Source organism: Anastrepha ludens, chromosome 4, assembly GCF_028408465.1.
Source record: "Anastrepha ludens isolate Willacy chromosome 4, idAnaLude1.1, whole genome shotgun sequence".
NCBI lineage: Eukaryota > Metazoa > Arthropoda > Insecta > Diptera > Tephritidae > Anastrepha > Anastrepha ludens.
Window position 1 is genome coordinate 10,771,789 of NC_071500.1, and position 72,089 is coordinate 10,843,877.

The following is a 72,089-nucleotide window of genomic DNA, read 5'->3' on the forward strand; positions in this document are numbered from 1 at the left end:
GCCAATTTTTCAAAACTTTACCTGCATTGTATTTATTTTTAGGTTCATTACTTGTATTTCTACTAGTTGTGCTTCATTTATAACAAAGATATAATGCATTTTCCGTTTTTTTTTTTTTAAATTACCGCAATATTTGAGGTGGGCCTATTTATTGACTGATTTCATACATTTTGAAAACCAATCTCCCATGGACAAAAATATCATTGAAATATTGCATAAAATTTCAATGAAATGTATTAATTTTTGCGCGAGTTATCAGGCGCATAGACTGACGCTTAAACACGGCTAAATCGACAAATACATACATACATATATAAATGTGTGTCTAGTGCAGCACGCGCGATTGCTGTATCCCTAACAGCAACAGAGCCAGCAACAGTACGCCAAAGCAGCGAAAACGGCAGCGTTTACAGAAGCAGCCACAAAATCAGCAGCAGCGGAAACGGCTGCAAATTACCCAACACGCACAGAAGCGATTAACTTATGTGGCGTTAGTTAATTCCAGTTCGTTGCAAAGTGTAAACACAACATGTTGCAGGCTGCGTGTTGTATGCGAACATGTTGCAAGTGGCGCCTGTTAAAAGTGGGCATCATAAATTGATTGCGGCGGGCACGCACAAAAACGTTTGTACATACCTACATACTTACATATTTAGGTAGGCTGGTAGGTTGGTAATAAGGCAGGCAGACCTTAACAGCATTAAATGTCATAACGACGGATTTAGCGCCGCTAAAAGGCGAAATGGGTAAAGTTTTATATGCTAAATATAAAAACAGTTGCCAAAAAAGCATGTGAATAAAAATTTCATGCATTCATGTAAGGCTTACTTCTTTGTTGTAACAGTTTATCAAAACACTGCCCTGGTTGGCTTGTTTAGTCATAGTATTCATAGACCTCTTTGATGTCAACCAACTGTAAGCTCAAGAAACACTTTGACACTCGACGGGTGGAAAAAAGGAAAACGGATGGGCGAAGAGTTGGCTTAAGGGGGTTAAGTGAAGGGATAGTTATTGGCATGTGGGTTCATTTACAAGCGGAACATATTTTAAGTATTTCATGGGAAAGTCTCGACAAATGCGAGTTTACCCTGCTAAAATATCCACAACCTAATTGGGTCAGTGCAACGCGGGTCTACAAAGACTGTTGAAGTTCGCCACCTGCAAAGGTGGTGATTGCAACGAGAGCTACTGAAGATGGATGAATGTCAATCAGAGCTTGTCGATGCACTCGCAAATTTCTGAATATCGTCAGAGCTGCTTTCGGTCATGTGAAAAAGGCGGCTTGCATTGAAATGGGAATTTGTTGGAATAACCGCTGCGGTAACAGTCCAACACAAACTTGCTTGCCGGTTCTATGTATATACACTTTTAAGCTTGGCGTATAAACACCTTTATATAGTTCATATAAAATCCATCATACTCTTGATTCATTTGCGCTTATATTTCTTGCAACATTTAAATTTATATATAATTGGCGCATACGAGTATACCCTTATTGAGTGTTTGGCTGAGCTTCTCCTCCTATATGTGGTGTGCGTTTGGATGCTGTTCCTCGAATGGAGAACCGCCTCCGAATGGCATTAGGGTTTTTAGGTGGAGCTTTTGTATGGCAGAAATATACACGGCAGTTTGCCATTGCCTGCTGAGGGAGGCAGGATATTAGAAAAAGCTTTTTCCATACTCGAATTTTCAAATTTTGGCCTTGCTGAGTGGTAGTCAGGCACCAATTTATTCGGCTACAGCGACCGCAAACAAATTTATTTCAATTTTTAAATGTAAAGGGTGGTTAAGTTTCAAGGGCCGGTGTTGATTTTGAATCAAATACAACTTTTTTTAAATTATTATCATTTATCTTTATCATGATAAAATTGGTATAGCTCAATTACGTATAGAACAAAATATCTGCCAAATGGTCGCCGCGGCCTCGGCGGCACACCTCCATCCGATGGTCGAAATTTTCGATAACGCTAAGGCATAATTGAGGTTCTATGCCGTTAATTTGCCGAATTATCTCATCCTTTCGCTCTTTAATTGTTGCAGGCTTATCGGCGTACACCTTTTCTTTCAAATAACTACAAAGAAAGAAGTCCAACGGTATCAAATCACATGATCTTGGCGGCCGGTGATGTCAACCGTGTCGATTGTATATCTTTCCACGGTTCAAATTGAATTAATCTGAAATTGAAAAATGTCAAATAAAATGCAGAAGAAACCTGACGTTTAGGTGTGGTTTACATTCAACATCGGGCCTAGAAATTTAACCACACTTTATTATACCTCAATAGATCCTATTTTTTGGAGGGGTGATAAAATGGCCGGAGCTTTGGAAGAAGTGTTGAAAAATAAACAAAATTTTATTGAAGAAATGGTGTCTTCATTTGGAAGACGCGCACTTATTGAACCCCCTCGTAATGCACACCCAAAGTATGATAATAATTGTGGTGCTCAGCCGCTAACTTTTCCCTTCTTCTGCTTATTTTATACTATGGTTTGGCCACACCAATTGGTTAATGCCAGCTGGTCTCCCCATAAGTGTTCTACTTAAAATCCTGCAAATTAGTTATTTTCGTACGCTTTTGCTGTTAACCACAGCTGCACAACAACTGTCTATTTGTATATTTTGTATGCTATTAACATTGCACTAACAGCCTACTACTACCGCAAACATGCTCGACTGCACCGGGCGGCACTGTTGTGCGAGCGAACCACTGAATCATTCCGAACGGGCCACTGTTAACAACCGAGTGCGAGCCACTGAACGCAATGCGACGGATGCGAATTAGCAGCGGGTTTAGTGGTAGTTTAATAATCAATGTGTTCACATTTATTGTCGGAAGTCGCAGTTCTCAGTTCCGCATCTGCCTTTTGAGAAACTTTATTGAGGTTGTATGAAATTAATATCTCCATATGCTATGTGTGAGGCATACGTATGTATGCGCGTAGTGTCGTCATAAAACAACACCTACACAACATACAAACATAAATTAATACAAAATGTGTTGGAAGCAATAATGATGTTAATGCGGCCGGTATTGTGTAAATGAATTTCAATGGATAAAATGTCGTGAAAATCACAACTAAAAAAAAAATGCCATTGGAAAATAATTATTATTAAAAATGGAAATCTAAGTGAAATGATTCAGCTGTTTGGAGAAGGAAAATAGCTAATATTATATACCAAAAAAAAAAAAAAAATATGTGCATAATTCTTAGAAGAATTTAATTCTGAAAACCAAAAAAAAAAAAAATTTTAAAGTAACAAAAGGTGAATCATAAAAAACCACAGTAACAAATTTCCTATGAATATTTAAATACAAATTTTGCAACGAAGAGCAGTTTTAAAATGTGAATATCACGAAACATAGCACAAAATGTGAATTATTAAAAAAACAAAAAAAAATAACCAAAAAACAACGACGGTTTATGAAAACGTGCACAGTTAGTTAAATTATTAAGTGCAAAATAATTCTTATTCATAACGTTTTATTGCTATTTGCTTAACGGTTTGGTTCCGCTGCCTAAATTGCCACAGCCCGCCGGCTGCGTGGATTTTTTCCGCTTTTTTCGCTATTTTTTTTTGTTTTTTGCTGATCGGTGGAAGATCTATTTTCGAAAATTACTCGCGAGCGAAAGCTTGATTTTCCTTTGCCGCCGTGACCGTAGAAAATGCGAAAACTGAAAACGCGTCGCGCGAACATTCATTGCACCACCTCGGTAGCCGCAACGTCCCGCGTTCCCACAATGCCATGAGGCGACGCAAAAGTCATGGTTCGGACGGTAAGAAGATTGCGAAGAAATGAGAAATCGGCAAAGTAAAAGCAGTGTATAAAAATAAAAATAAGAATATGTATATATATATATATATATATATGTATGTGCCTGTATGTTCGTATTTTTTTTGTTTTGTTTTTGATTTTTAGCGAGCAAAGAGACGTGAAATTGGGAAATTGTGAACTGTAGCGGCAAAATTGGGGCAGCTTGCTGGCGATAGGTAGTCGTCGGCAGGCCTCTAAGAGACTGTAATAACTTAAAACAAAACTGAAGAAAAAACAAAAAATTTTGAAAAATGCATTTTCAGTGTTTTCGAAAACTTAATGAAACGCCTCGAGCGTGCCGTGTGTGCGTATGGGTATGCGTGTGGGCGTATGTGTTTATACATTTCGTGTGCGTGTGTGTGTGTGTGTGCCTTTGTAATGAACTGTGACTTTTGAAAAACCTTAACTAGATGGAAGAGTTTTTTTTTAAATCACATTTTTTTCACATTTCAAAAGTCAGTGCGACAAAAAATTATGTGAAACAATGTTTATTGAAAGCATTTCAAAAAGAAATTATTGCTGAAAATGCGAAAATTCTTGAACTGATTGCTTATGTGTGTTGCTAACTTGGATTGAATAAATATGCGCCACTTTATTAGAAAACTTGCAAAAACGTGGAAGCCCAAAAAGTTGATTTTTTTTTTTGAAAAACTTGTGTGCTCAAAGAAAGAAACTCAATCGGTGCTCCTGTTGCATAGTTAAGAATAACTCAACAAAATTTTCGCACACTATTTCACATCAGCCATCAACTAAGTGGCGAGGTTAACTTATGACCGACCGTTCAAAGTTAGCGAAAATTTCGGCAAGTTCACATTCAACATCGGCCCTTGAAAAGATAACAACAATTTTTGAATATATAAATTTTTGCCAAGCGTTGCTACTTATTTTCAAAATATCTATTAAATGTAACACAAATTTTTGAGAAGCTATTGAATTTTACCAAATTTTTTCCTTCGAAACTTTTTCATTTTCACTCGGCGGCCTGCCATTGCCTCGTTAAATATTTCTTGGTCCCAGTGGACATAGAAAACGGCTCCAACCGAATGCTAGTAACGGTTTCAAAAGCAATACAATAAAGTTCTCTCTTTTTATTTTCAATGCCAAATATGATTCAACCGACTCTGTTTAATTTGCCGTTTTTGGCATAAAAAAATTTAATTCAACAAAAAAAAAAACGAGCATATTTTGAGGATTATAAACAAATTATTGGGAATAGAAATTTAAAATACGCCTGCACTTGTCTAAAAACTAAACCTTTAAAGGTCCCTGCTGGCATATCTGCTAACTTTTAATGCACTTTAATCTAACTTTCCCGGCTGTTAGCTCAACTTGGCGCTTAAAGATTTGTGGATTTTTCAAAAGCAAAATGCCAAAAAAAATTGGATCAGTGTATAGATGCCCGTTTTTGTTTGTGTTTTTTTTTTTTGGTGTTTGCTTAATCAATACCGGCCCTTGAAACTTAACCACCCTTAAGATAAGGAACAATTTGGATTTCGTGGTCTTTGGAGGTGTGCCGCCGAGGCGATATTTTTGTTCATGGTTGGCCGATATTTTGTTTCAAAAGTAATTGAGCTATACCAATATTATCATAAAAAAGAGAAATAACAATAATTTCTATGAAAATTGTATTTTATTCTAAATCAACACCGGCCCTTAAAACTTAACCACCCTTAAGGTGGCGCAAAATTGACCACCATTTCGTAAGATTTATAATTTTTTCAAATATCGGCGCGAGCCAATCACTTTTGACACTTTTGACGCAGACAACTGCAGTGTATAAACAGATAAGCCATTTAATCAAGAAGTAATTCAAAAACAAAATTGGATGATTAATTTTGCGCCACCTTGTACATGCATTTCCCATGGATAGCTAAACATATGAATTAATTTCAAATATTTAAAGCTGCACCAGCACTGAATTTGCAAGAATCTATAAATGTAAATGCACTGCAATGGGTGCAAATTAAGACGCATGCAGACTCAGCTGGACCAGATTCATTTGAAAATGTGGCAATTTTTTGCAAATTCGGCTCTTGACATGGCCACACTCAAGTGCAGAGGTTGAGCGCGTTTTCAGTGCGTTGAATACTTCGAATCCATATGCTTCTGTTAATACCTTTTTAAAAGAGATAAAAAGGTTAGGGAGGCAGGAATTGTCTCGTTAGCTGACAGTAGCGCCGATTTAGGCGGTTATTACTTGTGACGACATAATTATCTTATCAAGTGGCGTACCGAATGAGCTAAGTAGTTATCAGCAATTCATAAACCGGTGTGCATCACGAAAGCTTTATCAGGAACGCAGAAAATGTATACAATTTTGATGCGTTCGCTTCTTACTTATGGTGCTGAGATCTGAGCATTGGATGTAAATGATGTAAATCAGCTATTACGCAAAACTGCTATAATTAAACTTTTTTTTTTGCATTTTGTTCCATATGAAGACTGAAGTGATACTCATATGTGTGTCAGTAGTAAAAGGGTATCCCAAAAATAGTTTCGCTCCCGCGCCGCTCTAATATTTCAATACTACTTTTGAAGCACGATTGATCTTTTGCCTGAAAATTCCCCTCGGTTTCAGCAATAACCTCGTCATGCTAGTGAAATTTCTTACCGGCGAGCATTTTTTTGAGGTCTGATGGACGTCGCTAGGAGCCAAATCTGGTGAATACGGTGGCTGCTCCAACAACAATTTAAGACATTTCCTCAATGCTTTTGTTACATGGTGCATTGCCCTGATGAAGAATAAACTTTTCCGTTTGCAAATTGGGTATTTTTTCAAGAAGTTTTTCTCTTAGTTGTTCTAAAAGGTTATAATAATTTTTCGAATTTATTGTTTTACCAGTTTGCAATTAATCCACCAGCAAAATTCCTTTCGCATCCAAAAACAAAAAAAACACTGATGCTATCAAGTTCTTGGCCGATGTCTGGACTCGAACTCGTTTCGGAGAACGAAGAACGAAACGACGAACCAGGTTCACATCACTCTTTAGCCTCTTGTTTTGATTTAGGGTCATGGTGGCAGACCCTAGTCTCCTCCATAGTAATGAATCGCGACACAAAATCCTTTTTATTCTTTCGAAAATGCTCCAAATGTTGCTGAGACAGTCGAATTCGAATGTGTTTTTGAGTTCCATTATTAACGAATGCCGCACATCGTGCACACAGCTTTCTGAAACCTAATACTTCAGTCAAAATATTGCTTACATTGTCGAATGAGATGCCTAGCGCTTCTACCAAATCCCATTCAGTCACTTGTCGATTTTCCATTACGATTCGTTGTATTATTTCTACGATTTCTGGTGTTTTTGTTGTTTGTGGACGTCCTTGTAGTGAATTGTTTTCAAGGCTTGTACGACTACGTTCAAACTCAGCAATGCATCTTTCTACTGTACTAATTGATGGCGAAAAGTCCTTTTACACTTTCAAGATTCGTTCATAAATTTCCTTTGCTTTTAAACTTTCCACCAATAAAAATTCAATCACTGCACGTTACTTGATTTTTTCCATTGTAGAAACTATTGTGACAAATCGATCCTAAATGGCTTGTAAAACGCAAAAGAAAGAACGAATTGACAGATTGAAATGGAACTTCAAAAACGTCATTGGGAAGAGCGTACCAATGTAGACTAGTAGCAACGCCCTCTCTTATCGAACCGCAAAACTTATTGAACAACCTGGTATATCGACGCCATGAAAATGTCTTTTTTTTTTTGTTTTTGTTTTTTTTTTTTGACTAAACTTTTTGACACAAATCGCAAGCGTTTATCATTGAAAACTTGAAAGTTGGAAATTGTAGTCGAAATATGGAGTTCCGCAGTCATCGGAATGAAATTCAAAATCCAGGAATATTACGTTAAAAAACGCATCAAATGAAATCAGTCCGAAAGTACCTAAATTAAAGTAAATTTGGTAGATTCTCCATTTCCCAAACCCTCTTCAAATGGTGTATGGCTCAACGTCATTCTAAATTTTACGATACCAATTTGTATGCCGGTGAAGGTTCGATGACTAATTCAAAAAACGGCATGAAGCCATTTATAAAGAAGCTCGGGTGACGTAATAGAGAATATCAATCTTTCCCACGTTGTAGTTTTCAATGCGAGTGAAAGTGGCATTTTTTGGAAACTGCTTCCTGAAAAGGCACAGAATCAACCGCACCGGCAGGAAGGGACACCAAAGAAAGGTTAACATCCTGCAGCATCGAATGAGTTTAAACAAAAGGAAGCAATAAATTGTTTAGAGAACTGTGTAACCTGGGCAATATCAAACAACATTGAACGCTCTAAGCTTTCGGTATTAAGGGCAAAGCAAGAAGACGCGGTGCAGAATAGATAAAATGTGCGATTTTTGTTGTCGTTGAATTAAAGATGATGTATAAGTACACTTTTGCATATGAATGCATTTAGTTATTTAGATGAATGAGGATGTTGGTATTGGGGGTAGAAAAAAATTACTCGATTTAACGCATTTTTCGAATTTACGCATTAGGCGATAATATAAAATTCGTTACATTGGACATCCACTTTACTCGTACCTGTATATGTATACCCGATGAGTATTACCCCTATAAACAGTTCGGTTGTCGACTACCTAGACACTTTAGCTTAAATCTTATGACTTAGCTATGAGCCAACTGTAATGTAATGCGAAACTTTCCCAAACTCAAATTGAGAAAATTCCGAGCAGTCAATTGGTTGTTTTCCCATATTTTCTTATCTTTTATTTGAAGAGCATTTAATTGTTTTGTGTTTTTGTTCTTTAGTTTTGCTTTTTTCTATAAGAGATTAAATGGACAAAGATTTTATAGTACATTTTAATAAATTGCGCTATAAACTATCATAAATTAAGTTGTAACTGAATTAAGGCCCTCGCCTCATTTGAAATGGTGTTTTTTGGGCGTTTCTTTAAAAGCATGTAAAACGGAAACGAAAAAAAACTTTTTATTTTGGATTTCGGTATTTTATTTCCTGATCTTTTGTTAAAAAATAAAAAAATTTTTTCGGTCATACGAGGTTCGTGCAAAAAGTTGTCAGCCTTCAAATGTGGTCTTCTAAACGAAGGTATGACACGGATTCCGGTAATTACGGGTGTCTGAAATCAAAAAGACCAAAAGGTTCTTGTTCAGTATGAATGTCGTTATCGTGTGAACTTCGATCTTACAAACAAAAATAAAATTTGACTAAATGGCGGATGTTCAAAGGTGAAACCCCTTTTTTTGACATTAAACAAAATCCTAAAATTTTTTTTCCCGAATGAGCTAAAGAGGATTCCAGGAAGCATTACCCCAGACTTTGCCTTTCCCAGATCTATATTTTTCTCAAAGCTTATGCCTTATCATCAACAGATTTCTATATTTGTTTTCTTTTTAATTTTTAGTTGCAACCATAGACTCAAATAAATAAATAAATAAATAATAATAAATAAAGAAAATAAATAATAAAAAAATACGTGAAAAAATAAAAATAAGATTAGAAAAGTAAATAAGAATTAAAAGCAAAAATTTATAAAAAAAAATAACAAACAAAAAATATATTAAAACAAAAGTAAGGAAAGAAAAATAAATTAAAATAAAATAAAAAGCAAAAATAAATTAAAATAAAGAATAAATAAAAAATACAAATAAAAATTTAATAAAAATAAATAAATAAACAAAAATATATTTACATAAAAATAAGAATAAAAAATAAATAAAAATATAGAAATAAATAAAACTAAAACTAAAAATATATTAAACTAAAAATAAGAATAAAATATAAATTGAAATACAAATAAGAAATAAATAAAAATAAAAATTAAAAGTTAAAAGTAAAAAATAAATAAATAAGGAATAAAAAATAAATAAAAATGAAAGCAAAAATAAATAAAAAATAAGTAAATAACAAAAAATAAGTAAATAAGAAACAAAAAAATATTAAAATAAAAGAAGAAGAATAAAGAATATTTTTATAAATAAAAATTAAAGTAAAAAATTAGAAAATGAACAGAAATAAATAAAAATAAAAAAATAAATTAAAATCAAAATAAGAATAAGAAATTAGTAAAAATAAGAATTAAAAATAAATAAAAATTAAAATGAAAAGTTAAAAAATAAATAAATAAGGAGCAAAAAATATATTAAAACAAAAATTGGAATAAAAATAAATAACAATAAAAGCAAAAAAATAAATAATAATAAATAAATAACAAACAAAAAAATAAGAAAATAAAAAAAATATTTTGAATTTTGATTAGTCTGCTTACTATCGATGTGGCAATTAGCATCATCAGGACGACTGACGCACTCGATCAAAATCGCGAAAGCGGTTATCGCGCCTATTAAGAATGCGTTTACTAAAAGAAGGGCTAACCGATTCCGAATTTTGTTTGTATTCATTGCGCTGAAAACGCGTTCGACCTTTGTAATTAGGCATGGCAATGAAAATAATGGGATTTTCAAATTTACCACATTTTCAAATGTATTTAGTCCAGCTTCATTCTTCATTTCGGTGCATTTAAATTTATAGACTATTTTTAATTCAGTGATGGCACAGGTTTAAATATTTGATATTTTTTCGTGTGTTTAACTATCCATGAGAAATACATGTACAAGTTGGCGCAAAATTAATCCTCAATTTTGTTTTGGAATAACTTTTTTACTAAATTAAAAAAACTGGTTTTGAGTGAGGGAAGTCTTTATGACCGTTACGCGCTGCATTGCTTAACTGTTGGCCTAGTGCAGCTGTCTAATTCACGTCTTTCGCTGAACTTGTCCAAGTGCTAGCAAATGTATTAGTAGACAACATCTAAGATTGTATGTACTAAATATAGTATTTTGACATGCGTCGAAAGGATCTTGTTAAGGGTCTTGGCGTTGGCTTTGATAACAAATTTTCCCTTAAGGGGACAGATACCTGTAAAAGGCCCTATTTTCACTGATTTTCATTAAAATTATTTAAAATGAAAAAGTCAATATATTTTTTTCAAAATTGGCATACAGTTTATTTATACATTAAAATAATAAAAAAAAATTTTTTTTTAATTCTAATCATTTAAAATGGCGGATGTACACTCAATTCTTCTAGGAAGGTCGCAGCGGGGCTTCTCAATCGGCGGGCATTGTAGTAGCGGCGTCAGTGACCTGAATAGAAAACAGCAAAAATTTGTTTGTTTATTAATGTCATAATTTCAATATGAATTAAAACAAAATGAAAAAAAAATTGCGGAATGAAATGCTTCATAAAAAAGAAGAATTTTGGGGCGAATTTACCTACTATTTTGCTTGGAGGAAATTATTTTTTTGAAAAATTTTCGTAAACTTTAAACTCACATAGAAAGTAATATCATAAAAAAGATGTGTGCAAAATTTCAGGGATATCGGTCGATAACCTTTCGAGTTATCGTCTACGCCAATTCGAAAAATATAGTTTTGAGAAAAACGCGTCTAAAGTTTGAATACAACGTAACTATACCTCTCCCAGCGCTCGAACGCAAAGAATAGAGTCGTCACGGTTGACGATCTATAATACAAGAAATACTTAAATTTACGTTCTACAAATTTTTTGACGTATTTTTAAAGATTATATTAACATTTTATAAAAAAACAGAAAAATATTCGGAATTTTACAGGTGCCTGTCCCCTTAATAATCATTTAAATTATATTGATTCAAAATCTTTTTCCATGTTATGCTTCGTCAGACGAAATACCATTAAGTTCACTGACCTCTATACTATCAAATGTTAGGTCTCCTGCAGTCAGCCAGCTGTCAATAGAACGTGTGCCAAAATAAGCCCATTGATCTCTGATCTTCATTGATCCCACACCATCATATTCTGCTCATTTCATGCTTATAAGTAACAAGTTCTTAGAAATTCGTAGGCCTCTACTGTGTTTGCCGTTTACACATAATATAGTTACTGGAGCCATTGATTGTCCCTAGTTGTTACAAAGGATTCGATTTAATTTTCCCAGCGATTTCTTAGGAAATGATTTAAAACTGTTTTGTGGTCGGTCTTTAACGATGCTACGCCTACTAACATGCCAGTTAACTTCGATTATTTCTGTGATTTTATAAACATTTACGATATTACCGACATTTTCAGCTTGAAAGGCGCTGCCGTAGTCACTTTAGGTTCACTTGCAGCGCTTTTGAATTGATGCCACTCCCAAACTTATTATTTAATCTTGAGCCGCGTACTCTGGGTTAACGGCCTTAGGGTTATCCCATTCATATTTTTCTGGTACTCGTGTGAAAAAATTATTTTCAAAACTGTTTGGTGGATTAGTGTAATCTTGCTCACTATGTTACGAATTTTCGAGTGCCCAAATTTGAAGTCTTTCCGGGGTAGACATGCATTCAATTTGATTGCGTTGCAATTATCACCAGATAGGGGTAGAAGGCGGCACTGCTGTGATAAGCATGAATGCCGCTTTCTGTATCCTATGCATTTTGCTCTTGGACATCATCTGCTCTAATGTTGGCCACCAAACGGTGATTTCGGTGATGAACCCAATAAACGCAGCGTGCAGCCTGTGTATTGTGCGCGGTTTTTAACTCCATCATATAGCCCTTTTGCTTACATACAGCCATGTGACCGCTTTTCTGGAACTGTCTTCGATATTTCGGTTCCAGTTGAGTTTTGAGTTTAAGGTCTAGAATAATACCAAGTTACTGTGTAGCGTAGTCCCGAGCGCGCGAAGTATTCCATACAGTTTACCTACGATTATATTTATGTGACTATTATTTAGTAAAAAAGTTTTAATTTGCACGTCGGATAATGCAAAGATTGCCATATTTTTGATTTTCCACAAACGGATTGCGGGCGCGCTTTCGCTAGACCCCAACATACAAAGTCGTATACACCGACAGAATTATATGTTTGCATGTGTGTATGTCTATATATGCAATATGTGATACGCTCGATAAGGCGCGAGTGCGTATGTAATGCGTCAAGCGACGAGATACATTAATTTCTTTCGATATCGCAATGTACGTATGTATGTATGTGCATATGGATGTGTGTAAGATTAAATATAGGAGCACAACGTCCAAGTACTCGTAGTGGCGGCATGAGCTCTAAATGTAAGAATATATGTAGGTGTACATAAATACATACAAACATCTGTGCATATATCCATACATATGAGAGTCTCAATTTATGAACAAACACAAACACACACACGTACATTCGTACGCGTATATGCCTCCTTGGCCCTAAATGTGAGTGCGTGCGATATGCATGCATGCATATACATATGCACGTATGCATGTGTGTGTGTGTGTGTGTGTTCTAAATGCTTCCAAACGAATGTGATGCTCGGGCATGAAAATCTTTTGAATTTTCCTCAACTTGGCTCTCATCAACAGCAGCATCAACACAGTCACCACCGTCGCCACCACAATCGCCATATCGCCACCAACACAACAGCTACAGCAACAGCAGCTGTTGCTTTCATAGTCGGTCGACGTCTACGGCACTTTACTTCACTTCACTCAACTCGACTCTCGACTCGATCGTTGATCGTTTTACGAGCGTGCTCGCGTATACAATACTTTTGTTTTCTGATTATTTTGTGTTGCTTATGCTTTGGTTGTTGTTCGTGTTGTTGCTTTTAGTTGCTTTATCAATGTTGCTGTTGTTGTATTTTTGTTATAATTACATTGTCTAAAATTAGAGAACGTGGTGTGTCTGGCATATCGCACATCACAGCGCTCAAGCGAGTAGCTGCAAAATCAAGGCGGAGACGAAGACGATGTAGAAGAAGAAGAAGAAGTAGTAGTAGCAACCGCCGTTGCTGCTGTTAATATAATACTTATACTTGCAGTCTCAATAGATTCAGTGGCGAAGTCGTCAATGACATCAAAGTCAAATTGAGATCGAGATTTAGTGCCAGAATGGCTGCAAGCATTCATTTCTAGCGACCGCCACCGTCACCGCTAACGTTAGCGCCAACGCCAACGCCGAAACCAAAACCACCACCACCACCAACGACAATAATAATAAAAACAGTAAACCCCCTTATTGCCCCTCATCTGACCACAGTTCGTTGAGAGCTCATCCTCTGGCGGGACTAGTCGTCGTGGTTTTTCGGCACTCGTTGTTTGTCACTGAGCCGTCGCCGTCGTATTGACAACAAGCATACGCCGGTGACGAGGACGAAAAATTGAACGTTGGCGGCGTCAGCAACCTCGCATGAATCAGCATTTGGTGCACAAACATAGTTACATATACAATATTTAATACATATATTTGTGCACGAATAATGCCCAGCAGGAAAATTCATTAGCTACGTAGTGGCACGCTTTAATGAATTTAGAACCATGAATCTGTCAAAATTGTGCTTTTTTACGATTATCAATTGGACCGGGCTGCAACATTTTTTGCTCTAGTTGATACGATCGTCATTGTGAATGTAGATAAAATGCATGGGATAACTGCTTGGAGTAGTGCACTTTAAAGCAGCAAATCTCTTTGGAAGTTACACAATTCTATAGATAAACAACTTTTTGGTGCATGAAATATTTATTGGTATACATAAAAAAATATTTCTTGGTATACCTAAAATATTTCTTTATTATTACAAATTTTTATAAATGGTAGCTTTATTCAAGAGTTGTCCGAAAAACTAAAAAAACTAATTAAAAACAAGTTTTTGTCATTTAGAGTCGTGTGCCTTTCTAGCCAATAATCTATTATTCTATCACTATATTCAAGACTTGTGAACAAAACTAGCTGCTGTAAGCATTAATTAATAAAAATTGCTGGTAAGGCCAGTTTTTATTCAAATCTCGTTTTTACTCAAATTGACACATCACTCTACTTATTTTTAAATTTAACGACAAATTTTAATTTACGTCGATTATTAACCTTTAATTATATCGAGTCGAGAGCTTAATACGCGAGCTAACTCGGCTTGATAAAGTGTGTCACAATATTTGAGTTTAGTTGCCGTAATGGCCCTTAGAAAGGTAAAAGGTCAGATATAGCACAGAAATTCATATTTCAAAAAATTCTCTGTTGTCTTCCGTGATCACTTCCAATTGCTCGAACTCAGAATGACATTGCATTTTGAGTTAGTCAAACATTTTAAATATTCTTAAAAGTATTTATACTTGGCCTAACCACTGATAAATTCCTTCGCCACGAATACTTCACATATGAACGCCATAACAAATTTATAAACTTCTTCTTCTTGATTGGCGCGATAACCACTTAAGCGATTTTGACAGAGTTTAACAAAGCCCGCCACTCGTTTCTTTCTCGTGCTAACCGGCGCCAGTTGGTTCTTCTCCACCTGATCTTTCCAACGCAGAGGAGACCTTCCTCTTCCTCTGCTACGACCAGCTGATATCGCATCGAATACTTTCAGAAGCGGAGCGTTTGTATCCCCATATGGGCGACATGACCCAGCCAACGTAGCCGCTGAATCGTTAATCGCTGTACTTTGTTTATGCCGTCTTAAAGCTCATAAGCTCTATGTTCTATCGCCTACGATACTCGCCGTCGCCAACGCGCAAAGATCCGAAAATCTTGAGCAGAATCTTTCTCTCAAACACGCCAAAGGACGCCTCTTCGGATATTGTCATCGTCCAAGTCATACGTTAGGATATGAGATGAGAGCATTGCGGTGTGTTGGTTTTGTTCGTCGAGGAAAGACTCTACTACTTAATTGCCTACTTAGTCCAAAGTAGCATTTGTTGGCAAGAGAAATTCTCCGTTGGATTTCAAGGCTGAAAAATTATAAACAACTCAATGTTTTTTATAAAATTATAAAGCAGCTCTTACAACTACGAAAACCATATTTCAAAGCTAAAGTTTGAAACTTTGTGCAAAATCTGTGAAATTTTTTCACGACTTTGAGTTTATTAACCAGAATTTCAAACAAGTAAATAATCGATATACACAATTTCGTTATTGTACTGAATTTTAATAGTAAGACACATAATTAGGCCGTTTTTCTGTCAATGCTCTCTTCAAAATAATCAACCATTGACGGTACTACACCAGCGGACGGAGCGCACCAACACCTTCGCGCTATTAGCTTCGGTTTCGCAGTCGATGTGCCGGAATTCGCGAGCTTTGCATATGATTGCTTGCACTTAAAGTTGCCATAATGATCCAAAGCTTTAAACTCCCGTTGCAACTCGGTGGAAAACCTAGATTTTTCGTCTGGGACGTTCGAGAAGCATTTCTGATATGTGGGACTTACTTTAAGCGCGTTTTAAGCTTCTTATGGATCTTAGTACCTTATGAATCATTAAACATTTTGCTTGTGTCGCTCCCTCTCATTATCTAAGCTCTATTTACATTTCGAATGAGTATTGAAGGATAAATGCCGCCGAACCTTCATTATGAAAATTTTCGCTTGTCTATGATGTCACAATTTCCAATTTATAACTATTGTTTTTATAATTGAAGAAACATTTAAATTTTACACTTAAAAATTTAGTTGAAATTACCGACAAATTTCTGAGTAGTGGTCGCAATGCATGCAATAATAATTAATAATAAGTAATTTTCACTTCGAAAGAAAAAAAATCGTAAAAATAACACATTGCGACTGCTCTTCGTATGGCAACCATCGCTAGTCACTAGCGCACCAATTCCCATTTCGATTTCCCTAGAGGGGTGCTCACAATGCTTTTCTATATACTCGTACATTCACATACATACGCGCACGAGTACGTATTCTTTTCTTACCTTTACGATTCGCGTGTGCTCGTTCACAAGTTGGCCGAGCATTCGTCGATCCGACAACAGTGGCCGACAGCAGACAGCAGACAACCGATTGCTATTCGCCGATTTTAATGTTATTATTATCTGGCAAAAAAAATATACCGGCTACAACAAGAGCAACAATAAAGACATAAATAACATAGCAACTGCAATATGTGATCTGTACAATACAAATTTCACAGGATTCTCAGACTCTGTTCATTCCCACACACCTACGAATTACAATGATTTCTACCGTTGTTCCGCTCATGAAACTCTTACACTTGCACATACTTATATACATACATATATTTGTATTGTATATGTATTCATGTGCGTGTATAATTATGACAGACATGGGAATATCGTAAGCATTCGGCTTCCGTTGCCGGGCTAGTGGGTGGTCATCCTCTTTCATCTCGACTTGCTTATTCACTCTCTACTGATTCACGTAGGCAAACATTCAAAATGATTGAGTGTGCCGGTGATTAGACATAATATATTTTTCTCACTTCGCTGACTATTTTTGCATAAGAATTTCACACTTGTCATCGATGTATTTTAGTGAGGCAATTTAGTTATTCATCGATTTAGATACGAGTATACGAGTATATTCGCAAATGAGGGGTACTTTATACGTGGCAGAAACAAGTGGAAGACATAGTAAGATCTGGAATAGGCTGCTTATCACAAATTGCCAAGGCACCCTGCACCACTTTGAAGTTTCTAACAAACACCAGGAATTTTGAAGTTTCATAGCTCGTGGGTATTACGACTGGGTATTCTTGCAGATCTTCCTCCTTATTTTAGCAGCGCAAATTTTGCACTTTTAATAAACCAAAATGAATTTAAGTGCGTACATTTCTGTAAAATTTCTAAAGTCTGCTTGAATAAAATTTGAAGTTTAGCAGTGATTTGCGAATTTTCATTAGAAGCATAAAATGTGGACAATTCCTTTTCCTTTTTTGCTAAATTAACACGGTTTTCTATATTATTAAGTTTAAAGACATATGATTGAAGTGATCTTGTAAGTTAAATGGAGGGCTTTATTGCTTCAAGGGGCATATCGCTTCAAACTCACAGTCGATGCATTCAATATTTTAGTTGAAAAAAAATCCAGATTTATTTTTCAAATCTATGAGAATGATCCGAGCGACAAACGATTTCAAAGTTTTATTGATGTTACTAAAATCGTTTTCGACCAATGCATCTCGGAGACCAGCATTTGATTCGACTTTTTGTTACGCTTTAGTTAGCAAATAATAAAATTTTCAGACCTTAAATTCTCATAGGATCCAGTTTACAGTTTTTTGGCTCAATATTGACTGTTCCTTGCACAGCGTCACCTCGCAATTTACTTGTTGAATTGGAATAGAAACCGGTCGTTGTGTGTAGTTTTCTCAAACATGCGCAGCTGTATGGACTCGATTATCCCAATTTTACGTCAGTATTGCCATTGAAGAAAAGTGCACACAAATTGCTCCGCAGTTACACTGGGCTGCCCAATTGCATCGGAGTTTTTGTGGGAAAGTATTTCGCACCAAAAATGATAGAATACAAGGGCAACGTCATGACGTCATCAGCACATAAACAAACCAAATGAAAATAAGTTCACATATCAGTTTTTGCCCTAAAAATATTCTGTGTAAAATTTGGTGACTTATTAAAAGTAAAATGCCTAATGCTGCTTTACTTTTTACAGCCTACTGTTTTCTCTTCTCCAATCCTTTTCCCTAAAATAAATAATAAATAAATAAGCGGAAACAGCTGGGAAAAGGCAAGGGAAAAAACCAACTTTGTGGACTTTATTATCATTCGTGCATTCACAATTTAACAGGCGCCTCTTTATTTTCGGTATTTTGTTTAATTTAAAAATCAAAAAATTCATAAATTCACAAACAAGTAGCTTTGAACAAAAATGTTTGTTTAGTGTCTGTGCTGACGTCATACAAAGCAGCTGATTCTGTCCAAGAACAAAGCAGCAGCTTGGGTATGGCGCGATTTTCTCTACATTTCTCTATATCGTGTATCCGCTTTGTCTCAAAAATAGTGGTCTATGATATTTCAGTTATAAGGAATTAAAGATTATATTAAAATTCAGTGTTCATAGATCTACTTTTTATTATTCATTTAACGCTTTCAACCCCTTTAACACCTTTTCCGCTTTTTTTCTTCTTGCTCGAGGATCCCTTTTAGAAGACCATAACCATAAATCTATAGAATATTTAATTTTAGAAAGCTACCTGGCATCTCAAGTCGTTAGTTACACTAGAAATATGTTAAATTCACGTCCAAAGTCGAAAAAGTCTGACCAGCCTCGGGTGCCCAACGAAGGGTTAAAAGTTCTGTTGATTCTATTACATTAGTAAACGACGCTGCTTTGGTTATCAATGCAATAACGGTATTTTCAGATACTCAGAAATGTGTTTGATTGCTTTGCTGTTGTGCGGCAAATGAGTTTTTTTCACTTTTTCGCTTTTTTATGAGGAGCTTTTTCATGGCTGAAATGCACTCGGAGGTTTGCTATTGTCTGTCGAGCAGCGACCGCTGTTAGAAAAAAATGTCGTTCGATTAGTGTTTAGTGCCAGGGACTTCGAAAAGTGCGTTTCCAAATGGTAGTCACGCAACAACCCATTCGGCTATGGAGGCCGCTCTTACTGATGAAAAAAGCGATTGAAAAAATCAGTTCGTGGCGATCCTTCGCTGTTTGCCATGCCACTTTGTCCGTATATAAAACCTGTGAGGAGCGCATCAGCGTCGTATTGAAACTCAAATACTTAACTCCCAATTTCGATTACTCAGCGCGCATTTGTGTGCGTGTATCTTGCACGCGTCTTCAAGAGCTAGGAAGTTTCTAGCTTTCATTGCATTTTAACGCATTTCAAGTGGTGTGACGTAGCGCAAAACGAGTTGTATGGAGGCAGTATGGCAACAATGATTTTTTTGGAAATCATGGCCTTGCTACTTGACAAGTTTACAATTAGAGTGCTTGTTTATAGGCATTTACTTATGTGCATGTTACGTATACGCAACGGTGCACGCAGAGATTTTGGCAATTATAATAATTTAAATAAGAATAATATTGTAAAATAAAAAAGAATTCTCGCGCTTTAATTTCACTTTTAATGTGTTGAAATTAAAAACAAAAAAACAAAAAAAAAAAAAAAGTTTCTGCTAATTCCACATTTTTTAATTTTGACTAAGTTTGTATGTGAGTTATCTTACCTGAAAAATTTGCTTGCTGTGCATCTATTTTCACTTATAAAACTGGCAAAACATATCATTAAACCTAAAATAGAATAATCAGAAGTTTTTTCCGCTGTGCCATCACTTTATTTTCCATTTAATGTCGATACCGCAATGAGTTCGCTTTGTTTTTGGATTTCATGTTTGTGCTCGCTTGACGTGTGTTTATTCTTTGTTGTTTTAAGTTACTTGTTGTTATATTTTGTTGTTTCATGTTGCTTGTATTTGCATGTATACGCGCTTGCATGTGTATAGCTATTTGCATGTGTGCCGTGTGTTTGGGCTTTAATGATTTCTTGTGCTTGATTATCGTCACTCTTCAGTGATTTGGAGTGGCACACGTTTGTTTTCCATTGCGTTTTCATAATACTTCACCCAAAGTTGCTCGCACTCACATACGCGTGTGGTGTAGTGCTGTTTTTGTGATTATTGTGGCAACTATAGCCCCCAATTCTTTTGCTATTATTTGTAATTTCTTCAAAAAAGGGCTACTAGTCTTTTATTTAGAATCACTTTTTTAATTTTAATTTTTGTTCACTTTGCCGCTTACTTTTTGAGTCATATATGGTATTCCAACACTGGAGCATTTCATTACCAAAACTTTTGACTTTTGTCCATGGAGCATTTCAGGCGTTTGTCTAAAATCAAGTAATAAACTCTTCTGAGCACAATTAAAAAGCGAGTATGATTTATGTGCATATGTTTTTTCACTCACTCACATATTTCGCTATATAAAAAAGTAGTCTACAGGGGATATTTATGTACAAAGAACAGCGCTTTATTTAAAAATCATTCAATCCTCATCCATGGAACGTTGCGCATTGTTATATAAATACACCCAAGAAACTACCTTCTGAAATCTGGCTTTGTTTTAGTGTACCAAATTCAGTCAAAATGACGTACAACTTGGCCAAGGGCGCACCATTCACAAACAACTGTGACTTTCATCATCCGTCAACAAAACTTTTAGTCTATATTAAAAAATTTAATCGAAATTTAGATTACTCCAAAGATAGAATAACGAGAGAGCAAAGCAGAGGTGGCTCTTGCGTTGAAGTCTTTTGAGTTTTGGAGAGATAAAAGATCAGCGTTAATACCTGGATTGGAATTTTTTGTTGTACTCAAGGTGGCGTAAAATGAATCACTCTATCGGAAGTTTTATAATTTTTACAAATGTCGTCGTAGATCAATCATATTTGCCACTTTGAAACAGCCACAGTAGACAGCTGGTGTATAGAAACAGCCAAGCAATGGAGTCCGTAAACGTCAAAAAAATTTTTTTTGTCATTTGTAAAAAAAGAGCGTTAGGGTCGAAGCAAAGATTTTCATCACTCAAAATCATGTTAAATTTTTTCATTTGTAGAAAAGTTATTCAAAATCAAAATTGGATGATTAATTTAACGCCAATTAAATTTTTATTATGCTTTAAAAAAATGATATTGAACACCTGAAAACAGCTACATGAGTAAAGATATTGTACGAAGAGGGATTAAAACATACTTCTGAGTATAATAAGCCCTGAGCCAGGGGTCATTTTGACCTCATCATTTCATGCCGACTGATTTTAATACTGAAGACAGACGCCATCCAGGTCCAGTAGCGGTGGCTACGTGCGTGGGATGCTGCGAAACGTGTCGAAAAAAATTTTTTAACAACTCATTCAATAACGGCTGACATTTTTTTGTGTATTGTTGACATTTAGTAGAATAAAAAATAGTCAGCTGCGCCGTAGAGGGGGGAAAATACGTCAGCTGAACAGGCGAACTTGTAAAAAAATTGAAAAGTAAAACTACTTTATACTGATTGAAATTTTTTTACATAGTTTTGGACACATATGAAAATATAATAATGATGGTCAGCTGCGTTTATAGCGGTCGAAAGACCGTCAGCTGAAGAAAGAATGTATCATTGCGTTCATACATCTCGGCGGCGAGCGGAATTTTCAATGCTTCGACTGACGTCTTTTCCCCCAACGGACAATCAGCTGACGATTATTTTTCCATTTTCATTTATTAATACTATAATATTTGAAAATATCAAGCGGTCTTTTGTCAATTTACCAGAAATATATGTTCATGAAAGCTAAATCACAAGTATAGTCAAGAATTTAACGGTATAAAAACGCAGTCCAAAATCAACCCCTGGCTCCCGGACTATAAACATAGTAGAGCATGAAGAGTATCGAGACATAATGTTACATGTTAGGGTCGGTTTCGTATTGCGAATAGATCTCACATAGACTAAATAGTTGTTCTCGTTGCATTATTTTGCAATCTTGTTAGATTTTAAGGTGGGAAGATTTTTTAAAGAGTTGCCATTTAATTTTTATTATAAAATACTTGCTTAAAAGTTCATTCAAGATTTTTGAAAGGAGTTGCTACTTCATTTTTATTACACAATGGTTGAGTAAATTATTTCAAGATATTTGAAACAGAGTTGCCACCCAATTTTTATTATAAAATGATTGCCTAAAAATTAATTCAAGATTTTTACAAAAGAGCTGCCAGCCAATTTTTATTATAAAATGATTGTCTAAAATTTAATTCAAGATTTTTAAAAAGAGTTGCCAGCCAATTTTTATTATAAAACGATTGCCTAAAATTTAATTCAAGATTTTTAAAAAAGAGTTGCCACCCAATTTTTATTATAAAATGATTGCCTACAAATTTAATTCAAGATTTTAAAAAAAGAGTTGCCACCCAATTTTTATTATAAAATGATTGCCTAAAAATTTAATTCAAGATTTTTAAAACAGAGTTGCCACCTCATTTTTATTATAAAATGATTGCCTAAAACTTTTACTAAAGATTTTTGGAAAATGTTGTCACATAATTTTTATTATAAAAGGCTTGCTTTGAGATTTAATTAAAGATTTTTGGAAAGAGTTGCCACCTACAGCTTGAGTAAAAATTATTTCAAGATTTTTGAAGAGAGTTGCCACCACATTTTCATTATTAAAAAATTGCCTAAAAATTAAATAAAAAAAAATGGTGTATTTTTTAAGCAGTATTACTACGTTAACAGTTCAAAATTTTAAAGACAATTAAACAGTTTCTTAAATAGTTCGTTTAAGGGTTTATAATATTTTTTTACTGAAGTGCTTATATATTTTAAGAAATTTTTTAAAAGAGTTGCCACCTAATTTTTTATTGTAGAATACTTGCCTTAAAATTTAATTCAAGAGTTGCCACCTAACTTTTATTATAAAACTAGCGGACCCGACAGACTTCGTTCTGTGAAATAGATTTTGAATGTGGCAGTTTATATTTCGACCTTAAGACGTTTTTACTCTGCTGACCCTCACACACGGTCCTATCATCGTGGTGACGGTGTTCAGGAGAATTTAAGAAAAGGGTCAGCTCGGGTGACCTAAGTATCTTCGCTTTCACGAACTTTGGCCACCCTTTTGGGACCCACTAAAAACCCCGACTGGGATGCTTGCCAGAGGGATTCAAACTAAGAGGGGAACTTAAGGTTCAAACCTGATTGAAAAATAATCTAAAGGAATAGTGGCGACCTAAAGGTGACAAATATTTATAAAGTGGGTGCTTCAAACAAACATAGAGATAATTAATTATTTATTATTATTATTATTAACATAGGGTTAATAACCGATATAACAAAGAATAATGCAATAAAACGTCTATAAGTATTTTCGGTAATTGCTTTATTGAAAATCAAGTGAATCATAATTATTACAATAACAAAAATCTGTTTTATTTTTATTGTAGTGCTTTATGATATACAATGTTTTTTGTTTAATTACCTGGTGAATATACAAACAAATCTGAGGGTTTTCCAACACGGAAACAGGCAACAAACAATTGACCATATGAGAAACATAGGTTTTCTAGATTAATTAATAATGTTTATCTTTTTATATTCTTAAAATATGTTTGGATTTGTTCAGCCCTGCATGATTATTCTTAGAATTTACTTAACTATTTTTATTTATTATTTGTGAATAAAATCATTCCTTAACTCGTTCTGAAACTAAAACAAAATAATGAATATTGCGAGGCCAATCAAATCTATAGCTCTTACATTTTTTTACTTTTCAATTTGGTCGGATTCACGATATTATCTCTTTAGTGTGAACGCATTAGATCCTCCAACGGGAACACGCATACACACGAACGCGCAATATTTGTATGGGAAAAAGAAAAGGGCTGTTTTAGGGGGTTCCCGGAAATTATTCAAATTTTCCGCCGTAAAAACCATCCTTGGACTTCAAAGAACCTTTTAAAAAAAGAATTGTTAAGATAGGTCCATGCTTTGTTGAGTTATGCGCTTACCAACACATTTTGCGACTCATTTTTACATTATAGATATAGATCTTAGATACTTAGATTAATTCAAAACTTTTGAAAAGAGTTGCCACCTACTGCTTATTATAAAATGCTTGAGTAAAAATTATTTTGAGATTTTTGAAAAGAGTTACCACCTAACTTTCATTATACCTTTTATACTGTTTTTTTTTTTTCTTTTTGATAAATTGCTTAAGATGCTTTCCATTTCAATTCAACCGGGCTATTCGGGTCATGTTCTTCGATTTCGATGTAACTTAAATATGTTGCTCTCTGGTCAAAATAATGAGACACGTATTTTTTTGTTCGCCCGAAAAAATTTTTTTTCAAGAGTTATCGGCAATTTTGTTTTTCGCCTCAAACTCGATTTTTTTTAATTATATAAGAAAAATTTTTTTTTAAATGCCCATAACTTAGTCAAAAATGAACCGATTTTAATAATTCTGGGTTCAAAATGATCGTAATAACATACACAAGCGACTTCATGTAGAAACAATTGCAAAAAAGTAGTTAAAATTTTTTTATTTAGCAAAAAAGAAAAAAAATTGAAATTTTTTCGAAATTCAATATTTCAAAAAGTGTATTTTTTTTTTTTTTATAACTTTTTCCAAATTAAAAGGACATCTCAAACTTTAATTGAGCTGCATGCCTAGTAGCTAAAATGAGTTGTTTTTGAGTAATGAATTTTTGAGTAAACACCCTGTTTCGCACTTTTAGTTTTTTGCAAAATAAAAAATTTTCAACAACTTTTTTGCAACTATTTCTATATGAAATCGCTCGTGTAGGTAATTACGATTATTTTGAACCCAGAATCATTCAAATCGGCTTAGTTTTGACTAAGCTATGAGCAATTAAAAAAAATTTTCTTATATAGATTCTTTCCATTTCAATTCAAAAGGGCTATTCGGGACATGTTCTTCGATTTCGATGTAACTCAAATATGTTGCTCTCTGGTCAAAATAATGAGACACGTATTTTTTTTTTCGCCCAAAAAAAATTTTTTTCAAGCTTTATCGGCAATTTTGTTTTTCGGCTCAAAATCGATTTTTTTTTAATAATATAAGATTTTTTTTTTTTAAATGCTCATATCTTAGTCAAAAATGAACCGATTTTAATAATTTTGGGTTCAAAATGATCGTCATTACTTACACGAGCGATTTCATATAGAAATAGTTGCAAAAAAGTAGTTGAACATTTTTTATTTTACAAAACACAAAAAGTGCGAAACTGGGTGTTTACTCAAAAATTCATTACTCAAAAACAACTCATTTTAGCTACTAGGCATGCAGCTCAATTAAAGTTTGAGATGTCCTTTTAATTTGGAAAAAGTTATAAAAAAAAAAAAAATACACTTTTTGAAATATTGAATTTCGAAAAAATTTCAATTTTTTTTCTTTTTTGCTAAATAAAAAAATTTTAGCTACTTTTTTGCAATTGTTTCTACATGAAGTCGCTTGTGTATGTTATTACGATCATTTTGAACCCAGAATTATTAAAATCGGTTCATTTTTGACTAAGTTATGGGCATTTAAAAAAAATTTGTTCTTATATAATTAAAAAAAATCGAGTTTGAGGCGAAAAACAAAATTGCCGATAACTCTTGAAAAAAAATTTTTTCGGGCGAACAAAAAAATACGTGTCTCATTATTTTGACCAGAGAGCAACATATTTAAGTTACATCGAAATCGAAGAACATGACCCGAATAGCCCGGTTGAATTTAAATGGAAAGCATCTTAAATATTTTGAGAAATATTTTTTAGATGGCGTGTGTTTTATGCAACTTTAATCTAGCAAAATATTTTTAGAAAAGTTGCCACCTAATTTTTATTCTTAAATACTTGCCTAAACATTTAATTGAAAACGGCTATCATTTTTAATCTTATGTGTTGAAAAAATTTTAAGGCAAGTACAAACTTTCATAAAATAGTTCATCATTTTTTTTATAAAATCCTCGAGTGAAATTTATTTCATTTTATTTGATATGAGTTTTATTATAAAATACTCCAGTGAAATTTATTTCAAGACTTGTGATAAGAGTTGCCACATAATTACTATTATACAAATATTGCTTAAAATTTATTGTAAGATTTTTGAAAAGAGTGGTCACCTTATTTTTATTATAAAACGCTTGTCTAAATATTTAATTCAAAACAGTTTGAAAAGGTGCACCATTTTGAATGTTATATGTTAAAAAAAGTTTAAATTAAAAATTTTCGTTAAATAGTGCATCGTCGTTTTTACTGAAAAACTATATGTGACCTGGTCTACGACAAGGTACCTTACGTGCGAAAACAAGTTTTCGAGAAAACAGCAGTTAAAGTTTAAACTTCTAAAAACTCTTGTAACTTTTTTAAATATTAATATTTTTTAATTCGGTTTGGCTTATTTTCTTCAGCATAGATCACAGTATCAATAAATTCACAGAAGCAGTGAAAAACATTTTTTTTTTATATATAAATAAATAAGAAAAAGTTAATGCAAATCGCAGAAATTGTTTTAAAAAACAAGTTAGCTTTAGTACCGACATCCATGCCAAAAAACTTATAAGACCCGGTGACAAAAATTTTCTTGAAAACAGACTTCAGTATCGTATTCATTACACCTCAGACTATCCAGGAATGGTTCAGTTACTAATTTGCACAAATTATTGTCTTCGTTATTCTAATTTGTATCATGACAAAAAAATCAGTCTTTTTCGTATTTGTACTTTTCTTTGTTTTTACTTTTAACAAACTTTTAAACAAATTATGTCTTTCTGGTTTTCACCATTTTAAAGAGCCTTTCACACACTATTCGAATCAACAAAAAAGTGAAAAATGATTTTAAGGTACCTTTTCATAGACCAGGTCACATATATGTATATATCATATTTATCAACAATGACTAAGCATAATTTTCAAATAAATTCCAACTGATGCGATCATTATTTTTCCGATTTTCCACTGAATAAGAAAAGTATATATTTCCGTTATACAACTGCAAGAAAATCAGTTATTTTTAATTTTTTTATTTACATTTTTTTAATTTTTTTATTTATTTATTTTTTTCATTTTTTTGTAAAAATTACAAAAAACACAACCAAAGCTACTGATATGCACTTTCTTATATATGCAGACAGTAATTAAAAATTAAAAACAAAAACAAAGCATATTAAGCTGATAAAAAAAAAAAATTTACGCCGCTTAAGTACCTCTTATCAGCGCATAGAAATACAATTCTGTGTAGGATAGTGAAAATAAAATAATAAAATAAATTTTACAGTTGCCTCTAGCATCAGCGGCAGTGTTACATTACAATAGCAGGTCAATAACGAAAACAACAAGTGCCCTAGCAAGCTTTAGAAACCGTAAACGTAAAAACTCGCATACACCCACATATACCTACATACACGCATGTGCTACAGGAAAAATTGTGTATCAGCAACAGAGGAAAATCGTATTAAAACAGACCAAAAAACAATAAGAGAGAAACTACTTAAAAGCGACAAATTTTATTTCCCTATGCAAGTACTTTCCATACGCATTCATACATACATACAGGCTTACATGCATACATACACACACATACTTATACACACGCTCGCACACGCACTTGTGCATATATTTTTGGTGCAACTGTGGGAACTAGCACGACGTTAAATTACTTCATATTTTTTTTTCTCTCTTTTTTTTTTGATTTTTCGTGAAATTTTTCATTACTTTGTTCTATGTTGTTGTATACATATGTCAAAATTTTACAAACATCTTTGCGTGTTTTTTTTCTTCTGAACACGCAATAAAAACAAAAACTGTTTGGAAAAAATGTGCACTCTTATTTTTTGAACCATAAATTTCGGTTTTTTTGTGCTAATTTTTCATTTCTTCTGCATAAAGTCGACAAATGATTCATAAAAAACGCTACGAACGAGTTGAAACGGCAAAAAATTTAAACGCAGCGGCAACAGTGGAAATAAAAACAAAAAAAAACCCGAAATAAATAAATTGTAGCAATAATTCTTAACAATCAGCTACTTAGTGGAATTAAAAAAAAAGTGAAATTTAAAAGTGGAAGGAATATAAAATAAATAAAATACGATGGAAGAAAAAATTAAAAAGTGCCTGTGTTTCCATCCAAAGTGTCGTGTGCCATAAATTTGTGTTCTGCTAAATTTGTGCTATGTCAAGTGAGGCAAATAAATTGTATTCAATTCTAGCAACAACACCTTGCAAGCAGGCCAAAAAACGTTTCGTAAAGAAGTGAAAGTGCTTTGCGAAAAACACGCATTGCACAAAAACAAAACTTGAAACTTGAAATTGTTATAAAAAATATAATTTATTTTATTTTAAGCGATCTCACTTCAAACAGAAAACTGTTAGATAAAATAATGTGAGAAAATTGCGAAAAAATATTGCAATGAAATTGAAAGAAAATAAAAAATAGTAAAAAATTAAACGTTAATAATGTTTCGAAATCAATTTGTGCATAAAATTAATTTGAACATAAAAAAATAAAATAAAAATAATTCAAAAAATTACCCAAAATTAATATAAAGCGTGGTTAAGTTTCAAAGGCCGGTGCTGATTTTAAAGAAACTACAATTTTTTTAGGAAATTATTATCATTTCTCTTTATTATGATAATATTGGTATGGCTCAATTACGTTTGGTACAAAATATCGGCCAAATGGCGCCACGGCCTCGTCGGCACGCCTCCATCCGATGGTCCAAATTTTCGATTACGCTAAGGCATAATTGAGGTTCTATGCCGTTAATGTGCCGAATTATCTCATCCTTTAGCTCTTGAATTGTTGCTGGCTTATCGGCGTACACCTCTTTTTAAATAACCCCAAAGAAAGAAGTCGTTGACGTTTAGGTGTGGCTCACATGCAACACCGGCCCTTGAAATTTAACCACCCTTTATATTCATAAATGGCGCCCCCCCATTCTTGGCTCCTTGGTTCAGCTTCTCCTCCTATTTGGCGTTTTTTCCATGCATGGAAAAAGTTTTAAGCCGATACCAAACAGCAGTTTTTAAGAGAAGCTTTTTCATGGCAGATATACTCGTACACTCGGAGATTTGCTATTGCCTGCCGAGGAGCGACCGCTACTAGAAACAAAATTGCATCATCAATCATTTTGGCATATCAAGTCCGTATATTCAAACTTACGAATTGTAGTCACGCACCAACCCATTCGATAATGGCGGCCGCACCAGACAGGGCTAGTTCACTGGGGTGGCAGCTCTTGGTTGGGACAACTGGCTGCCATGGGAATGCTTCCTGTAAAGGAGCATAACAGACTGTTCAACAAATAGTTTTTGCTAGGGTGCTGCCGCAGGTTTCACCCATGAACCAGAGCCGCCTCCCAGGCACGTTAGGAGGCACCTCTTCAACTACGCCGACGAGATCCAAGACAAAATGAATCGACAAGTACGGAACCGGGCAGTGTTTAGACTTACAATAAACGACATTTTTTGGAGGACCCTTAGCACCTTCTTAAGACCCCGACTCCCGAATGCCGTAATCGTAATCCAGCCACCACCCACAGCAGATGAAGAGCTACCGCGAGAGTCCCGCGTAACCTTGGCACAACTACGTTCTAGATACGGTAACAGATTAAACTCCTACCTATCCAGAATTGACCCCGACATACCAAGCATATGTCCAGCATGCGAAGGCACCCCGCATGACATTAACCACTTTTTCATATGCCCTATCAAACCCACTCATCTAGCAGCCCTCTCCCCCTTAACCCAACCTGTCGAAACATCAAGTTTGGTGAGCCTACCGTTAGATGAGCTAGATAGGGACGACCAGTGATTTACATTGCACTGGCAGGGTTTAGTCTGTATGTATGAGCTTTACGACGACATAGATATAGCGTAGCGAATAAAGATCCAGCGGCTACGTTGGCTGGGTCATGTACGCCGAATGGGAATAAATAAATATTCCTCTATTAGTTGGTTTTTTGGCGCGAGATACAATGCGACCACTGATGTGGCTTGAAATTGAGGATTTCTAATGAATTTGAGCACTTCCTGGATCTCAACTTACAAAGCTGGACGAACCAGTGTTACACCACCTAGGGGAGTGAGTCTTCGTCTTATGCGAGCTGCACATAAGCAGCGGATGAGCGCTCAGTGCGAAAAACCGACAGATGTTTCATTCATTGAATTATTCAGTTCCTGTTAACGATGCCCCGTATAGTAGCCAGAGAGAGCTGTAAATCTTCTCTATCCATATTTGGGAGCCTACTTGATGCTCCTTTAGAAGAAAACATAAATTGTTTGTCCTGAATCTGTCCTGGTCTTTCCATGCATTTCAGTGCTTATGTCGGCATGAATTACCCAGTAGTTGACAATTTTTGCTATAGGGGTTTTGTAGGCCCGCAATGTATGAACTCTTATTATGGCCGCCTACATCCCCTTCGTTGGGTTTTTGGGGGGATCTCTTTCTCCTATTTGTGGTGTGTGGATTGATATATTCCACCAATTAAAAAGAAATTTAATATTCAAAAATAATTTGAGAATAAAAAATAAAAATGAAAAAATATTATAAAAAATATAATAAAAAAATGTTCTAAAAATAATCTGGATATAAAAAATATATATTAATTTAAAGTTGAAAAATATAATAAATTAATTATAATAAAAAAATTTCAAGGTCACAAATACTTCTACATTAATTTTAGCTTAAAACAGTGTTGTAAAATTAATGTGAGCATAAAGAAATGTTCCAAAATTTATTTGGAAGATAAAAAAATACTCCTAAGTCAATTTCAGAATAAAAAAAAAATTCTTAATAATAATAATAATAATAATAAAATTCTTAATTTCTTAATAATAATAAAAAAAAATTCTTAATAAAGAAATATTTTTTAAGCAGTGTTCAAAGCAACTCAGGAAAAATTTTGTAAATAGCGTTCTTGCTGTTTTTTTTTATTTATTTGGTGGCTTTTTTATCGTTTGCGTGTTAAAATAGAAACAAAAGCTTAAACTAAATTCAAAATAAATATGATTTTAAAATATGAAATCTGAAATATGAAAAGTGAAAAGTGAGTGCTTAAAGCAATTATCTGCCTTCGAATGTTTGAATAATTTTTCCATAACATTGTTGGTGGTTTTTAAGTGGCCCGATATGCGCCATAAAATTCCTGTTAACTACGGGAGCTACAAATTCTTCTTCGAATAAATTTTATTTTTTATATTTGTATTTTCAGAAAATCAACATAAAGTGGAACGAAAAATTTTTTGTCGAAATTATTTATGAAAAATATCGAATTATCTTTATACTTGAAATAACAATACAGAAAGTATTAAATCACAAGTGTCGTGATATCCCTTTCCACAAAAAATCATCTAAAATATAAGAAAATTGCGTCCATGAGCAACTAAAGTGAAAAAATTTAGAAAGGGACTTGAATATAAAATCAAACAACCCCACACAAATTCCAGCGAACCTTCTTCAAAAACTAATACTTCGAATACATCAATGTTTTGTTTCAATAATTGCAAAAACAACGAAAACAAATAACACGTGACAATGTGGCTTGCGAATTATTTATTACGGCAGCATTTCATGCAGAAACAACAACACGGACACGCGGCCAAGGCTAAAAGCTGTGCAGAGGGCACCCAGAAGCATTTGAGCAGTTAAGGCAAAAGCAAAAACAAACAGAAAGAAATTATTGGCAACAACAACACAAAGTGACTGAGTGATATTAAACTGGGCACACAAAGAGATCCTCTCGAAATACACACTTCGTTATTTTTTTTTAAACAAAAGTTCTTTGAAACAAGAAAAAATATTTTTTTTTCTTTCACGCCAAAATAAACATTACTCGTTTCATTACGAATCCGCGCTGCTTAGTGAGTGAGAAATAGTTAGCAAGAGCGAGACAGGCACGCAGTGATTCTCAGACGTAAACAATAAAACATAAACGCATATTGTTGTTGTTGTCGTCACACTTATTTCAACTCCGAGTATTCTGTGCGTCGTTGTAGAGTTGCTACAAACTCTCCCACGGGCGGACGCCATGTATGCGCGAGTATTGCGCAAATGGAGTCTAAACACGAAACTGCAAATGTCCATCGTCATGTGGCGGCTACTGCTGCTCACCCTGCTGCTGCTCTGCCTGTGCGCATCGCCGGCCACATGCAACACAACCAACACCAACAGCAACACCACCACCCTCATGCATGTGAGTCGGAGTGTCAGAGCGCCTGCGTATGCATTTGCCACTGCGTCTGTGTCGGCAATAACTGCCCATGTACCAGCAACAGTAACGGCAACGAACAGAGTAGCCGCTGCAGCAGCACGACAATCAGTATCACTGCCACACAGCCTCACAGCACCAGCAGCGGAAACTGTTGGCGACATCATAGAAGAAAGTTACTACATACCCGTCGATGGCGACGACGTAGATAGCAACATTTACGATAGTCGTCTAGTGCAGGCTCTAGACGTTGGCAATGTGCTGATGGGTAGAAGAAACGCGGGGGCGGAGGGAAATATGGGCAGCAGTAAGAAAAGGTTGCACAGTAGCAATAGTTATAGGAGTGGAGGCAGTGGCAGTGGCAGCAGCAGTAGAATATTTAGCAGTAGTAGTGTAGTGAGCAACAGTGACAGCAGTAAAAGTAAGAAACAACAACAACAACAGCAACAACAACATGAGAAAGAGCAGCTAAACCAGCAAGCATCTGGCACCTATGCAGACAACCTGGCGTATGCGCATTATCGCCGCGCAGTGCCGGCAACATTCAATTCCTCCACTTTCATGCAATCAGCCGCAGAAACAACGACAACAGCAACAACAGCGCTGTTAGCAGTAGCGCCACAAACAGTATTTAGTCCCCAGTTCAGTGTGCAACATGTTGCAAATGATGAAAATTTTGCCGCCGATGATGAAGACGATGATGATGTTGATGGTGATGATAATGACGAAGAGGAAGTGGCGGAGGTGGCAAAGGCGATGGCAGATGACGAGGATGAAGATTTGGCGCTGGATGTGGATAATGAGGACGATGGCGATGCCGATATGGAAGATGGCGACGTTAATGAGCATGCGTCGGATGATGATCATGCCGCCGATGAGGGGCGGCAACAACAAAAAGTTCCAAATAAAAAAAATAGTCACTTAACTAATCTATTTAAAGCGTATAAGCTTAACAACAATAATATTTACAGCCGCAAGTGGAATGTGAACATGCCACATCTACAACCACAACCACTGCAACAGCAACTACAACAAAATACAGCAGTGAGCCCCCATAGCCATGGTGCGCAGCAGTATGAATCTGGCAGGCGCAGCTCCAAGGCACGGCGCCATGTCACTGCCGAGCAGCGGCAGCATTGGCTTTCACAGCAGCAACACCAACAACAACACCAACAAAAACAGGACACAGCACCTTTGCTAGCGCCTGGTGTTGCTCATACCGTGCCACACTCGTCTACCAGCACGCAAATACCCATCGTGCAATACCCCACCAAGAAAGTGTTTCAATTGGTTAACGGCAAGAATTTGACGCGCATTGTACACCTCTGGCCGGCCACACACTACCGCATAGCGGCTTATGAAATACCCTCCTCGCTGCCCAATCGTGGTGCACTGACAGAGCAACAACGGCGCATGCTGCAACATCAGCGCGAACAGCAGCAGCTACAGCTGCAGCAAGACCAAGCGGCGCGCTCACGTCGTGACTCACACATCTTTGGCTCATCGCAGGGCGTAGATGGCAAATTTAGCAGTGGCTTCTACAGTGGATCTACACTGGGTCAGCAAACGAATTCGCAGCAACATTTTCAACGTCTGCAGCAGAGCAACAGCGCCAGCAGCAGCAGTTGGCAGCAAATCAGTGGCAACATTTTCCAACGTCAGCAGCCGTTTCAGCAACAACACACGCATAAGCACCAACACAATAATGGCGACGCCAACAACTACTATCGCAATCATAATCGCAACAACAGCAATAACAACAACAACAGGAAACACAATCAACGCCAACGCGCGCACAAACGATCGCGTCGCTATTGTTCGGCGCGCGATCCCGCCCAACTCGCATTCGAGGCGCCCATCGTATTCGAGGGCAAAATAACGTCAATGTCACCCGATCGCCGACACAATTTTGCCGCCACAGTGCAAGTGTTGAACGCATACAAGCAGCAAATTGGCTATCAGGTGAAGCGCGAACAATTTGTACGTCTGCAATTCGCCTACATCAACAGCAGCGGCGAGTGTGACATCTATCGCGAACAACTGCGGCCACGCGGTTTGGTGCCCGGCGACGAGTTGGAACTGCAACGCACCTATCTTTTCTTTGTGCAGCAAGTCGATTTGCGCAACTTCACCATTCTTGGCCAGCCGATAAGGAGGACGCGGCGCGTTGTCGAAGCAGTCAAGGATGCGGTGAGCGAAAATTATGGTGAGTTGAAAGTTTTAATTATTATTCATTTACAAAGATTAAGAGGTAATAAACAATGTAGCGGAAGAAATTCTGTGCTGAAAATATCTAATGCGTTTGTACAATTTTCAAATGCAGCATCCGCTAATTTTTCTGCTCCGCGGCACATTGCAAATATCGCAGCTTTTGTGTGCGGCGTTTATTTTATTGTATTTTATTTTTAATATTTATTTAAAGAAAACAAAAAGCTAATTTTTTACACGTAATTTTTTATGCAAATCTCCTTGGCTATTTTTGATGCAAGTCTCGACCCTTAGGTTAAGTTAGGTTGAAGCGGTTGTCCACTCAGGCTCATAGCCCATTGTGATGCCGCTTGGGGAACTTGTCCTCAGCTCTCCTAAAACCAGTGTGTATTTTTCAAAAATTATGTACAGGGTTTGATTGAAAAGTAATGAGCCTTATTTTTTTTTAAGGAGTTTTATTAAACCTTTTTTCTTATACAACTAAAATTCTTCAAAATAGGACCCTTGAGCGTCAATACACCGCTGGTAGCGGTCCTTCCACTGCAGGAAACATTTTTTAAACTCATCCGCCGGGACCGCGCAACTCGGCTGTTTTTGGATCGCCTCGATGGAGTCGACACGCCTCCCCTTCAGTTTTCGGCGCGTGAACAAGAAGAAGTCCGAAGGGAACGGGTCTGGGCTGTAGGGATCTCGATGTAAGCACGACGGTCAATGTTCAAAAAATCACGAACCCGGTTCACATCTTCGTCTGTTTGCGTCGTCGAAGGCCTTCCAGATCGCTGTTCGTCTTCGACGTCCTCCCGGCCTTCCTTGAACGACTTATGCCACCGTTTTACCTGGGCACTGGCCAGAGATTGGTCTCCGTAAGCCTCCTTGAGTAGCCCAATGGTTTCGGTAGGCATAGCAATTATCAAAGTAGAAGAGTTTCAGAGTTGAAAAGCATCAAATCTTGACAAATCTGGGCATACAATTAAATTTGCCAGATTTTGAGTAAATTTGTGGCAAATTTTTGAGTAATAACGAAAGTGAACGCAATACTGCCTTAAGGCCCTCGCCTCATTTGCAATGGTTTGTTCGGGTGTTTTTCTAAAAGCCTGTAAAACGTAAACAAAACAGGTTTTTAATTTTTGTTTTGCGCATTTTATTTTCTGGTCTATTGTTAAAAAATAAAAATTTTTTTTTTGCTCATACGATGTTTGTTCAAAAAGTTGTCAGCCTTCAAAAATGGTCTTTCAAAACAAGGTACGACACGGGTTTCGACACTCACAGTTGTCTGAAATCAAAAAGACCAAAAGGTTCTGGTTCAGTATGAATGTCGTTATCGTGTGAACTACGATCTTAAAAAAAAAATTCACAATGGTGGATGTTGAAAGATGAAAAACCGTTTTTTACCCTTTTTTTGATTTTAAAGGTCCGAAAAAATTACTAAACAATTGTTTTCCGAATGATACGAGTATGTCTTGTATACCGTCTTGAGTAGCCAGCCGAGTCTATTTTTTTTTGCAAAGGTGCTTTTCTGGTGCTTCATTAAGTCTAGAAGCAAAATTTCTTGAAGATTTCTCTTTTTGAGCTGTGATATTTTTTTGTATTGTAATTTTGTATGCTTTGAGGTGCTAGTAATCAACTTTTGGACTCTGACTAGTCTGCCCGTTGGAAGAAGAATCTAATTGACAGGGATGTCGCGATACCAAAAAATTATCGATATCTGTATCAGAACTTTTGTTGGTATCGAAAGCAAAGTATCGATATTTTCTTATGCTGCGAAAACATAAACGATAAACTTTTAACGTAATAATAAGGCGCAGAAAAATTGCCAAAAAAGTGCAACAAAATTATGGTTTTTTTCAGAAATTTCAGAAAATAATTTGATTAAAATTAGTAACAAATTATATATAATTCAAGCTCCAATTTTTATTTTAAAATTCATTCCATTAAATCTTTTTTTAGCAACAATTATTTCTAATAATCAGAGATCCAAATAAATAGAATTTATAAATTGAAAGGCTAGAATCACGGTTTTATTTCCAGTCATATTCAGAGTCACTTAAGAGCAGAAGTTATCCCATTATTTGCTTTGGCAGACGGATTCTCTATTTGTTTAAAATCGTTCTAGCTGCTGCTGAGATAGATACAAATACGTCCCTGTCTCTTGGTAAACTAAAGGTATATCGATACCAATATTAGATGATGCAACCATCAACCACTATTCTATCTCATAGCCTTCGTCTTGACGATGTTGACCTACAGTCCGATAGTGCGTGCCAGCGAAACTAATCTGTCCACCCTCAGTGAGTTTGTGAGACAGGAGGCAGATATCGGAGGCGAAGTCTAGGTCCTGTGAAATTTCATACGATGCCTCTTTTGTGCAGGGTCAATTGGCGGCTCATAACGCCGTCTAAGAGAGTGGCGAAGAGAAGTCGCGAGACAGTGGCGAAGTGGCTTTACGCCTACGTTGGTGGTGAATGGGACGCTGCTGCTCTGCCGTTGTGAAGCACAGCGCGTTCGGAGTTATTCCCAAGGGCTCAGCGCGAACTCCCTTTCTACTCAACGCCAGTCATATTGAGGCTAGTTTGATTGTGTCCAGTGCCTTCTTAAAGTCAACGACCGGCATGTAAAGCGGAGAGCGCCACTCAACTGATTGTTCTACTATGATGCGAATAGTGTTGGCTTGGTGAACATAGTTTTGGTGAGGGCGAGATCCAGCTTGCTCGCGTCTTAAGGCCCGCACAAGTACCAAAGTATTTTAAGGCATATTCGTATGAAGTTCGTTAAAAGATATCCATGCTTTTATCGACCGTCTGATTATTCTTTTCATAATGCGAGCATAGATTTGGTTTTGTCGCATTTGCGGGAAAACAGTTTTAGCAGCAATTTGAAACTTTTTGTTTGGTTTCTCGCTATGATGGCGCTTTGGTTCTTTCCAAATCTTCCGATCGCCACCGTTAGATTTCTGTTTTCCACTGTTTTTGTAAGAAGTTTTTAAGTAAAATTTTTCCAGTTACAACACAACAACTTGTAGTATCTACCTACATACAGACATACGTACATCTATGCGAGCGTGCCGCCGCTCTCGATACATTTCTTACTATTTATTGCTGCTTCTTCACTTCCTCGTACACTGAGCGTTGATTCTTGTTGGTTGTTGTTGGTTTAATTTCTTTTTGTTGTCAACTTCACGCTCTGCTAATATCCACTAGACCGAAATAATTTATTCAACACACCCGTAAATGAGACACACACACACACACACTCACACGCACATGTCCATATACATATATAGAGTTATTAAGCATGTGGTGTAAAAATTGCTTTTGTTGCTGTGTGTGTGTGCTACAGATATTTACCCTTCAAAAATTTGAGCACCGTTGTACCGATGCTACTAGTTTTTGTGCAAAGCAAAAAGGGTACTACTTACCAACCAGGCACAAAGTTATGCTGAATGGGACCATCTGAAGTGTTACGTAGTAGTTACAGTGTTGTGCTGCTTTGGACCAGTTCGAAAACGCAGGCCACACCGAAGGTTCATCCGAAGTAGCAATCACCGCTTACACGATTATTGCACGAAATTCTACCGAATTTCATTAGTGCGTGTTTTGAATGCTCGCGGATTTATTTACTACTAACACAAACAATTTTTCCTACAGTAAAAATAAATGTATATTAGGCGCCTTCGTTTGCAAGTGGCAAATAGATGAAGCAACTGGTAGAAATAAACAAATGTTGGTAGCACTGGAAAAGAGCACTGCCAAAAATTACATTTGTTTGTAAGCATTTAATGAGTATTAGTAAGGCCGCGTTCATATAGCGCAACATTTGCAGCTTCAACTCATTACTTGTGATGCTCGTACCATGTCCATACCCTTTGTGTTCTCGTTTTCCTGAATGTTGTTGTTGGCTGTGCACTTTTTTTGTTTTGAAAGATAGTCCCGATGACCGTTTGGTCTACCTCCTACTTACCGCTGGCTATGCACATATCTCGTATGAATGTGCTGGGGATGGTTAATGACCCAGAACTTGTTCAAGGATAGCTGGTTCCACTCTGAAGCGGTTCTGCATTTTCGTCAGTATTCGGGCAGTTTGGTCAGAAAGAGCTGTCTGCCAGCTTAAAATAGTGCAGGTATTCCTGAAAACAGACATATCCGCTGAGCAACTGAGCTAGAGGTGATAGTCAGTGTCCCCTGTTTTCTCATGAACCAGGTATGGCTTTGTAGGTCCAACGCCCGCTTTGTGACCACTGTTGCCACCGGCCTATTGTTAGCTGCCGTTCAGCTCTATCCCCAGACACCATCTGGGTGGCTTCCCATAGACTAGACTTTCTGGCCTCCGCCCAGATAGGTGCTGCATAGAGAATTAGGATGTCAGCCACCAATGACAGTAGTCGCCTGCGATTTCCCTTGAGCCCTCCTCTATTAGAGAGGAGTCGCGTCAGGGCACCATTGACAGAAGTCGCCTTGGAACTTACATTTATTAAATGCTGCTTGAAATAATGTCAACTGGGGACCCAAAACAGGAACATCTACAAAGAATTCACAAAGTTCCAACAACAAAAGTTGTCCGGTGTGAATGCGGTCTAATAAAACTTGACCTGAGATTTGGCAGCATTGAAAATAGTGAGTTATACAAGTTTCGTGAGCTATAACGATACCCGCTAGCGACGCATCTCACTCGATAACTTTGTTGTTGCTTTCACATGCAAATTTTTCGTCAAGCAAGCAGAGCCCTAATATTTTCTTTTCCTTTTCTTTGTTCACTCCTCTCGGGAGCACAGGGCGTGGACAAGAGTCTTCCATCATACACGGTTCGGTGCTGTTCTTTTGCACCCCTGTGAGATGTCGGCATCTCCGGCTCGCGGAGCGTCGACCTTCTCCAAGTGTTTTTTGGTCGATCGCCACCTCTGTTCCCTTGCCGGTTTCAGCCCAGTTCTAAACGTATGACCTTCCTCTTCCCATCGCCAATTTCTGCGTTTCATTTCAGCATTCGTGGACCACCACAGCGCGTTGCTGCTGATGGTGTCTGACCAGAAAATTCTATAGATGATGCGGAGGCATTTGTTGACGAAAGATTGTAGCCTCTGTGAGATGGCGTTAGAGACCAGCCATGTTTCGCTTCCATACAACAATACGGACTTCACGCATGAGCCGAATATTCGTAGTTTAGTGAAAACCTCTTCATTCGAGCGAAATTTCTTACTTCACTTTAGGTTCGCAAACTGCCAGTAGTCACTGGGAGCCAAATCCTGTGAATAGGATAGATGTGGGCGCAATTCGAAGTTCAATTGATGTAGTTTTGCCATTGTTTTGATCGATTTGTGACTGACTTGTTTTTGGTTAACAGTGAGCAAACGCGGCACCCACTTTGAACAGAGCTTCTCATAGTCAAATGCTCAAGCACTGTAAAGTCCACGCGTTCTTTCGATATCTTTACGTTAACTCACGCAACTTCACTTTTCGCTAATTCAAAACGTTTTCGTGGATTTTTTTATGTTTTTTCATTGTGGATCTCTTTTATGTTTTCTGGTCTTACCGCCTCATTTTGACGTCCACTGCGCTGTGCATCATCGGTGTCTCTACGCCCACGTTTGAAGTCAGCAAACCATCGTTTTCTTGTTGTTTCTGATGGAGCGAAGTCCCATAGCACTTTTCAAGCCATTGCTGCGCTTGAACAATATATTTTCTCATCAAGAAGCAGTGCAAAATTAAAACACAAAAGTACTTTTGATCCATGGTTTTGAAAATAAACAAACGAAGCGTCACTCTTAGCGTCATAACTCACGAACGAATGAGTAGAATATCATGAAATTTGAACAGCTGTCTTCTCAAGGTTGGTACTAACTGAAAAAGAGGTGAATGCAGTAAAACTATTGCCATCTATGTGTTAGGCCCGGAACTTTTCAGCCCATGTATTAAGCCGTCTTTTCAGAAAACAAAAGTGTACCATTAATAGCCGAATAGGTTTGTGCGTGATTATATGTAAAGAGTATAACACACCACTTACACCCTCTATTTGGTGTTTAACCGAGCTGCTTCTCCAGCTTGTGATGTGCGTCTTGATGTTGTGCCATAAATGTAGCGACTTGCAGAGGCGCAGATGATTTTTATCAGAAGCTTTTTCGTGCCCGAAATACACTCAGAAGTTTGTCTTTACCTGCCGGGATGGCCAGCTTTTTTTGTTTCGTGCACGGCGATTTTGCTTATAATAATCATATGACGCCTGGCGTGTGGTTTAATGGTTAATGGTTAATGGTTAATGGTAGTAAAGGGTTAAGGTATGGCCCTTTAGCACTGCGACCATATTGATCTATTGTGCACGCTATGCTGTCTATTGACTGTTAAGTATGATTTTGAATTGTACCAGCTCCTTCTGAGGGAGTGATTGTAGGTCTTCATCTATAAGCATGAACTTGTTTCAAAACTTTTTGCTTCTAAGCGTCAACCCCGGACATTCGATGATGAGATGTTCTATAGACTCCTCATCTTCGCAGCAAAATCTGCAAGTGCTGGTGTTAGTTATGCCTAATTTATGTAAGTGTTTGTTGCAGGTGAAGTGACCCGTGAGGGCGCCTGTGAGAGTGTCTGTTTGTTTAACGTGAGGGCCATGTTAGCTCTTTTAGCATTGAAACTTAAAAACTTTTTGGAGTGTCTAAGACCCTCTACGTTGTTCCAATGCTGATTTATTAGAGTTTTGGCCCAGTATTTTACTTTTTGTTTTAGGCTGTTTTTGTTAAATCCAAACATGGGACTAGGTCCGATGAAATTTACATCTGCCCCTTTTTTGGCTTGAAAGTCTGCCTTTTCGTTGCCGTCATATCCCTCATGTCCTGGTACCCAAATTAATGAGTCATTGTTTTTGGATGCCAGGTTATTGAGTGCCTTGTGGCACTCAGTTGTAGGTTTTTGAGTTGTAGGTTTAGCTATCTAAAGCTTTTAGAACTGATTGGCTATCCGAGAGTATTCTAATCTTTACTCTCTTGTGGTTTCTACGTTGCATGATGTTTGCTGCTTCCATTATTGCGTATAGTTCCGCTTGGAAGATAGTGGTGTCCCTGGTGAGAGTGAATGATTTGTGGATTCTGGGCCCCACTACTCCTGCTCCTACACCATAAGGTGTTTTTGATCCATCAGTGTACCATTTTTGTGAATCATCATTCATCCATTTTTGGTTTGTTTTCCACTCGATCCTCTTGGAAAAGGTATCTGTGTATCCTTTTGTGAAACAGAGGGTGTGTGGTTTGCTCAGTCCGCAACCCACTGAGGTCCTGAAACACGGTTGTTTCTAACAGCGACAGGCAGTGGCAGACATCCGAGTGTATTTTTGCCATAAAAAAAACTCTGCATAAGAACCATCTGTCGTTCATAGTCGGCATAAAATAAATTTGTAGCTGCAAAATAGCCTCGTCTAAACTGGTTATTTAGGTACTCCGATGTAATGCAGAGCTGGGTTAGATGGACATCGGATTGTTAATAATTTATTTCCAGTAGCTTTTCATATCTTTAGACTGCGCCGGAATGTGGTGCTGGTTACAGTGCGCCTACCCTCGGTATTACTGCCTAAACTAGTTACACTTTTCACAGGGCTTAACAAGCAAAGTTTGAAATGAGTGTGTGTGTGTGTGTATATATACGAGCATGTATGTGAGACGCATCAGCGCAACGTGAAAGGGCAGCTTTTTCAAATTAAATTCAACGACGGAAGCAGACAAAAACTATGCTACTTGCAATGAAACTAGCAACGACAAAAGCAATTACCATATTACAAACAATCACAAGGTAAAACATCATAGTGGCAGCAGCTGCAACAACAACAGCAACAGCAAAGCAGCAACATTCATAATAATGATTAAATTTTATTCTACTATTGCAACTCACTTACTGCAGTTTGTGGCTGCCGTCAACGTCACCACCACGATTACACAGGCACATGCACACAAGCACACACAAACACACACTGCCACAACTCTTCAAGCATCAGAGTCATCATTATTGCAACTATGCTTCCGTTTATTGCAGTTGCCGCATTTGTGCGCTAGTTGTTGGTTTAGTCAAAAAAGAAAGAAAGAAAGAAAAAAAGAAACCAACAAAAATCGCACATATTTTGCTTGTGAATGTTCGCACCGCGCGTCAACTTCTTCATCCATCGCTAGCTGCCCGCGCACACCCATTGCGTTGAGGCCGTGGCTAACTCTGATTGCTACTCTTCGTCGATGCTTCCTTCCTCATTGCAATCAGACACGATAAAGGCAGTAAGTTTATACATACAACTTCCCGCTCGCATTTGTTGCGCTGCCACGACGCGCTTCTATACCGCATTGCATACAGTTGGCTGCGGCTACGGCTGCGACGTTGTTGGCGTTGCGGTTCAGCGCGCACACTCACTCACTCACTCGCTCGCTCACTCGCTGATTCCGTACGCTTTGCGTATTTGCTTAGCGCTTTTTGTTTTAATCTTGTTTGCTTTGCGTTGGATTTGCGTTGCCTTTTGTTTTATGGCCAGCGCAATGGCTCATTTGTTTTTGTTTCTTATTTGTTTGTTGTTTTTGTTGCGTTTTTTGTTTGTTTTGTTTGCTTTTCCTTTTATATTTTCTTGCTCCGTTTAATGTGTATTATTTTTGTTTCGCTACTGTTTCTGCTACTTTGCGCCGCTTTTACACTGCTGTTTTTTTTTTATTAGTTTTGCTGAACTTAAATGTTTTTTTGTTTTGTTTTTGCATTTCTGCAGTCATTTTTGTCGACGCGTTTTTAATTTCATTCATCAACAGCATTCAATAACAAAAATACTAGTAGCAACAGAACGGCATTGAGGTTGAGTGCGTACATATAAACATACGAGGGTGGTGCAATAAGGACCCGAAGAGAGAGAAACACTCTACTTGGCAAAAAAAAAAAAAAACGAAAGCAAAAAAAAAGTTTTACTTTTCCACAATTCATTGAACGTTGCCCATTTTTTCTTGCTACCTGAAAAGTTTGACGATTAAAGGTTTTGAAAATAAACCTTCGTTTCAACTAAGACCGCTTCATCGCCTTCGAGGTGTTTGATTCATATTTGGAAACCGTGAATAGAGTTGCAGCCAACTTAATATAAAGACTGGATGATGAATGTCGGTGTAATTCGAAACCTAATTCATGTAATTCCGTCATTGCCACTGCGGATTTGTGCGCTCATGCGTTTTGTTGATGCCAACCGACCAGCCCACCTTGGTCGGCATAAGTAAAAAATATGCACCGTTTCGCTAGCAAAAAGCCGAAAATTACATGCTATAGAACTTTTTATGTTAGTTCCAAGGCATTAAAATGGAGGAGACATTACAGGTCAAAGGTCAATTTTACGCACCTTAAAAACCAACCAAAGTGTGAGTGCCTCAGAAGTTACCAAATCTCTCGGTGCAGGCGGAAGTCAAGTGAAGTGATTTTCTTCACGAAAAGGTTTTATTCTAATATTAGTCGCACCTCAGTAGGCAATGGCAAACCGTTGCGAGTATTTCTGTCATGAAAATAGTCTACCATCGGCAGTCGTCATAAAACTGTTAGCCCCTCCATTCACATCTCAAATTTCAGGCAAAGCTATGGCAAGCGTCTATTTAGAAGTTTAGGTGTCATTTATCCGAAATTAGGTCAAAAGTAGTTGCTTTATTTGAGTTTAGATGATTTAGGGTGCCGTTTGTGTAGTAACTTAAAATTATTTCGCTGCCAATAAATTTAAACCAGCGGTCGGTGCATCCATAGACGGGTAACTAGAAATTATAAATACATTTTTTAATAACTATTTTCCATTGAACTAGTTAAATTACTCCTTTTCAAATAACCAGTTGTAAACAGACAAATTGCAAACTACCGAGCGTTCAATAATGTATGTGACTGACACATAGATGACGGCACTAGTACTAAATCAATATTTTTTTCGAAAGTTGGCAACCTTTTTAGGCTTACTGTCAAACTCATATGTTAATCCGACCATTTGTTTACAAGTTACAGGCTTTAAGTGACGCTATTTTTGAGTTTTTAAAAAAACTGAATTCAAAGCAATTCCGTGTGCTGATTTATCATTGTTTTTTAATGAAAAAAAAATACTGTTCAATGTCAATGTTCAATGGCTTGAAAAACATTATTCGGACTCTGCTCCATCAAAAAGAAGCATTTGCTATTGGTATGCCGAATTTAAACGTGGTCGTACAGACACCGATGACATTCCATCTACTGGAAGGCCAAATGGCGCTGTTATTCCGGAAAACGTTGAAAAAATACTGAAAATCATTATGTCCGACCGTAAAGTGAAAGTGAGGGAGATTGCTGACATTCTAAAGATATCTGCAGGCAGTGTACACACCATAATACACGAACATTTGGGTATGAAAAAGTTGTTTTCCAAATGGATTCCGCGTTTGCTCAACCGGAGTAAAAACAACAACGAATCGATGATTCAAAGAGCTGTTTGGACATGTTTACGCGCAATAAGTCGGAGTTTTTGCATCGGTACATCACAATGGATGAAACATGGATCCACCATTTCACTCCAGAGTCAAATCGGCAGTCTGCTGAGTGGCATGCAGCCGGTGAAAGCCGCCCAAAGCGACCAAAGACGCAGCAGTCGGCTGGCAAGATTATGGCGTCTGTATTTTGGGATGATGGCAGACCATCAACAGCGACTATTATATAGCGTTATTGGAGCGTTTGAAAGACGAAATCGCAAAGAAACGTCCTCATATGGCGAAGAAAAAAGTGTTGTTCCACCAAGACAATGCACCGTGTCACAAATCAATGAAAACGATGGCAAAATTGAACGAATTGGGCTTCGAATTGCTTCCCCATCCACCGTATTCTCCAGATTTGGCCCCAGCGACTACTGGCTCTTCGCAGACCTCAAAAAGATGCTCCGTGGTAAGAGATTTGGCTCAAATGATGAAGTAATCGCCGAAACTGAGGCCTATTTTGAAGGCAAAGAAAAATCGTTTTAAAAAGGCGGTATCGAAAGATTGGAAAAGCGTTGGAATGATTGTATCTCCCTAAAAGAGGACTATGTTGATGAATAAAAACGAATTTTGGCAAAAAAATGTGTTTTAATTAATTAGTCACACACATTATTGAACGAAGTTTAATTAAAAAGTGCTTCTTCGAAACCAACAAAAAATCATTTGACATCTGAATTTTTTTCCAACTGCTACAGTTTATTTCAGCTACTTCGTTCCTCAACGACCTACACCATTTAAAATCAGTCACGCACATACATACATACTACGAGTACACACACAATATATATATGCGTATGTATGTGTAAAAATGGAACACTTTCCTTTCAAATAATCAGCTGTAATCAGCTGTTTTACTCGACTTTATCAGACCACTAAGAACTAGCCTGACTTTTGCACACGCTTTATGGGCGGATATCTTTGTCTCGCACTCGTTTTAAGCGAAATATACATACATATTTATTTATTTTAAATTATTCCCGCAAATGCACTTAGTTTCTACTTGTTTTTTTCGCCTCTTTGTTGCTGCCTGTATTTTGACTTCGTTTTGAAATCTGATGAAGTTTTTCTCTACACATATGCACATTTATACGTATGTATTTGTAGATGTATTCCCTAAGTTGAAGAATTGGCTGGCCAAGAGGTAAATAGCTCCACATCCCAGTGTATGCAAAACTGCGGCGTACTTTTAGATACTTCAAAGTTGTATGCAAAAATTTTAAATATTTCAAAAATAAATAATGGGCAATAAGATATTGGAGAGCAATAAAACTTGCAGTAGGCAGCAGAAAAGCAGGCCCATTATTTTTGCAATTATTTCCCACTCAGAAACTCTTTGTACGAGTAGTACGAATATGTATTTTATAATTTATAATTTTATGTAAAAAAAATTGCTGTGGGCCTTTGGGTTTCGAGGGCTACTTTGATCAGCAAATCTTAGCGGGAAAATGCAAGAGTTCCATTTGGTGTAAAAAGTACCCGAAATTGTTAAATAAAACAAAATAAAAATATTTGTATATAACATTTTTTTAGGCCCCATCTAGTGCCATACAACTATGCCTGCGCTTGACCTAATCCTACATCCTTGGGGGTTAATTGCGGTATGACCTTTAGTGCCTTCTGCGAGTCATCTTTGTTTTGTTTGATTGCATTTTCGAGGTGTCATGCCGATGATTCATTATATCTGTAACACCATGTCACGTCGCCCGTTATGATTCGTTTTATGAAGGTGGGGTTAGAGGAAGTTCGAGCAAATCATGTCTTAGGCTACTTGCTTCCCAAAATATTTGGCAGAGAAATGGAAATCCATTGTTTCTACGTAAAATTTTTGCGCAAATGTTTTAAAACTGTTTTATGGTCGATCTTTAGCTACTGGGTGATGGTACTAACATCTCCACGACAGTCGGTTCTACGTTACCGAAACGGCCCGAATTTATATCCGGCCAAGGACTGTCACTCCAGCATCATTCCCCGTACGTAAGTATTGGGAATGTTTATGCTGCTACGACAAAACAACAACTAACGTCTCCGTCAATAACTGACATCTAAGAAAAGTTGAGCAGGTGAGTTTGACATTTGATTTAATTAGTGCTTGGGAACTTAAAATGATGATACAGAATATTGTTGGAATGAATTTCGTTTTATTATAATTTGGGAAAAATAAAAAAAAAAAATTGTAAAAAAACAATTTTTACAAAAAAAAAAAATTGTCAAAAAAAATGTTGATTACTTTAAATTGTATAATAGCTTACATTCGACAACGAATAGCAAAGAAAGAAGAGGCTAATCTGGTAAATAATTTTGTGGCATTTTTTTTTGTTTTTTAATGATACCCGGATGTGTCCGCCACGGCTACGAGTTACTTGATAAATTCGATCAGTCCAATTTTTACTACTTTTTCCAATAAATCTGAATAATAAAACTAAATGAGCCGAATTACAAACGTTGGTCTTTTGGTTTAAATTTTTTGCCGTGCAAGCCATTTCGGGACGGCCTCCGTAGCCGAATGGGTTGTTGCGTGACTACCATTCGGAATCCGAAGATCGTAGGTTCGAATCTCGCTGAAACACCAAAATGAAGAAAAAGCTTTTTCTAATAGCGGTCGCCCCTCGGCAGTCAATCGCAAACCTCCGAGAGTATTTCTACCACGAAAAAGCTCCTCGTAAAAAAGTATCTGCCGTTCGGAGTTGGCTTAAAACAGTAGGTCCGCCCCTCCATTTGTGGAACAACATCAAGACACACGCCAGAAATAGGAGGAGGAGCTCGGCCAAACACGCCTAACGTAAAATTTCCCACGTAGTCAAGGAAGAAAGGCCAACAAGTTGAAAACGACGTCGAATCGACATTTCGGCGTCTTTTTCAACACTTTGCTCTATGAACTTCGCGAAACTTTTTATTTATTTATTTTTTTTTTTTTTCAAAATAAATTTCCACAATTTGGAAGTTTGGAAGTGTTGTTCCTGCATTAAATGATTTATGATGACTGGCCAGACCTTGCCAGTGTCAAGATAGTTTGCCATGCTCAGCCATAGTTACCCAATAGTCATAGCCCAAACTTACATAATTACCGATATCGTTAGTTCTCATGCAGCTAAAACAAACACCCGATTCTTATGTATCTAAAAGGCTGCATATTTAGTATAACCGCTGAAATTCTTAATGGTTCATGTAATTTTGCGCCTATTTACAAATATTTCATTTATTTATGGCGCTGCCGAAAATTTATAATCCTTAGCATTCCTGCCTTTTACGTTGATTTATAGCACTTTAATGAGCCTCCGTCGGCTATTGTCGAACAAAACACAAAACATCAAACAGAAACAAAAACTTAAATTCAATCTGCCACTATTACACATACATACAGTCACTCACACCTTATTTGATATCGAAACGATTTTTTGGTAAGCATTCTATATTTCATAACATTTTGCGTAAATGCAAGAACGGAGTATGCAAATATTTAATTTACTTTGTTTGATTTCATTTCTCAACGTAAAATACAAAAAGTGCCCACTCATTCCATTGTGATGCAGAAAAACAAAATCATACATAGAACTCTGTATCAAGTAAGGTGTGCGTGACTGTATGTATGTTAATAAATTTCACTGCCTTAGCTGTTCGACTTCAACCTCAATTAAAATATTTTCCAAATTTAATTTACCGCTGACTTGACTGACTGACTTAGATCGCAAATTCAATCAATCGTCGTCGGTTATTTGATTACAGTTTGATTTGTTTGTATGTAATGTAGATAAAGCAAATATGTAGTTGCACATGTATGCATGTGTGTGTGTGTATGTATGCGTATGCAGGTTATTTACTTATAGTTAGGACATTTACGCCCCCGAAACGAGCACTAACATTTTGGCGCCGTAACATCGCGATTCAAATTGTCGTTTCGCGTACACGTCCACGTTTTGTGTCGTTGTCCGTCGACTATCATTCGCGTCGTTGCTCGCGTCAGCATTCATTGGTGATCTTATCTGTCAGCGCGTTGTGTTCTGCCGCACCGTTTTTGTTGTTTACCGTTTCCCATTTTTGGTTTATCCCTGCAATTACGATTTTGTTTCTAAAGTGGGGCTACTTTTATTGTGTTATTATTTCTGGTTGTTGTGATTGTTGTCATGCACGAGAAATATTTGTGCGTGTATGTGTGTGTGTGTACTTAGCGGTTACATACAAATTGTACTGCTGCTGCGGCTATTGTTAAAAATCGCTCTACAACTGCGATTGGGTTAATCAAACCTTTTGTTTGGCATTTTAAATACATTTTTTTTTTAATTATTTTTCTTTTCTGAATTTTTGCACTTGACTTTAACCACCTCAAAGCAAACATATTATTTTTCATGCAAAAGTTTAGATTTTCTTTTTACGGTTTTTTTGGGAACTACTTGAGTTGTATGCAGTAAAACTTTGAAGCAATTTCGGCTTAATAAATATTTTGTAGTCTCTACGCAAGATTCTCAAATGATATTAAAGCAATTTTCACGAAATATTACAACACTGAACTTTTCATAATGAACCAAACTTTGTTTTCAATAACTTATACGAGGGGTGCCTTTTATATTTCGGGATTTGGCAACCCTGGTGTTGCAATCTGGCAACTGACAGCTGTATCGCAAAGTTTGACATTTTTTGGCTTTTACGTACTCAGAACGTTTTGAAATACCAGCGCTATTTGTGTTGTTTGTAGTAACTTAAAAGATTCATCTCGGTCCAAAAATGGAATTAAATCGTGAACATTTTCGTGCGATTATTTTTTACAACTTTCGACGTGGATTAACTGAGCAACATTGCATGGATGAACTCAATTCATTTTTTGGCGATGAAGCTCCATCAAGGACCAGTTTTTATCGATGGTATGGTGAATTCAATCGTGGTCATAGTTCACTCCAAGACGAATTTTCTGAAGGTCGTCCAAAATCAGTTGTTGTTCCGAAAAACATTGATGCTGTGCGCGAACTGATATTGCAAGATCGTCATGTGACCTATCGTGAGATTGAGACAATCTTAGGCATTAGTGGGACCAGCATACATTCAATATTGCATAAACATTTGACTGTCAAAAAAATTTGTTCGCGTTGGATCCCACACAATTTGTCAATCGCTCAAAAAAGGCTCGTGTCGATTGGTCGAAGGAAATGCTCAAAAAATACGATCGCGGGGCTTCGAAACACGTCTATGACTTGAAAAACAATAAAGTGATTTTCGATGATTAAAATTTGTTTTTGTTCTCTAATCCCGACAAATAAAAGGCACCCCTCGTACATTTTAAAATCCGATAAGTATTGCCAACTACTGTTTTACTTTTTTGTATATTTTAAATAGCAATAACGGGATTTCGGCGCATGCGGAATTTTTTTTTTTTAATTTATTGGAGTTTAGGACAAAAATGACACGAAATTCTTGATGAATGACTTTTTGCCACTCTGACTTTAAGCTGTTTTCGATAATAGCAGCCCTTTTCGACTTAATTGAGTCTCAAAGCCAAAAAAGTGATGTATTTATGTTTCAAGTTCTTTTCAGCTGATTTCAGTTTTTTCGGGTTGTCTACTTTAAAAATTTATGTTTCTTGCTCTTTGTTTTCTTTAAGGCAGTAGTCTGCTTTAGAAGCCGAAAAAAAGCGTTTTTTTAGCAATTTTGTTTGAAAGGGAAGGAAATGATTGCGGTAAACGGAATTTTAAGACGATAGTGTACTATATTTAAGGTTTAAAAAACAATATTTATTTTTAAAAAATATTGAAATTTTTTAAAGTTGTAAGTATTTTTCTGGAGCGCCTGGAGTCTGCTTACACGTGCCGGTGATGGAGGTCGTGCGATGCATCTGAAACAGTCGAACCAAATTTTTTTTTAATTTTTATAAATTTCTTTTCTTTATGAACTAAAAAAATACCGAAGAAGTTATAAAATTCCAAATTTTTTCGAAGTTTGAAAAAAAAATTCACTTTTTTAAGAAAAAAAATTGACTTTAAGTTGCAAAACAAGTAGTTTAAATAATACTTTTGTCCAACTTTTTTAGTTCAAATAGAAGATAATTTAATACTGAAGCTAGATCACTTTGGTTTTTTTCGATCGGACATATATTCTTTTTGCTATCGCCGGCACCGTTTTCTAACACTTGTGAAAATGAAAACTCGAGAAAACGCGCTTTAAAGTCTGCCTGAGCATTCGCACCTGCTCGACGCTCGGCCACCAAAACTGCTCTAGCTTCGAAAATATGTCGAATTGGCCTCTGGAATTTTAAAGACATATTCTTGGATAGTTTTGGAAGAGATTTAAAACAAAACAAAAAAATCGATTTTTTGAAGCCTGTAAAGCAGACTACTGCCTTAAGGGGTTATATACACTTGTAAGGCTTAAAAATCACGTTTTTTTGAGAATTTCTTACAAAGAACCATTTTATTAAACAAATACTCTTTTTAATTATTCAAATAATGTCTACTTTAAAGTTAGTTATAGCACGTAAAGTTAGGGAAAATATTGAAGTGCACTGCTCCTGCAGATGATCTCCCAAACATCCTCCAAAAAAAAGCGTTCGAATGTGGGCAAAATATCGCCGGTTTGGATTAACTGAAATCGAAAAACCAATTAGATTCTTTTTGTGGATAGATAAAGCTAGGTATTAATCGAAGGAATAGTCAAAATTTTAGTTTTTGATAAAATGGCGGCTATAGGAAAAAAATCGAATTTTCTACAAAAATTTTCGCGAAAAACTGCCTGAAAAAATAGAAAAAATCATCAGAATTCTTATTCCTTCGATTAATACCAGGAGAATATAACTTAGAAGGTTGTATTAAAATTTCAAAATGATCGGTTCAGCCATTTTTGAGAAATCGTGTCCATCGAAAAAACTCGAAACGCCTTTCCAAATTTGCGTGTAACTTCGGAAATATTCACCGGAACGATATTAAATTTTCTGTGTGTATTATTAAATATATGTACATTATTAAGAAAATAAAATAAAAACAAAATCGATTTTTTGAAAATTCTACAATAACTGTATAGCATGTATGTATATAAGCAAATTTGTAGAATAAGCAAAACTTTTCGAGGTTGTTTTCACAACTTTTTGAAGTACACGAAAAGTGCCTATAATGGTGCATACATCATTTCACAGTTGTTCTTCGAGACTGGGCAAGTTTCGAAATTTTCGAGGCGTTTTTGTTCGAAAGGGAATTTCCCAAATGATAATACAGAGCAACTAATCGTTAAATGCAACTCACTTTAGACTGCTGATGTTATCATCTCTCATGCTAATGTGTCTGGTAAAACTCTCCCCAGCTTTCCATCTTCTCAAACAATTAACTTCTGCCTATACTACGGTGGTGCAATGCCACCTGCTGTCAATTCTCGTATTGCAGTGCTTCTGGCGCTCTCACTTCTGCTTGCACTGCCATAACTTACATTGCGAGCAGTGAATTCATCGCCATCATATGCTTCTGTTGCTCAGCCTATGTTAACTGCTGCTAATGCTTCGCCTTACGCTGTTCCTCCGCCTGCGTTAGGATATGCAAAAATCCATACACCATCAAAAACAACAGCTTCCCCATCTTGCTCGTATGACGTGCATGGCAAGAGGAAAACTGAAGTGTGCGAGTTCTTGAGTCCAGTATTAAGGCGGATCTAACGCAATTATGCCAGGTTATCAGGAAAGTCGTGCTAGATACTTAAGAATACTAGTATTTGGGTAATTTCTGGTTAATTTTGTAATATGGCATAATGTCCAAAACTGATACTTTTTCGAGATACGCCAATTTAAAAGTTATTTTACAAATATAATTTTGTTCTTGCTTGTACGTTCACTTTTCGTTAAATGCTAGTTCAAGGATCTAATTTGTTTACTGTTTTAACTTAAAGGGTATGTCAATTTATAACTAACATCTGACAGTGAAAAATTACTTTGGTGTTTACGATTTTTCACTAAAAGGCTTCTACTTCTCACTTTCACAAAAAAAAAAACTAACTGTACTGTAAACTATTTTAAAAATTAAAGTATCTCTTAAGCTATCCGTAAAGGGTCATAGCGAAATTTGCGTCCAAATGTGGCTAAAAAATTGTTTAACTCTATGTCAAATAGGCTTAATGAAGTCATCCGGCAAAAAGAATGCCTACTAAATATTAAAATTTCAATGAACTTAACCCTCTAGTGCCCAAATTTTATTCTTGAATGAAAAAAATTGCTTTGGGTGGGGATTATGGTAAAATTATAGGTTCTTTATCAAGAAAGTGAAATTTTGTTCTTTGATCCGATTATATAGGGATAAAACCTTACCCCGCCTGCAGGCGGCTTTGGGAAGGAACGCCAAAAAAAATCTAAATGAAAAACTTGCAAATTCAGTGTATTACGTACTTTTATTGAACAAAACAGAAAGTTTTTAACAGAAATCAATACAAAACAAACAGTCAGTCTTATTTCAAATAGTTTTAGAAAAATGTCTACAAAAGAAAGGCATGCTTTTGGGCATAAATAGGCAGTTGGTGCAAATTATTTATGGTGAAAATTGTGAAAGCAGTCCTTTTGCTGGGAAAAACAAAGATTCAGATTCCATTTTCGGCACACGATTTGAGTTTCGGAGGTGCAGCCAGGATATTCGCACCTATTTTTACCGGTGCGTGATAAAAACTTTGCAAAATGTCCAACTCCGTCGTAGCGAACGTGGTCAGGAGGTGAGTAAGCTTTTCTTCCAGTAAATTTTTACCTGAGGAGTTTGTCATGGACGACCTGGAGCTCTTGGTATTGAAGAATATTGTTGTTTGCATAGTACGTATGCGATCTCTGCCGGGAAGTTCGGCAGTTGGTACTGCCCAGCATGCGTGTCAATCTTGTTAATTCTTCTGAACAAAACATAAGCGTTTATCATGGCCATATCAAGCAGGTGATTAAAAAGTCGGTTTGTGTACTTATTGCTCTTTACCGGAATCTTATATCGCCCAATTAGTCCATCCATGAGGTCGACGCCCCCCATATATGACTATTATATTCACGGACTGCATTGGGGCAATCGACATCAACAAATTTTTTTTCTGAGCGGACGAACCGCGACACCTTATTTATAACATTTGTTTCATTCTGGAAGGGCTTTTCGCCTGTATAACTCGATGCGAGTCACACTATTTTATTTTCCTTCCAAACTGATAAAGAAATGTCAACTCCTAAAGCAGATACACAAAATTCAGTTGAATATCCACGGGGATGTTTCCTGAGATCAAGATCTGTCGAAAGTTTGCAATTCGGAATTCGATTTGAACGAATAGTTCCCAGCGAATGTATTCCGCGTGATTTTAGATAAACCAGAAGTGGCAGTGACGTGTAATAGTTGTCGAAATATGTTATATGGTTTTTAAAATCTGGAATATTACGGGACAATCGGACCACCACATTCGCAGATGCCCCAAGATCTGGTGTATCAGTCAGAACAGCATTGTCTCCTGCGCCGCAATATATTTTGAAGTTAAAACAAAATCCGAAGGAGTCACACAAAACGAAGAGTTTTATATCCCATTTATGTAGTTTATCTGGCAGATATTGTAGAAGGAAAGTCCTCATCTTCGGTGCGCACATTTGTTCATCGTCACATAAACGTTGAGTCATCGGAATGGACTGAAACCTGTTATTGAAATGATCAGCGAGACATAAATTGACAACATGTACATAAATTGACACACACTTCTGATTCCAGCATAGAATCTGACAAATTTACCGCCCTGTTAATCACCTCGTCAATTCCAGTGTCGATAGGTAATTCTGCATCGTCCACATCTTCGTCTAAAAGATCTTCCAAATCTTCTTCCACGTCTGTATCATCGTCGATTTCCAATAAATCCAAAAATGTTGCAATATCTTCATCATTAAGGGATGATAATTTACACTTTTGTCGTTGATCCATTTCTAAAAAACCAAAACTTTAAGCTTAGCCCCCCTCTAAAAATATCAAAATTTCAAACTTACCGCATAATGTTATTTATTCCGAGTTATCCCAGGACCGCCTCTAGACGGGCTGTCTGCAAAGGTTTATAAAATACAGGAAACACTTTTTTTTTGTTATTATTTTTAACTTTCGTATTTTGAACACAACCAGCAACACTATGATAATTTTTATTATAAGCTAAATACACTTCTAATATTTTTATTTAATTTTTAAAATACACCACTTTTGCAGAATAATTAATTTGACCGCTTTTCACTATTTTCCGACTTCAAATGACTATGACGGCTGATTAAAAAACAAGACGCTGCTGCAAATGCACCAGCAATAATTTTGGGACTTTCCGGAATTAGAAAGAGTTTAAAAAGTAACGAAATGATATTTTAAAAGGGAATAAGCGTGAAATAAACTTAGGCCGTCTACAGGCGGTCTTGGGTACTAGAGGGTTAATATTTTATCTGTAAAATTTAAGTGTGTGAATAATTTTGTCCCTTAAAAATATCATGAATTATGTGATCTTTGTTAATTTTTCATTCATGAAGTAAAGTTTTGTTAAGTTTATGTTGGATTTAAATAAACAATAAATTTGGGTAATGCAATTTTACTAAAATAATAATAATTTTTAATTCCATTAAGGGGGAACGCCACTGTGCGTGGTCAAACAATAGTCGATTTTTGGGAATTTTTTTTTTGTAATTAGGAATGATTATTCGAGGGTCTGACAAAAGGCAATTTATTACATATGTATTAAACTATGTTGATGTAAATTTTTATTAAGAAATATTGAAAATTGACAAATTTATGTAAATAAACGTAACTAGTTAAAAAAAAATGACGTCATCTGAATAATCATCTAAATCGAAAAACCAAAAATTGTAGTAATCTACACAATAGTGGCTAATGTTGTACGAATCCGTTTTGTTTTTTGTTTTTTTTTTTTTGACGAAATGGTGCTGATTTGAATTTCGTTGTGTGTTTTTCACCATTTTTTAAATTTTCAACAGGCCCAAAAAAATAGTTCTTTTCAAAATTTTGAAAATCGGCTACGTAATACGATAGCCAAGACGATAACAAAAATTTTGAAAAAAAAAAAATTAAAATCGGTTCATTAGTCTTCGAGAAATCAATGCCACCGTATCAAAAAAGTCGTTTCGTATCGTATCGTGTCGTAAGCCTTACGGGGCCGAACGGACGGGCGCTCACTTAAGTGCACATAGAATCAGGAATAAAGCGAATTTCACTTTAAAATTTTTACCACATTTTCTTGAGTAGTTATACTAACAATTTATGCAAAAAAAAGTCGTTTTTTTTTTAATTTTCACAGTGGCGTTCCCATTAATTGTTTCTCAAGATACAGCTTATCGAATGAAAAAACAGTGGTTGTGTGAATGATCTTGCGCGTGTGTGTACAAGTACAATCTAATAGTAATGTAATTGAACAGACTCAGCACCATGTCCAACCTAACGAAACACCGATTCCAAACGCTGCCTGTTTACTACCTGGTATAATTTAAGTAGATAATTGAAAAAGTTCAGTTGAGCCTTCTTTTGCGGTCGAGATACCGTCTATGTGTGCATGCCTCGCTGTGTTTCAATCATTTTGCTTTTCTTTAGTTTTCTTATGCCGGCTTAGGACGGTAACCTCGTATATTGTAGACTTACGCGCCTGATAACTGGAATTTTTTTTCATTTTCGCAGGAACAAAACACACCAAAACTATCAAAACATTCCAATTAAACCCAACCCAAATATGCCTAAATATTTTTTTACGTGCATTTTTTTATTATTAAACCCACCACTACCCTTCCCCGTCTAATGATACATTTTCCAAAATATGTATGTAAACGTGAGTACGCAGTTTTTATATCTGAACTTTGATTTATTATTCTCATATCCATAACTCTTTTCAAGACTGATTACTTTGTACTTCCCTGTGATTGCAATAAATTACGTAATTCAATCGCATTCCACAATGGGCGTCAAACGCCAACCAATTGACCGTCATTGAAGGAAATTAGGGAAACACCTGTTAAGTACCGCCGCCAGGCATGAATGTAGGTGTGAAAGTGTATTTGCTTTGCTCGTATTGACACAACTCAAGTGGCGCTAGCTGTGTGAATTCTTGCCTTATCATTACAATAAAAATAACAATAGTGACAATAATTCTCAGAACTGATAATAAATAGTAGCATAAACAGAAAATGTGAAAGCAGTAACAAAAGCTATGAGAATAGATAACGATGTGCGTGTACATGCACATACACATACACATATATACATATGGTTACATATATACAAGTGTTAACAGTTATGCACTCATATAATTAGTCGGCGTCACTACTTAACATCACACAAATTGGCGTCGATGATTACAGTCAAGATATAATTAAAATTGTTGACACCGCAATCTACCAGATCCACTTGCCAGTGAAGTAGAGGGTCTTCCAAAAGTGACGTCCAGATGACAGCAGTGAATAATACCTAGATGCTAGCTCTTTCATGACATCTGTAACAACCGTCAAGGAGACGTGCAAAATTTTGTACAGCAGAACGACGCGTTAAAATTATTGAAACTTATTATGGAAATGGTCGAGCTTTAAGAACAACATTTCGCTAAATTCGTGATTTTTTTGGTCGAAGTAATCGTTCGAATGAGGCGACAATTCAAAGGTTGCTGAAAAAAGTTCTAAAAACTGGTTCTGTCGAGGATAGAAAAAGGACTGGATTTTCTATTAACTCTTAACGGCCGAAAGGCCCCGCTAAGGGTACATGAAAAGAATTCAGTTTTCATTTAATTTATTTATCACCGCAGTAGTTTTCTTTAACAAATTTGCAACCTTGTACATCCCACTGACAAAAAATATTTACCATAATACAGGTGGCGCAAAAGTAACCTTGCGATGTTTTTTGGCTGTAATTTGAAAAAAAAAAATAAAAAACTTTGGTTCTTCTTGTGGATTATTTTTATTTGGTCTTTTAATTTTGTTTACATCAAGTCGAGAATATGATGTCATGTAAATGGCCGCCGCCACAGTTGATTGCCATTTGAGCCCTTTTTATGGCATTTTCCATCACTTTGGTCAAAACTTCCGGCGATAGGTCCTCACATTCTTGACGGATATTGTCTTTAAAAGCTGCAAGAGTCTGAGGCTTGTTGACATAAACCCGCGACTTCAAAAAGCCCCACAATAAGAAGTCTGCAGCGGTCAAATCAGGCGATCTTGCTGGCCAGTGCAAATCGGAAAAAAGGTCCGATGACTCCTCCAGCGAAAACAGCACACCATACAGTGACTTTGAGCGGGTGTAATGGCTCTTCGTGGGTTACACGCGGATTTTGAGTGCCTCAGAAGCGTAAATTTTGCTTATTTACGTACCCGCTAAGATGGAAATGGGCTTCATCACTCATGATTATTTTTGATGAAAAATCATCTTCCTCTTGGCGGTGATTAAGGATGGCTTGAGCGTATGTTAGACGCGATTGGCGGTCAGCAGCTAACAGCTGATGCACCGTCTGGACTTTGTACGGAAACATCTTCAAATCTTGTACCAAAATTCCCTGTAAAAACCGTCGTGGTCTTTTTGGCACGTCGTCTGGTCGATGTCGACGGCGCTTCCATGACATCCTCGAATACAGCAGCAATATTCTCTGCAGAACGGCTACTCCGGAGTCTGCCACGCCTGGCAGGATCTCGTGTTGTGCCAGTCTCTTCGTGGCGAGCGGCTAAACGTCGCAGTGTTTCACCAGTAAACGTTGGACGGCGAGGAAATCTGCGACGAAATTCACGTTGTGCCAAAGTCACCGATCGATTATTGGTCAAATAAATAGTCAGCAATATTCTGCGTTCTGGAGCAGTGTAGCGTAACATTGTTTATTAACGTGTATTTCGCATGTGTTTACTACATAAATGTCAAAACAGAACTGACATTAGAGGCCAATCGCAAAATTTATAGCATTTTCTGATGGGAGGATTACTTTAGCGCCACCTGTTATAATGTTTTAAGGTGTAAATATTGTGGAATATTCACATCAGATCTGTCGCATTGATATTCAGTGTAGTTTGCGATTTAGAAGCTTACAACATGGAAATATAGTATAACTGGCGTCTTCCAACTTTCGAGTATTTCTATTATAATAAGGGTTCGTTTATTTGTATTTTAAAATTTCTAATAATATATCATGGAGAAAATAAATAAAGACGAAAATTATGAAAATAGCAGTAGTGAAGACGAGTGCATGTTTGATTTACGAAATATAGATATGAAAAGTGTTTGTGAAGAATTTCCTCAATGTGCATATAGCCCCGAAGGTAATAGCAGTTCTGATAGAGATGTGGTGCAAGTTAAAAGGAAAAGTATTCGATGCCTTTCAAGTATCAGTGAAGAAACCAACAAATTTCTAACTAAGTTTTCATCCTTATAGACGTTTTAGAATTTGCCCTAATGTTACGTCGTCTTATAGGCGTATATTACAAAAAAAAAACTCTCTTCCGTTAAGGGTTAAGAATATTGCCGCTGTAGCGCAAAGTGTTGCTGAACAACCTTCAACATCGATATCTCGACATTGTCAAGAATTAGGCATTCATGAATCGCCTGTTTGACGGATTTTACCTGTGGACGTGCTCATGGACTTACATATAAATGCAATTTATCAGATCTAGTCGTTCAGAGCCAAATTTCGAATAAAAATAAGAAAAAAAAAGAATATAAATTCTTACATATTTTATTTTAAAACAACATCTAGACACATCTTTTGAAGTACCCTTTACTGAGAACTTAATTGGTTTGCGTCAAAAAGTTTGTTTTTCGCGTAAATTTACAAGGAGCGGAGAAAGTAACCACTCGATTAGTGGTTGATATGGGACCTTTGTAGACCCACTAAACTTCTTGCTCGATTGGCATCTGACATTTTAACTACTAAGCATAAAAAGTCTTAAGCCACCAAAGCGAAGACTTGCTATATATTATATTTTTCGTGAAGAGAATTTTGATGTTTTAGTTCAAATTAGTTATGAAGTTTTTATGTTCTTTCAGCCTTTGATATTTATTTCGTTGATTTTTTTGACTTAAAGGGTCCAGCAGCGCCAAAAATGCGCTAGAAGAAAAACTGCTTTTAGAAGGGATAAAAATAGAAATAAATATAAACTTTATAAAAAAAATTCTTTTAATATTTCATTACGAAAATTTGTTTATAACAAATCACGTGACCTAAAGTACAATGAAAAAAGTTGCAACACGATCTGCATCATTTCTCGTTAAAATGTTGATCGAACTGTAAAAAGTAAAAAAAAATCTTGTGAAATGAAGTTGTAGTTATATTCTATCGAGCCGAATTTTTGAATTTTGCAAAAATTTTGCAATTTACGGCATTTAAAAAAAAAGTATGCGTTTTACATCATTCTTGGATATAGATGGAGCCTTTAACAATGTTAGTACAGATGTCATCCAACGGGCGTTGATAGACCTAGAGGTGGACAGTTGCATTAGTAACTGGGTCATCTCTATGCCAGAAACCAGGATCATCAAAGCTTATATGGGTAGTATCAACATAACCAAGAAGGTCCACAGGGGCACTCCACAAGGGGGAGTATTATCTCCACTTCTTTGGCTATGTGTGATCAGCAAAATCATAAAACTTAATAGAGGTGGGATAAAAGTGGTGGCGTAAACTGATGATGTGGTGCTAATGGTGTCAGGACTGTGCCCCAATACGATCAGTGCGATCATCCGAAGGGCGTTAGGCGAGCTTAACTCTTGGGCCACAGCAACAGTTAATCTCGGTGAAGACTGAAAATCAAATCTATAGAACAAACACTTTAGAATAATAAAAAACAACCGCATAGAAAAATATTAAAAACTGTATGAGTTATCATGCCGACCGTGCCGAAAAAAGTACATAGTTTCGAGATATTTGAGTTTAAAGTTTGAGGTAGAGGAGCGCGCGGACCGCTCTCTACCTAATTAATGAGATGTAGAAGCTTTAATATTGGGAATTCCCGCATGAAAATTTCACGGTATATTCTGAAGATACTTTACTTTCGAAATATCGAAAAAAATATTTTTTTTTTAATTCTGGACGTATGTAATCCCTTAAGGGTAAATATTTTCGTACATACAATTGGCTAAAAGAAATTAACTATTCATTGGTTCAGACTGTGGTTTAGTCTGTTATTCTTGCGATAGCATCTAATCGTCACTACTAAGCCGCTGATAAAGAAAACGCGCATTAATAGAGCTGAAACAAGATTACTCATTTACAGTCGTATGCGTTGAAATCTGCACCAAATTGTGGCAGCATGGCGACTCTACTTAGAGGATATTAGACACATTTCGAAGGTTCCGCCGCGAAACAAGCGCCTTCCGTATCAAAACACATATACAAATGCTTTTGTGGTGCAAATCTAATCATCCATTCTTTTTTTATTAACTTTTCTAGTAAATTAAAAAAAAATATTTTGAGTGATCGAAATTTTTATTTTGACCTTTACGCTCTCCATTACTCGTCGGTTTGTATAGTGCAGCTGTCTACTGCAGTTGTTCCAAAGTGACAAATATGATTGACGGGCGACGCCATTTGCAAAAATCATATAAGTAAATCTTCCGATAAGATGACTAATTTTGCGCCACCTTGTATACGCTCCAACGCTATCACTACAAAAATCCTATCTAACTGAGCAATAAAGTATAAGCCCAATTAGAAATGCATACAACTTTACAACAAGCCAAGACAAGTGTTAATTAAATTTATTGCTGCTGGTTGGCATTCCCGTATTTAGGTAGGCAACAGCTAAAAATATTCTACTTTATTTATTGTGCATACAACAACAAATTGTATGTCTATTAATATTGCTTGAGATTAATGCAAATATGGCCAAGCCAATAACCGAATATATGGACAAATATTCTAAGATGAAAAAAGAAATGCGAAACACCAACTTTCGGCAGACGACACGACGGCATGTCAGCGTAGGTGTTGTCATGTCAGCGTTGGTGTTGGCGTTTGCGGCTATAAATGTTGACCAGTTGACCGTCAATTAGCTGAGAAACGCTATTGCCAATTGTGGTCGATTGTTGGTAATGTGGCGAAATTAACGGTGTGTCTGTATGTGTGTGTGTGATGAAACAATTAGCAGACAATAAAATATACTATCATCCAGGAGAAGCGTCACTGTGTTCTTCTAAGCAAGACCAATTACGAGAGTCCCCCTTTCTATGCTGCAGAAATTATTTTAAAGAAATAAGAAAATAAAATAAATTTAATACACCTGTTAATTTGCAAAATATTTGTTTAATCGTATATGCCATTTGGGGCAAACTTTCTACATGCTATTAGTTGTTTTTCTTTTTCTTTTTGCAAAATAAGCTCTTTCAATTTTAATTCACTTACTCTAATAAAAATTAAATAATTGGCGCGCACACTTCTGTTACGTATTTGGCCCAGCTCCTACTCCTATTTGTAGTGTGCATCTTGATGTTGCTTCACAAATGGATGGAGGAATCAACAGTTTTAAGCCGACTCCGCCCGGCAGATATTTCTTCTTCTTTCTAATTGCATAACATCTCTGAAATGACTTTACAGAAGCTGTGTAAAATCTGGTTCAACAGTTACCTTCTTCATTCAGCGAGAAATGCTTTCGACGAAAGAATTGTTTCAAGTTCTTGAAGTGGTAAAGGTAGCTAGAACCCAAATCATGCTATAATTTATTCAATTTAGCCAACCTCAACATGCAACACTTGTGGTCACACGTGCTTTGGCTTGATAGAAAACTCATATTTTCAAGTCATGTATTTTCTCACAAATCATTTATTCAGCAGTTAAGAGAAAAACTGAACTGATGCTATTCACCAAGAAAACCAAGGTACCAAACTTTAATCTCCCAAAACTAAACGGCGTCAGTCTCACGCTAACCCAACAGGCAAAATACCTAGGTGTTATCGTAGATCCCAAACTCAGCTGGAAGTCCAACGTAGAGTACAGGGTAAAGAAAGCGAGTATAGCACTTTACACTTGTAAGAAAATATTGGGTAAAAAATGGGGTCTCCAACCAAAACTATCCAATTGGTCCTGTACAGTCATTGTACGGCCAATACTAACATATGCGGCACAAGTCTGGTGGCCTGCAACAGAAAAGAAATACAACAAAACTAAGCTGAACAAAGACCTGCGTGTATCTTAACTACTGGAGCGCTTAGCACCAGTCCTACTGAAGCGCTCGATGTACTAACTCATCTGCTACCATTAGATTTACACATTTAAACAATAGCTACTTGCAGCGCGGCGAGACTCAGAGACATTGGAAGCTGGACAACAAGGTCCTACGGTCACAATAAGATTCTCCTACAAGGACGCCCGCTGCTCAAAAACAGATCAGACTACACTGTCCCCGACCTTAACTTCAAGAAAGACTTTACGGTACGTTTTCCACCAAGAGCCGAATGTAGCAAAGGGAAGGTGATTGGGAGATATGATATCGAAATCTATACCGATGGTTCTAAGATGAACTGTGGTGTGGGAGCTGGCTTCCATTCGGAGCCGCTCAACGTATCTCAGTCAATTCGTCTTCCTGACTATGCCAGCGTGTTCCAGGCAGAACTGTTAGCGATCAGAGAATCATGCAAATCACTAAAACTCTACAAGGAAGTTGGTGCAAGAGTAGCTATCTTCTCAGACAGTCAAGCAGCTATAAAGGCCCTAGACTCCAACTCTGACTTAGAACAACAAAACACAAAAAAAAAAAAAAAAACATCGTTATACGAGAACGGTGGTAGTACCACGGTGCTGGTCACTAATTAGGATTATTTCAATGGAAATACTCAACCACTTTAACAACAACAACAGTTCCGAAAGGCTGCTACATAATTTTATTTCACGTGAGCATTTGGCGACCGCTATTGTCGAAAATAATTAAGTCAAAATAAATATAATCTACACAGAAAAGTTTTAAAGTTAGATGAAAATGTCATTATTAGTAGAGGCTGCTCCAGCCAGACTGCAGATACCTCTGTATCTGAACGATGAAAACCACTTTCTTTCTCTTATTTGGGATTTTGATTTTTTCTGTATTACTATTTACACATTCCACTATTAAACCAAAGATTTGAGGTAATAAAATAAAAAATTTGCTATATTTTAAGCAAACCCACTTTTTAGTCAGATTTTCAAAATTTTTGTTGAATTTCAAGATTTGTGGTAAGAAAATAAACAAATTTCCATATTTTTAGCAAACCCACTTTTTAGTCAGATTTTCAAAATTTTTGTTGATTTTCAAGATTTGTGGTAATAAAACCAAAAATTTACCATATTTTAAGCAAACCCACTTTTTAGTCAGATTTTCAAAATTTTTTTTGAACTTCAAGATTTGTGATAATAAAAAAAGAATTCGCCATATTTTAAGCAAACCCACTTTTTAGTCAGATTTTTTTAATTTTTGTTGAATTTCAAGATTTGTGATAATAAAATAAACAATTTTCCATATTTTAAGTATAGTAGACCTATTTTATAGTCAGATTTTTTTAAATATTTGTTGAATTTCAATTTGAAGGCAATATTTGATTTCGCTGAACTGCCGCTCTGCACCAAACTTTAAATAGCAAAAGCAACTTAAACGACGGTGAAAAAGTGCTGCTAGCGTCATGTTACGATGTTTTCTGACAATATCAACAGCGTGCGACTTTGTCGTGAAATTTTGATGAAATTTCACACATATTTCACGGCCAAGAATTTTACATGGATTATGACAGCTCTTTTGACATGAAATGCGAACTATGTTTGTGTTTAATGCTTAAACTGGAAAGCGCCTAGTTCAGTTAAACGAAAATTGTGAGATAAATGATAAGCTTCACTTTTATAGCCAGATACCTAAAGCGTTGGATCAATTTAAATCGTACGTCATGACCACTGAAAGCAATTTTTGTCTGTAGCTACCAGCAGTTACTTACTCTTGCTTTAAGGAGAAAACTCGAAAAGCACTTGGCACACTTTTGCACACTCTGCTGACGTAAAAGTAAGTGAATCTATATTTGACGCCTTTATAGTAATCGCAGAGAGCATTGAACATCAATTTGTGGCCAAATAAATGTGGGCAATAGTTGCATTGAAAACTAATTGAATACAAATAACATAACACTCAGTTGTAGACCCACACACACACACACACGCAAAATTTGTGCATGGCATGAGATATCCGCATAGTCACATATGTGTATGTATGTGTATATATGGGGATGCAATCACTTGTTGGCATGCGCCTATTGGCAGGTTCCTCAACTGTAACTAGGCACTACACTGCGTATGAGTGTCCAAACGGTACGTGGCTATTGCTCTCTTACACACCCACACCTTGCATGCCTAAAAATATCTGGGTTTAATTCGATAAATCTTCAAATCTAGAGTATCAGCTCTTACAGGTTAGTTGTTACAACCACACGCAAGGTAAGATGATGCGACTGGTCAAGTAATTAGTCGCGCATCTCTCACTTCAGCAACGCACGCTGCCACGCTGCAGTTTTCAATGAACAATAGAATCGTATAAATGTGCACATATTCACACATACGCGAGTTCTATTTCATGGTCAACGTAATATGACAATGCAGCGAATATTTAAAACTGAGAAATATGTGCGAGTATGTGAGGTATTTATATGCAACAGAATTGCTTAATGTGTGTGTGCACGTGTGGATGGCCATTTATGTATGTTGGCATGCAACTGGGTAGGAAAACTAAAATCACAATACTAATGGTTAGAGGCCGCTAAACACATTTACTTCTTAATAATTTTATCACCACAGGCCTTGACTGCAGGCTCTAATTTCAATATAAATAAATTTAAAAATCTGCTGCATATTAAATGTTGTCAAACGCATGCATACTTAAACATAAAAGTTTATATGTATGTAATTGTTACGAAGTGCATATGTATATGTAGTATATTACAATGATTCACATAGTAGGGTCAGCTGGGGTAGTTGTGAACAAATTTTCTACATTTCAAATACTAACAGCTATTAAAAGTCTTTCATCCATGCAGAAATTCTAGAAAGTCAGCAATAACAAATGTTTCATTCACCTACTTCTTCTTCTTAAATTAACTGGAACTTACCTTAAAGCCCCTGCTCATAATTACCCCTGTGCGTATGGAGTAATTGTGAACATTGGTTCTGGACTTGGGATGAGGTACTTGAAACCCAAGAGTAATTACACTCCACGGTTAGCAAGAACGAGAGAGAATACATGGGGATGTAACATCTCAAATGTCTTTTTTGTTGTTTTTTATTCCTTGATAAATTAAGAATTTAGATGGCATTCTCCATGGAAAATAAACAAACTATTGGGTAGTCGAAAATGTCTTTTCGTATTTTGGCAATAGATGTCGTTGGAGTCATCTACCTCCAGTGCTACCAATCACATTGTGTCATATCATATGTAGAAAGGTGACATTTTAAGCTTCATTTAACAAAAAAAAATTAAATTCGGAGAAGTTGAAAAAAAGTTATAGCTGTTCAAAAATGAGTGAAAATAATAAAGAAATTCGCTATATTTTCAAATTTTTGTATAAAAAAGGGAAAATTCCACGCAAGCCACCAAAGAAATTTGTGAAGTTTACGGAGACGATGCTGTATCAGTTCGTGTAGCACAACAATGGTTCGCTCGCTTCCGTTCTGGAAATTTCGATGTGAAAGATGCACCTCACTCCGTTCGACCTATCGTTGAAAAAGTCGATGAAATTAATGAAAAGATTGACCAGGACCGTCACATAAGCTGCCATGACATCGCCAAGGCACTAAACAATCATCATTAAACGGCTGGTTATAAAAAGAAGTAATGGACCTAATTAATATCTGCGATTCTTTGCTGAAACGAAATTAAATCGAAGCATTTCTGAAGCGAATGGTAACAGGAGACGAAAAGTGGATCAAATACGGCAATAGTGTGCGAAAAAGAGCATCTTGCAAGGGTGGTGAAGCTCAACAAATCGTCGCAAAGCCAGGATTGATGCCTCGAAAGGTTATGCCGTGTGTTTGGTGGGATTGGAAAGGAATCATCCACTATGAGCTGCTCCAGCCTGCTCGGACGATTGATTCTACACTTTATTGCCAACAACTGATGAGATTGAAGCAAGCAATCGAAAAAAACTGCCAGAACTGATCAGCAGAAAGGGCGTCGTCTTCCATCAGGACAACGCTAGGCCACACACATCTTTGATGACTCGGCAAAAACTGGGAGAGCTTGGCTGGGAAGTTTTGATGCATCCACCATATAGACCCTTGCACCATCGGACTGCTTGTTTTGTTTAATTCTCTCTCTCTCTCTTTGTCACTGCTTAGAAGAGAGCGTAAAAATATACTCAAGTATTATTGCTGTTTTCTCTTATTATTTCTCTGCGTGGCTGTGCGTTGAGGTTTGCCATTGACTGCCGCTACTAGAAAAAACTTTGTCTGTCATTTGGTCTTGCAGGCACGGATTTGGCCACCCCCGATCGGCTGTCATGCACATAATAATAGTCAAAATTTTCAAAGAATTGGATTTTTGTGTTTTGCAGTTTCTTAAAGTATAATATCTTAGAAATATTGTGTGAAAATTTGAAGTGAGTCAGACAAATACTTTTCGAGTTATTCAACAATTAACAAAGAGCGCTCGGGCGCTCCGGAAATCGATAGCAAAACTTGAAATGCATTTTTCTCTATGTTTTTTGAACTGGTGATCACTGTAACTTAAAAAATGCCTTGTAGAATTCAATAAAATTTATACTGTTTTTGAAAACATAAAAAACTCGTGCCTGATCGACGGATTTTTTTGTTTTGCAAAAATACCGATTTTTTTTAATATTTAATTTTTTTTCTCGAAAATCTGAAAAATATTTGCTGAGACCGCCATATGTAGAATTTGAAAAAAAAAAAACTTTCATTAGGCAGAAAACTTCCTATTAGTAAAACTATTGGCTGTACAACTAATTAATTTCGTATTTTTTTGTTAAAAAAAACCATTTATTTCAGTGGAAAAGTGAAAAATATTTTATTCAAAATATTGGCCATCGGAAGCGGCAACTTTTCCCCATCTTTCAGGCAATTTATGGATTCCATGCCAAAAAAACTTCTCATCTTTTGCGCCGCGAAAGTCATCAAGCCATTTTTTAATACCTTCAACATTGGTGAACCGTCTTCCAGAAAGGTGATTCTGCATCGACCAAAACAAGTTGTAATCAGAAGGAGCTATGTCTTGGATATAAGGTGGATGAGGGAGAATTTCCCATCCGGCATTTTCCAAATAATTTTTGACCGGTACTGCAACATGTGGCCGAGCATTGTCATGATCAAAATCAATTTCCCATTCTGGCCGTTTTTCGGCTATTGCTTGCTTCAAACGTATCAATTGTTGCCTGTATAGCTCTCCCGTGATCGCCTGGCCCCAATTTAAAAGGCTCATAGTACAGCATATCCTTCTGATCCCTCCAAATACAAACAAATTTTTTTTTATCTATTTTGTTAGTTCAAATAGAAGAGAATTTAATACTGAAGGGAACAAACTATGGTTCATTTCAAAAGGTTCATTAGTTTTTTTCCTTCATGTACGCCAATTCAAAGAAATCATAATAATGAAATGTCGAGAAAAGAAGATAAAGTTTGTACTACAGCTGTCCGGTCACAGCGTAACTACCTAACGCTCGCCAACCTTTGGCTTTGGATCTACGGAAATATTGAGAATTAGGCTCTGTAACTTTGTGCGAATATTCTGAAATATATTAGAAATCGCTTAAAACGAAAAAAAAATTAATTTTTTTTTACCTTATAAACCAGGATCTCCCTTAAGCAGCATTTCAGACTGGCAATCTCGTCACTCAACGTCTCTCGGCTTCAATTCGTGCGGCACGCAATCTCCTTGTTTGTGAATGTATCCGGCTGCTTTTAAACGTTTAGAAATGGCTTATTGTGTGACTACTAATGTTTTTCCAAGTTCTTCTTGACTCTGACATGGATCTTGATCGAGTAATGCCTCCAATTCTTCGTCTTCAAACTTTTTTGAAGGACCTGATCGCTCTTTGTCTTCTGAGTCAAAATCACCGCTTTTAAATCGTGCAAACCACTGCTGTCATACTCTAACACCTGAATCATATTCAGGATAAGCTTCTGAGAGTAAATGATGTGCTTCTGTTGCGCTTTGAAGAACAAAAGCAAACCTCCCCGCAAATGCTGTTTTGTTGGAACGTAATTTGATATTTTGACTGTAATAAAAAAAATTTGTGTGTTTACTAATATTCACTGTGACATATCAAATTTACTTGATTTTTTGGCGTGCTCTAACATAGAATAGCTGTCACTGTCAAAATATTGACTACATAAATAAATATGAGGTTAGTAACGAATACGAAATTAATTAGTTGTACACCCGATATAACAATTTCTCTTATCTGATTGATTTTAGATGAATCTCCAAGGACTTGTGATGATCACCGCAAGGGACTTCTGGAGAAACGGGCTCCACACAAACAGCGATAGCTTTTACATTAGTTTTTTTTCAGTTTTGCTAGTCAAGTAGAAACCTGATGTATTAATGCCATGTTTTTATTTTTGAAAAATAAAGCAATTGACCAGCAAAAAGAAATATTGAAAATCATCATTTTTTCGGAGCTCTGACTACCCCTAACCCCTTAAATAATACTTGTCCTTTATTTGCCGTAGCTGATTTTGTTTGCTGTACTAACACAACCTTTCACAAGCTTAGCACAACCTTGGCTTTAAAAGCGCAATGGAACTTCAAATTTGTTATTTGAAAATTTTCATACTCAACTTATACACTTTAAATCTCACTAAGTATTTGAATATTAAGTATTGCACTTTGCATGAAAGTGCAGAGGATTCCTGACAAAATCGATGACTGGTGCATGAGACAAGGTCTTTCCGTTAATCCGAACAAAACAACCAAAGTCTTGTTTACGAGAAAACGGAGATTGGATGGACTCAGTCTTCCAACACTGAAAGGTGTGACACTTGGTCTTTCAAACGAAGTTAAATATCTAGGAGTAATCTTGGATAAGAAGCTGACTTGGGAGACACACGTTTCACTGAAGGTGAATCGTGCATTGAAGATTTTTCAGCAATGCCGTAGAGCCTTTGGCAAAACCTGGGGTCTGAAACCTGCTATGGTCCTGCGGATATACACAGCACTTATCAGACCAATCATCACTTACGCTTCTGTGGTCTGGTGGCGACGGAGCTTGGTTAAGACCACAATCCAGGAACTATACAGGCTACAAAGAAGTGTATGTTTATGCATCACGGGTGTCATGAGTATATGGTTGATGGACGGTATCCTTACAGGACACAACTCATGGGGTCAGCATATGACCACCACTGGAATCATTGAGGACCCAATGTGCTTGTTATGCTTGTAGGAGGCGGATAGCACTGAGCACTTTCTCTGTGAGTGTCCTGCATTTGCTAGAGCAATGCTACGAGTTTTGGGTTCCGATGTCGTGAGAATGAGTAATATTCGTTCTCTAAAGAATCTGGGAAATTCTCACAGGACTAACTATCTCTATCTCTGTCTCTATTCTTTCCTATCGCTTTCTCTCATACTTTCCTCCTTCCCTCCTTGACTATTTACCCCCTTTTCAGAGCTTTAAATACAATGGGCTTTTTAGCTTAAGTGTTTTAGGAGCCACCAAATCTCCTGGTGCTCCTTGGCTCGACCTTTTATGATTTCGTTTCAAGTATTTAAAAGTAGTTCAGTACAAATTAGTTAAATGTGAAGATTTTTTTTTTTTTTTTTTATGCGTCCTTCCTTCACTCCTCTTGAGAGCATAGGGCAGCAAGTCACTAAATGGTTTATTACATAGAATCTTGTGCGACACTCTACGAAGCAACTCCTTTGAGAATTCAATAAATCTAAGCATAGTCCAGCAGAATAGCCTTAAGCGTCCTTCATACCCTACAGCATCAAATGCTTCAATTCACTAGCAAAGTCCTGTGAATTTATGCTATGCATTTTCGAGCTAAAATTATTGCGGACAGTTGGCGGTGAAAATTTGACTGCGACTGCGAGTCAATGCCTGCAAATTTCTGAGCCTCTACACATGCACATGTCGTGTGTGTGAACCCAGATACATACGTACAAACTGCTTTGCCTTTGAAGTAATTTTCTCCAACAATAACAACAGCAACAGCGTCATTAGCGGTGACGTTAGTCATTTGTGTATAGAGGCAACTACAATTACAACACTGATGATGGCGACAACAAGGGCAAAAACAACATACTAGACCGCCATCACTTCCGCGTAATACGATGAGGTGTAGTGTGTTGTTGTTGCTGCTGCTGCTGCTACTGCTGCTACTGCTGATGACATGTTGTGTATGAATGTTTCTACTTGTAGATACGAGTATGCATAGATGCTTTTGTCATTTTAGCATTTCATGTTGTACGAGTAGTTCTTGTTATTGTTGGTCTCTTTGCTATGCCGCGCACTTGCGACAAAAATATCGCGGAGACAAACAAAAATATTATTACCTCATAAAATTGAAAAGCAGCACAACCGAATAGGCGAAATGAAGGAAAATTATTTTTGTCATTTCGTTATGGATGCGTTGCAGAGGCTGTGGCGGCAGCAGCAGCACCGCAAAGACTCATCAGAAGATTGCTTGGTTTTTGGTGGAAAAACTCATTTGCAACATATGCACAGTATAAGGCATTTGTATGTGTACGAGAATGTGTGTATGTGGCTGAAAGTATGGTACGCGATCGTTTATCACATTTTTCTTAAGAATAAATAATTATGCGCCCCAATATATAGAAGTGCGTACATATGTATGTGTGTATGTATGTAAGTATGTACGCATGTATGTATGTAAGCATGTATGTATGTATGTATGTACGCATGTATGTATGTATGTATGTATACACAAGTACACCTATTCATAGGTACACCTTCAGTCGTTTGAGCGACTTGGCAACGTGCAAGCTTTGCTGGCTATGCGAGTCAACAACATGGCCAACATTGATTGGTAGCGGAAGAATCGAAGGTTAACACTACTTTTCCAATAAGTCAAAATATTTATTGCCAATTATGCAAACTGCCTACTTGTAAATGCGAAAGTTGCACGAGTGGAAGGGAAAAGCGCTCCTTTTAGTTTTATATTTAGTTGTGTTTTATTTTGTTTCTTTGCTGCATACAACTTAAGTTGCGCCGCTAATAAAATGAGGTCTTATTTTAATGACAGCCACGAGCTAAATGAGCATATGCACACATACAC

The 72,089-nt window shown here is 36.6% G+C and overlaps 1 protein-coding gene across 1 annotated transcript; it reads left to right on the forward strand.

Moving 5' to 3' along the window:
• Positions 1–2,802: 2,802 nt before the first annotated feature.
• LOC128861720 (uncharacterized) lies at positions 2,803–36,139 on the forward strand. The gene is made up of 2 exons (XM_054100064.1): positions 2,803–2,883; positions 31,259–36,139. The coding sequence occupies exon 2, from the start codon at positions 32,075–32,077 to the stop codon at positions 34,661–34,663; it is 2,589 nt and encodes an 862-aa protein (XP_053956039.1). The 5' UTR covers positions 2,803–2,883; positions 31,259–32,074; the 3' UTR covers positions 34,664–36,139.
• The last annotated feature ends 35,950 nt before the right edge of the window (positions 36,140–72,089 follow it).

Bases quoted from the DNA above. Each gene is read 5' to 3' on its own strand.
- LOC128861720 (XM_054100064.1), top strand. From the start codon at position 32,075: ATGTATGCGCGAGTATTGCGCAAATGGAGTCTAAACACGAAACTGCAA.